General features: G+C 33.6%; 1 protein-coding gene across 1 annotated transcript; it reads left to right on the top strand.

Annotated features, from left to right (window-relative positions):
* The first annotated feature begins 26,956 nt into the window (after nucleotides 1-26,956).
* Nucleotides 26,957-61,098, top strand: LOC123657663 (cadherin-89D). Its single transcript, XM_045593184.1, has 21 exons — nucleotides 26,957-26,966; nucleotides 29,502-29,601; nucleotides 38,474-38,660; nucleotides 48,048-48,156; nucleotides 49,704-49,906; nucleotides 50,337-50,465; nucleotides 50,894-51,086; nucleotides 51,385-51,543; nucleotides 51,664-51,797; nucleotides 51,919-52,522; nucleotides 52,788-52,946; nucleotides 53,023-53,203; nucleotides 53,274-53,434; nucleotides 53,708-55,857; nucleotides 56,946-57,155; nucleotides 57,672-57,841; nucleotides 58,077-58,145; nucleotides 58,252-58,455; nucleotides 58,975-59,280; nucleotides 59,734-59,847; nucleotides 60,181-61,098. The coding sequence occupies exons 1-21, from the start codon at nucleotides 26,957-26,959 to the stop codon at nucleotides 60,677-60,679; spliced, it is 6,051 nt and encodes a 2,016-aa protein (XP_045449140.1). The 3' UTR covers nucleotides 60,680-61,098.
* Nucleotides 61,099-72,089: the final 10,991 nt, after the last annotated feature.

The following is a 72,089-nucleotide window of genomic DNA, read 5'->3' as shown; positions in this document are numbered from 1 at the left end:
GGATGAGATAGAATACCTTACACAGTATTTCATATTCTCGCTGAAAAAATTTCTCGTAAGCAACTTTTCAGAAGTTTCACTTCTGCTGTGTGTAAATGGCACAAACATACTTTTTTAATAAAAAAAAACGTCGTTAAATCTCTCGTCAGCTTCTATTCAGAAGTTCCACTTCTGCTGTGTTTAAATGGCACAAACACACTTTTTTTTTTAATTAAAAAAACGTCACGTTTTTGTTGATTGTTTTTGATTTCAATTAATTTTATTTTAAATATAAGTATAATACACATTTTTATAATAATCTTAACAAGTCAATAGAATATTTTATAAACTTATTTATATATGTATTACGATAAAAACAATATTTATTGTTGAATACATTGTTAAGTTACATCATTGTACATGCTAAGTCTTACAATGTCTGTATATTTTATTTAATTTTTATGACATAAGTTATAATACCATATCTTACTAACGGCTTACGTACCTGTTACGGTACAGTTATTCATACTATTGATATCATAAATAACACTTAACAGCTAGCTATCTTTTTTATACAACTAGGTCGGCAAACAAGCGTACGGCTCACCTGATGGTAAGCGACTACCGTAGCCCTTAGCCACCCAGGAGCTCTGGTCACCTTAATCACACAGGAACACAACACTGCTTGAAAGCAGTATTATTTAGCTGTGATCTTCTGAATGTTCGAGGTACTTCTCCTGTCGGGCTGCTCCAGATTTTGAGAATGATATTTTCTGCCGTGCACTACCTCAGTTATCTTTATGTTACGCTTCAGCCTGTAATATCCCTCTTTCCCCATGTAGGAGAAGGATCAGAGCTAAATTCACCACGCTGCTCCAGTGCGAGTTGGCAGATATATTCCCTACTATGAGTAACGATCGCTATCAGGTGTATATGATAACAACCGGGACCGACGGCTTAACGTGCTCTCCGAGGCACGGCGGGGAGACCCACAAGGACTGCACAAACGTCCAGACCACAGCAAACACCTGCATGGCTAATACAAATGTTTGTCATGTGTGGGGATCGAACCCGCAACCGCCAGCGCAACAGGTACAATCCATGGCTGTGACCGTTGCGCCAACGCGGCGTCATTATCTTTCATCAGTCAGTCAGTTATCTTTATGTTACTATATGATGAAAATAAATAAAATCTTTCCTTGTTACAGATAACATCGCAGAAAATGAAGATATCCCGATGGAATGTAATAGTTACGTGTTTTGTATGATAATGTTAGTGGCTCGCGCGTTGATGTCTAACGTACTGTGACGATGTGCGCTCGAGTTTTACTGTTTATCGCGTTGGTGGAGGCTGCGACATGTGAGTACTACGTGTTATAATATTACGAGTGATTTATAATGACCATACACGTGTTTTGGGGTTTAAATTTAATTATAGAAGTAGATTAATCCGATATGAGTTTTTAAAGTTTTACGGTCGCTATGAACGCTTGATTCTACGAGACTCATGGTTATGATATTCGCATGTTCAATAAAATCTCACAAATGATTTTGAAATTTTCTGAGAATAAATTAAAAATTTGTATTAAAAAGTAAATAATAGCTAAGCTTATCATTCGTAGCAGGATTTCATGTATTTCATGCAAGATATTACCAATTTTGTATTAAAATTAAAACACTATATAACTTTACATAAAGTAACTGCGGAGTTTCTTAGTGATTCTTCTCTGAAGAATCTACATTCCGAACCGGTGGTAGTTTACTTTGAAAAATAATTTAAATTTTAAATTTATAAAATGAAAGTGCTTTTGAAGTCTATTTGAAACAGACTATTATTGACTTCGATTTTGATTTTGACCTTATGAAGGTTGTAACACGATTTTCATCATCTGAAAGTATATATGTGTATAGTCTTACTTGATAATGAAACAAATAAAATATTCTCTTCCATAATAGGATGGCATACCAAATAATAAATTAACACGTGTTGCAAAATACTATGCAAAATTCGACGCTGTTTGGAGTGTAAATTATTAACAAGAATATGTTAAACTGACCTCATGGGAACTTTTTATCGATTTTGCTAATAAATATGACCTGTAGTAGTAGTTAATAGATAGCAACAACTTTATGCGCGAATGAAATTTTATTTAAAAGACTGAACACAATTCAACTGATAACTTAACTGAGGTACAGCAGAAAATTTCCTACTCAAAATATGGAGCAGCCCGACTAGGGTAGTACCTCGACCTCACAGAAGACCACGGCTAAATGATGCTGCTTTGAAGCAGTGTTGTGCTCCTGTTGGTGGGCAAGGTGACCAGAGCTCCTGGAGGAATTGGGGATAGGGTCGGTAACGTAACGCACTTGAGATGATTCTGGTCCTATAGTGTCTATAATCATCAGGTAAGCCATACGCTTGTAATAAAAAACCACCCTGACCTGTCAGTTGCTACCGACTTGCTCGAGTCTTATAAATAGCTAATTACGCTCAGAGGTTAAAAGATTAACTTTCCAACTTTCTCCGGCGGAACTTATTTGTGGAAAAATGAACGATTCGTCGCGAGATCGCCGCTTTGTCTGTTGATAAGGCTTACGAAGATTATGACTGTGATATAATTACACGCATGTTATAATGTTATCTTTCATTATTTGAAATAGATCTTTAATTTTTCAAATAAAACAATGTCGTATTCAAACAGTGCTTATTCAAAATGTCCGTCGAAACAGTTAATAGTATAAAAATATACATTGTCTAATTTTTATTTACAATAGTTTATTAAACATTATACATATTTACAATTCACAACTTAAGAACTAAATATTTACAGATAGTTTTGGTATAAATCATGTCCGCGTGGAATTGTGTCAAGAATGTTGGTAGCATTTCCCCGTTAAATCGCTATGCCGATTTTCTGGGCAAAAAATGCACTTATGCTTATTATTTCACTTAAAAATTGTTTAACACTGCTAATCTAAGATCCAAGTGTGTCGACTACAAACGGCACAAACATGTAATTTGGAATTAGTGACGAATATTTGTACCGTTTAGTCGTTTCAGCTTTTTCCGCTGCGTCTAAATGTAAATCTATTACCTGTTTAAGTTTATTTACCTTTTTAAGCTTTTTTAACCGACTTCAAAAAAGGAGCAGGTTACTCAATTCGGCCGTATATATATTATGTGTGTTCTGTGATTTTGATAATTCTTTTTTTATTCGAAAGGAAATATCCCAGGTGTGGTACCATGATAAGGAAACCAGGATCTGATGAAGAAATTTCAGAGATATCGAATGGAACCCTCGAAAATCGCAGTGACGACTAGTGCGTTTGTTAATTTTTTCGTCTACTTACGTTATATTACTTGTCTATGTAATTGAAGTCGGTTTTTTTTCGTTTGGAAGCAAACACAATTATAATTATTTTTCTATATGTTTAAAAAGGTATTTCTTTGACAGTTCAAAAACAAAGTGGAAAGAACGAGTGCAAAACACGCAGCTTTCTTAATTCTTCATTAAACTTTAAAATACAACAAATAAACGAATCAAGGTCGATCGAATTTTATTGGTCTTAAGCAGCATGAGAATTTAGGAACGGAGAAGACAAGCACAACACAAACATTAACATCTAACAACAAACATCTATGTGTCCATCACAAGCATTTGCAAATCAAACAAACCGTACCAACTAAAGCTAGTCACTTCAAACACCTAACAATAAAAAACAAAGTCCCATCCAAGTTCAGGGGACAACATCGAAACTCCCGACAATCTCACAAGTCATCTAGCGACACAGATCAACGAGATGTAGAGCGTTGAGATCAAATCGTAATGTCAGAGACGTGCCGCGTACGTTGCAAGTAAAGTGGGTTAATTTGACTTTATATATAACGTGTTCTCAGAAATATTATATCAACTCAATTATCCAACGGTGCACTCGCATTTTGTCCAAAATAACGCTGCTCTATTTTTTAAATTTTTTTATGAACTCGAGGCTGAGGAGATGCTTCAAAACAGTCTTATAGAAGCTCTAAGTTATCTGAATGATGATGGTCTCAAGTGGTAGTCAGGTTAGGAAACATAGAGTTTCCTAGGCGTTTCTATTAAAAATCTTGTAAATATTTTTCATTATTTGTCTTGATTTTATTATACAGTAGCGATATTCAGTAGTAGCATTATGTACCTACCATCCTTTCATAAGTGTCTGTCTGTACTTTTAATAAAATTGTAACAGATTCAATATTTAAGATATAAATAAATAAATAAATAAATAAATAAAATAATAAAATAAACGCTTCATACTCAACGGCCCCCAATAGGTTTATTTCCTATGTCTGGGGTCCGGAACCCACAATATATAAGCACAAACGCCCAGATCACGACATACATCTATATGACCAATACAAATGTCTGGTTTCATTTTGAGTTCCTACTATCAGCTAGACATGGGGGATTTTTATCTCGAATTTTAACACAATACAGTAAGTATTATTAGTAACATACAAATAAGTGGTGAAGTCGCAAATAATGAAATGATAAAATAATTTTTAACAAAAAAAAAAAACCGACTTCAAAAAGGAAACTAAAAAGTGAAAACTAAATTTACTTAGTACAAAGTAATTCGTATTTTGATTTAGTTAATCAGAAATTATTAAATAAATATTTTATAATTTTGAAGTCGGTGCCACGTAAAACAATAACTACTCTAGTATCTACTCGTAAGTTGTATTCAGTTTTCTTTCATAATTTTTTTCATTGACTATTAGGTTGAATACTTTTATTATTTTGTTATTGTTTTGACATATCTAATAATATTTTTTGTATTTGTTTGTTGTGTGTGTGTTGTTTGTATTTGTTATTGTAGCCAGGTTGTTGTAGTATTTACTTGGCACCAACTTCAAAATCATAAAATATTTATTTAATAATTTCTGATTAACTAAATCAAAATACGAATTACTTTGTACTAAGTAAATTTAGTTTTCACTTTTTAGTTTCCTTTTTGAAGTCGGTTTTTTTTTTTTGTTAAAAATTATTTTATTTTACAATTTTTAGTGATGGGTAGACCTAACAAGGATGCTTTTTCTCTTATGTCGGGGGTTCGGAAACATACACAATACACAAGCACAAACACCCAGATCATGACAAACATCTATATGGCCAATACAAATGTCTGTCGTGCGCGGAGATTGAACCCCCTAACGCCAGGGCAACATCCAGTACTGTGACCGCTGCGCTAACGCGTCGACATACTATGAGTAAAGTTCGCTATTAGGTGTACGTAACCGGGACTGACAGCCTAGCGTGTTCTCCGAGGCTAGGTTGGGAGAACCACAAGGATTAACAACTAGACCGAAAATAAATATTTGTATAAACATAAATATCCACTCCGAGTGGGAATAGAACCCGCGACCGTCGGTGTTTAGGCGCCGCCGATACGGCACATGCACCATTATATCAAAGCGATTGTCAAACAGCAAAAGGTAACTGCTGTAAATTGTTGAGAAATTCCCTTGAGTGTTTATGGGCTCCATCATCAAACCTGGTCCTGCGACACAGATGATAACACAGCAGGTAATTGCTATAAATCGTTGAAAAGTTCCCTCGACTATCTTTCGTCTCCATCATCAGACTTTTATGGCACTTGTAACTCATATAGGTGCAAAGTTCTCATCAATAGAAACGAATTAAGTTCAAACAGCAGGTAATTGCTATAAGTCGTTGAAGAGTACCCTCGACTATCTTTCGTCTCCATCATCAGACTGAAATGGCACTTATAACTCATATATATGCAAAGTTCTGATCAATAGAAACGAATTAAGTTCAAACAGCAGGTAATTGCTATAAATCGTTAAAGAGTTCCCTCGACTAACTTTTGTCTCCATCATCAGACTGTAATGGCACTTATAACACATACAGGTGCAAAGTTTTCATCAATAGAAACGAATTAAGTTCAAAAAGCAGGTAATTGCTATAAATTGTTGAAGAGTTCCCTCGACTATCTTTCTTCTCCATCATCAGATCGACTCCAGACCTTTATTAAATAGTAGTGCTTTATAGTACTTAATGAAAACATGATTAAATTTACTAGTCACCCTTACGATTTTTGAAAGTTCCCCTCGATTTCTCTGGGATCCCATCATCAGATCTTGGTTTCCTTATCATGGTACCAAACTATGAATATCTCCTTTCCAACAAAAAAAGAATTATTAAAATCGGTTCATAAACGAAGAAGTTATCTCCGAACATACATAAAAAAAAAAAAAAATATATATATACGGTTGAATTGAGTAACCTCCTCCTTTTTTTGAAGTCGGTTAAAAAACTGTAACTTACTCTATCAAATCTAATTATAATTCATAACAACCTTTAATTGGTGTAAAAACGAAATAAATTAATATAATTATACAAGTAAATGAAAGTCGTTGATATTATATAATCTCAACAAAAAGTATGTAGGAACGTATCAAAGAGTGAAATTGGTGAAAATGTTAAAAGGCAATAAAATTTCAAATCAATTTTTATACGAAAGCTCTCTCGCGGTCGAGGTCATTTGCGTTTCATATCAAAGAAACTTCGAAAAGGCTTTCGTTTTGATATCAATTATCGCATAAAACACTAGATTTTAAATGTTCATAAGTGTTAAAATACACCCATCTATTTTTATGATTATAATTTATCAAAATAATGACATACTATAAATCATTTGGATGATTGGCGCCGTTTTTATGAAATTTTCTTTATGTTGTTAAATTCATTGATTCTGTTTTCTTTAGTATTCAATGACACTTCTCTGAGGTAAAAGTGGTACAAATTATTAAGACTAGATAGCTCATGCAATTTCACGTACTTCTATGTCACGTTTCTTCCATGATATGAAGATAGATAACCTCAAGGTGATGTAGTATAGTCTATTATCTTTATTGGTAAATAGACCTCCTAAATATTGCACCAATTAGAATTCTTAATATGTAGGTAATGTTCTTTGAAAAATCACGGTATAACTTCTCGCAGAAAATGGATACAAATGTCAATGTAAGCTTACCTTTAAGATTTAGTAGTTCATCTTATTACCGATTCTTATTAATTAATTTATCAAGATCGATTTGACAAATGATAGTTATCTTAAAAAATTAAATAAGTAGTTGTTTTGTTAAAAAATATACAGTTAAATTATGTATATCTATAAATATATACATATAATATTATCTGCTAAATAAATTTAGCAGCTAAGTTCAATTCAACAAAACTAGTCACCTAAGTTTCATTGCAATCCATAATGTTAATCTGAAACTCAAACTTCAAGCGGAGTCACGTCTCACAGCTAGTTAAAGAACGTAATAATGACCTCCATTTAATTTCCCATTCCATAAAACAAATCCATAGCTCCCACGGATTTCTAAGCCGAAGTAGTTAGTCGGAAGGTTAACAAATTTTTTATTTGCTTTTCACTTACGCAATTTCGTCCCTATCTCATTTGTTATAAAGTCTATGTAATCTGCATTTATTTATTTGTATTCCCATATTATGATTTAAACTTTAACTAGTTGTGATAAAGCTTGAATTTGTTTGTACGCGATTTGAACTTGGTCGTGGGATCCGCCTCATTTCGCGCGAATACTTAGACGTAATTTTCTCATATTCACTTGATATGATTATTTTCTTCTTGATATGTTTTGTATTGCTGGAAGTGTGTCCGGGAAATAAACTGTGTAATTGTATTTACTTTGTCATATATTTCTAATGCGATAAACACATAATTGCTATCTATGTGTGTCGTTTGCACCTTCTCTGATTCTTATTGTTGCTTTCTTCTTAACACAATGTTTGAATGTCTGTGTGTGTGTGGGTACTTTTGTCTAATTTTGGGTTTGATTGTGCTGTGTGAATTTTTTTAAATAATGTTACATCTTTAAGTTATATTGCGTGCAAGAAATATAGTTGAAATCACAATTCAAATTATTTTTCTGACTTTCATTGTTTTAGATAACTCTAAGGAAAATATTGGTCAAATTTTTAAAAAAATTCTATGTAGGGTAAGAAAATAAAATAATAAAGGATGGAATATTGTGTTCTATTCCGGAAATACACAAAGCACATAAGCACAAACACCCAGACCATGACAAACATATATGGCTAATACAAACGTTTACAACGCGGAAATGTAACTTACAGAATGTGTGATATATTCCCGTGAGTGTGATTGTAATATTTTTCCATGCAATACTTAAAAAAAAGAACCAGTACATTAAATGAATAATGTTTAAAAAAGCACAAGGTCTACCAGATGTTATCTAATTTCCACTTATGAACATCCGTTATATCTGAGAAGCCAAAGATGTGTGGTCGAGTTTAAAAGGAATTGTTGAACATACTGGATATAAAAGGAACAAAAGAGGTGGTAGGGAGATGAAAAGAGGGAAAAAATTGAATATCCGGCTCTATTGAATTCTAGCGCAGTATGTTTTTAAATGCGTCCTGCCTGTTTTGATATACGGTGCCAAGACGTTGACACTTATGAAGGGACTAGTCCACAATCTTAAATTCGCTAAACGTGCAATAGAACGAGCTATGCCTGCCTCTTTTAAAGGTAGGATTAGAAATGACTGAGACTATCTGCAAGAAAATGAAAGTAACCGACATAGCCCATAGAATTTAGAAGTTGAAGTGACATTGGGCTGGTCACCTGTGTCGTAGGACCGATGGCCACTGTAGCAGACAGGTTCTGGAGTGGAGAATGCATGTTGGCAAACGCAGTGAAGGACGTCCTCCGGCTCGCTGGATCGAAGGTATACGTAAGATTTCCGGTGGAGGCTGGATCCGGTGTCTGATGCGAACTTGAGGTGGCCTATGTCCAGCAGTGGACTGCAATAGGCCGAACTGACTGACTGTCTGACTAATTGTTTTTAAATTAATACAAATTTTGTAAATATAAAAGATTTAAACGAATTAGACATTAAAATAAAGAATAACGTTTATAAAATATAATAACCTATAAAAAAGGAATTTTCACAACAAACAAACTTTTCAGCTTTGTATTGTATTAGTATAACCATACAAGACATCCAGATGCCAGTGGCATCGATGTCTTGTATGGTTTTTTAATTATTTAATTTCTTGATGCAACTAGCTAGTAAGCTAGTTGCACCAAGAAATTAACTAACTAAACAAAGAAACAGAAAAAAATAAGCAGGCAGAAATATTCAATCTACCAATTCACGACAAACTAGTCACATTTCATACTCCCGCACGCTTACAGTATCTGTAGCAAGAAATGATTTATCTCCTTGCTATATGTATACGAGATTTCGATACTAGTACTTTAATCATTTAAATTGACAATTTCCTGTGCAATTTATATTTTAATCACTTAATAAGATATTTTCTCGTGTAAGTTAGTAAAACGTATATCTACACTAATATTAAAAAGAGGTAAAGTTTCTAACTTTGTTTGTATGTAGGGGGTAATCTGTGGCAATATTGATCCGATCACGGAAATTCTTTCTCTAACAGAAAGCTACACTATTCAGGAGTGACATAGGCTATATTTTATTGTGATTGAACAAAAAATTCAGTGAAAATCTTATATATAAAATTCTCATGCCACAATATTAGTAAAATACTTCCCCGAAACGGCAAAATATTTATGAAATTTTGTGCGCATATCGGGTTGGTCTGAGAATCGTTCAACATCTATTTTTCATACAGCTAAGTTATAAAGAGGTAGGGGGGGGGGATTAAGGGGGATAATAACATATATGGCAAAACAACGTTTACGGGATCAGCTAGTACATCCTAAATAGATTTCACAGAAAGTTAATATCAATGACTTATATAGAAAATTACTTGCTTTCAAGACTATCAAAATAGTACTAATTATTGCGTCAATATTAATGTAGAATGGAATGGAGACGACCGAGATTGATCGGTGTGGTCGAGATTGCAACGTTAATAGAATTTTGGTGACCGCAAAAATAGATAGTATTTTATGATCAATCTTTAATCCACTAATATAAAAATGTACTAGTGCTGTGTAAATTATAATGATGTACGTAATTTTGAATTTTATAGGTGCATTAAGATGATTCACGTTTTCTTTTATTTATATTTTGCATTAATTGGTGTTTTCTTATCTTCAAAAGTATATATTTTTTCTCTATAACAATGATATTGTATCTTAATCCCGTTTTATATTATAAGTTGTAAATAAAAATTATATGTATTTCACTGTATTGTAACAAACTCTAAGCTACCTAAAGCTGGACCAAGCCTATTCTTCTGTGTTGGTTTTGCTGGTTTTATCACAAAACAATATGACAGTATTTTCTGAGGTATGTTATAACAACTTACCTGAAGATAAACGTCGATAAATATCAAAGCAAGATTACCCTGTCAATGGTTTGCTATTACTTAAGATGATAATCTTAGTAGTTCCAACACTAAACGTACAACACAGTAACGGTACTAAATCAGTTTTATAAGAAAAAATAACAGCTATTAAATAAGGAAAGAGGTGTGTTCCCATAGCATAATGGTGGTCTCTCTCCTCATTTGAGACATGCGACCATACATCAATATCTGTGGTAATACCATACCGTACAATTACGTGTCAGTTACGCACTTTCTGCAATCATGGCGAAAATAACACACATTCAAACTATATTTCTAATAAGCGGTTTATTTCTGATGGAAAATTTCCGCGAATTCCGTACAAGAAGTTTTTTTGTTAATATTTAAGTAACAGTACTGGGGATATATTGCCCAAAATCTGGAATAGCGCTGTCGAAGTAAATAAAGTTCCAGAAGATTACAGCGAATTATTACTGCTCTCGCTTAGTGTTCAGCTTCTGTGGTGAGTAACGTAGCTAAAAGTTCTAGGAAATGTTGAGTTTATGGTAGACATTATACTTGCAATGGTCTTGGTGTTGCAGCACCTGGTGGATTGTAATCTCGTTTAGCATTGTAGAGGACGAAATCAAAAAAGAATGGATCGAATATGTCAGACAGTCAGTATGTCAGATATTGTTGATGATAAGATTTTCTATTTACCATTTATGGGTAAATTTTTCAATAGTTAAACTGAATATGAATGAATTTAGTCAATACAATTTTATCTACATATATCTGGCAACCAATGCAAGACGTGTCGAGATGTTAATGCAGTTATCAAGAAACAAACTATTATTTATTTTTTACCTTCTTGCGTAAATGCAGTCAAACACTTTTACATAGTAAAAGAGGTTCTGCGTCGAATGAATAAAAAGATGGAAATAATGAGGACTGTGAAGGAAAGGAAGCTGTAGTATGTTGTCACATAATGAGAAGACGCAGATATCGGATTCTCCAGCTTGTGATTCGAGAAAAAATTGAGGGAAAACGCTGACCTGGCAGAAGGAAAATATCCTGGCTGAAGAACCTCCGTGAATGGTTTAAGCTAAGTATTCGCTTTCTCTTCCGTGCTGCAGGTTCGAAGATTAAGATAGCCACGATGGTCGCCAATCTTCGTAGAGAAGAGGCGCCGTGAGAAGAAGAAGACACAGTAAAAAAAGGAAAAAAATCAGCAGTACAAAAATAAAATTAAATAAAAAGTAGTTACACTGACAACATGCAAAGACAGTCTTATTGCTTTACGCAATCTCTTCCAGACAACCTTAGATAAAAGGAGATTATTAGTAACAATTGCTGCTAGTTGTCAGATATTTACTCACAAATTGTTAGCGTAAACCATACGACGATTGACGTTGTGTGGGAGCTTTGAGGAAAGAAATAGCCTTCTATAAAGGCTATTTCATGGCACCTTCAGAATATCAACTATAATAATAAGTCTCGTTCCCATTGTCACAGATGTAAGTGACAAACCGATTCGATTTAAAAATACCAAGTAGTCATTATAATCTAGTGCCAATAAGTATTTTTTTGGGTTCTGCTCTGAAGAACTAACGCTATACTATGCGAGGCGATGCGATACGTTGCGATATTTCTCGTGACGAGAATTAATGCAATAACTAGAACAATTTATAGGTAAATAGTAATAATTCACATTTCATGAAGCACGCCTATCGCCTCACTGTCACACTTATCAAAGTTGCATGTTTGCAATTACACATACACATACGCACACATTTACAGTCAAGTATCAAGATTTGTTGAACGATCTACATTTTTTATTGTTGCGGTAATTTAGGATTATTATACTTGAACTACAGTGTCTTCTATTTAGACATTTCACTTTTTTATAGTTGAAAAGGTTGCGTGATTTCCATAGTACACTATAATAAATTAAATTATAGTTTTTACATGTTTACATAATTATAAAGAATACTTTCAAAAGATAATGCTGTGTGCATAAATAGGCATATTATCTTTCACTCTTTCACTTGTAGCTGATAAGTCTTAAATAATTATCTGACTTATATTTTAATCTAACAGATAAAAGTTTCGGTTATGTTTTTTTACAGATTTATCGAAATTGCAATTTGTTAGTGAAGCTATTCCTAATTACGTGTTTTGCAATCGTTATGAGTTGTCCTTTTCATCCCACGGGCAAAGGTAGAAGAGGAAAAGAGAGGAAGCTATAGGAAGTATATGCGAAAAAGAAAACACAGAAACTATGCGTTGTAGCGCCTACAAAATTTCTACCATAAATCACTGCATTATCTCTATCCAATAGTATTTCTTATGTAATACATAATCATTTTAAAGACGGTAGGATAATGTTCCCGTGGGCTTGCATCGCGTGGCGGTCGTTGAACTTAGCAAAAACGAGTAAAATCGCAGGCGCGAGCTTGTGAGAACATTGTCTGATCGGATACGTTGTTCCGCATTCTTAAACGATTGTTACTCGCTCGCTAGTTGTATTGTGTCGTAAACTTGAGTGCTAACTGTTAGAGATATGAAAAAATATGCTTGTCAAGACGATTGACGCCTTGAACCGTTAGATTAGAATTTTTATTATGGTCTGTTTTGATATATTGAAGTAATTCTTGACTATACTTTTTTCCTCGTCAACAGTCTTCAGCCTGAAATATCTCACTGGTGGGTATAGGCCTCTTTCCCCATGTAGGAGAAAGATCAAAGGTTAATCCACCACGCTGATCCAATGCGAGTCGGTGGATACATTCCCTACCATGAGTAACGATTGCTATCAGGTGTACATGATAACAACCGGGATCAACAGCTTCACGTGTTCTCCGAGGCACGGCGATCTACTAGGACTATAGACGCACTCAGACCACGGTAAACATATGTATGGCCAATACAAATGTTTGTCATGTGCGGGGATCGAACCCGCAACCGAATCGAAAGCCGATGTTTATCATGTGGTCACATTTAAATTTCATCGAGATCTAAATACAACCTATGGAGTAATCTTTGATAATGCGTATTTACTTGACTATTTTTTCGTCTACCTACGTTGTATTACTTGTCGATATAATTGAAGTCGGTTTTTCTTCGTTTGCCTGCAAACACAATTATTATTATACATACAGATATTCAAATATTCCCTTTAGGTCTGGGTATTCGTCTTTATGAGTTTCTCCGCCGTGCTTCGACTTCAGATACCTGGTAGAGACCATACTCATAGTAGGCAATATATCCGCCAACTCGCAGTAGAGCAGCGTGCTTGATTAAGCTGTGACTTCAACGTGTAGAAAGAGGCCTATTCCCAGCAGTGGGGTGCTACAGACTAAATCAATCAAAAAATATAAATATAATGCAGTAAAGAAATTAAAAAAAAAGTCTAAAAAGTCTAATATTTAAGAAATATCTTCATGGTAATAGATTTTAACTCAAAAAAAAACCTCTATAGAGATATAAGTGTACTGAAATAATTGCACAATATCTGTTACTATTCTGACGGACTGCCGGAAATAAGTACATTAAGAATCACAGAACAAAAGCATTTTTGTGAATGTAATTAGAATTATTGCACAACTTGATGTATATCCACTCACTATCTTTAATCTAAGCGCTTTGTTAATTTTTTTTTGGAGTTCCATATTTATAATTTGTAGCATTTTCGTAATGTATCGCTGTCTGTGTGTATCGTAATATATCACAGGAATGGTTTTAGATATTAGAAACTATAACAAAGTTTTTGTTTTTGAAGTTATATGTCTTTTGGGGCGTTAGAGAAAAATTATGAGAGTAAATGTTTACGATGCGCGCGCACACCGTCACGAAAAAACCGACGCCCTGAAGTTAGCTAGCCAACGAAGAAGTTAGCAACGTGAAGTTATCTAGCCGATGAAATGTAACTTCTTACGTGCGTACATACACACTTTTTTTTAATACTTCATCATTTCAGCCTATTGCAGTCCACTGCTGGACATAGGCTTCCACAAATTTGCGCCAAAAATGCGTGAACTCATGTGTGTTGCCCATAGTCACCACGCTGGGCAGGCGGGTTGGTGACCGCAGGGCTGGCTTTGTCGCACCTAAGACGCTGCTGCCCGTCTTCGGCCTGTGTATTTCAAAGCCAGCGGTGAGATGGTTATTCCGCCATCGGTCGGCTTTATAAGTTCCAAGGTGGTAGTGGAACCTTGTTATCCCTTAGTCGCCTCTTACGACACCCACGGGAAGAGAAGGGGTGGATATATTCTTTGGTGCCGTAGCCACACAGCACTTTTTTAATACTTACTTAAAATGAATTTTGTCCTTAATGGAACTAAGATTTATCTTTGCCAAAGTTTTTCTTTGGTAGAGTTTATACCGTTTATTTTCTTTACTGTTCTGTTAGATTTTATGTAATTGTATAATTTGAAGTGATTATCAAGAGGAAATTAATAGATAAAGCGTATTATTTGGTGTAGGATACATAGTTGATAAAGATGTGTGGATTTAGTGACGCTGTATTTTATGCAAAATGTTACTAATTTTGTTTTGGTTTGTTTTGTTTTAACTGCGGAGTTTCTTCTCGATTCTCCTCTGCATAATCTACTTAAATGGTCAGCGATAACTTCACTTTTAAAATTTTAATTTGTAAAATGACGATTCGAACGTTATTTTCGACTTTTGTCTTTTTTGATTTCGATTGTTCTACTCTCAAGAAGAAGAAGGTAGTTAAGAAGGTGATTATAAATTTGACTGGTTTAAAAAAAATATCTTTGTGCTTATGAGGAGCTCCTCAATTTGACTGAACGTTTTTTATGTATGTTACCTCAGAACTTTTTACTGGGTGAATCGATTTTGATGATTCTTTTTTTAATCCAAAGGTGGTGTTTGTCAAGTGGCCTCATTTAAATTGAATCGTATGTCGTGAGATAATTTGTTTGACTATTTTTTCATCTACCTACAAGTATTACTTGTCGATGTAATTGAAGTCAGTTTTTTATTGTTAACAAGCAAACACAATTATTTTTAATAAATTTTGATTTATATTAAAAAATATTTATAGTATATGATTTTTTATCTTTTTTTTTAGAATAAAAAAATATCCATTGACGCGGAACCCGTTAGAACAAATCAGCACACACTTAAATTTATTTTTTGTTGTTCGAGTCGATTTCACCCGAATAGACCACACGTTCTGACGGATAAATTGTCGTAATGCCTATTACACGTCGGTCACGAAGATCTAAGTAGCTTTTATTACTAATAAAGAAAATCATAACTTTTTATTAACCAATTTGAACAATTATTTTTTTAATTCGCATTTTATGTTAATTTAACGAACTTAATGATATTTTAAACGGTAAAATAATATTTATTCATGTATAAAATTAATATATAATAATTGATTTGACCTTCTCGATATTTTTTAAAACAAAATTTTACCAAAGTTAGTAATATTAACGGTAATATCTTTTAATAATTGCAAAATCAAAAACTTTTAACTTGCACAAGATACGCTAGAAGACAATTGTCTCAATACAAATGCAATTATTGCATTTGTAAATGCGATCTTATCGTTTCAAGATCGCTTGCAAACAAACTTTGGGACAGGATGTTAAGAAAGAATGAAAAGGAAATGAGTTGTACTGACGGTAATAAACACGTATATGGATTACTAGCTTCGCCATGCGGTTTTACCCGCGTAATTTTCGATCTCTTGGGAATGTCAGGATCAAAGTAGCCTACGTGTTATTCTAGATCTCCAGCTATCTACAAGTTTCATCAAAATCGGTATAGTAGTTTTTGCGTGAAAGAGTAACAAACATTCATACATCCATACATACATAAAGCCACGTAAACGTTCCCATTTATAATATAAGTAGGATATGATACCCTGTAAGCCTTACACGGCTGAGATAAGTCCTGCTATCGTAATCAAATATATTTTAAATCTTAGTTCAGAATTCTACTAAAATACCCATGTCTTAGATCCTGATATCTGAACGTCAGCAAGACTGATAATATTATTCCTTGACGCCAGGAATATTATAGAATGAAACAATGTTAACCCTTGGAAATTTAACGATTCTCCCCGAATTTCAAACTGCGATCATCTACTGTTTTTACGTCTACTATTAAGTTGGCTCTCGATAATACGCCTGTTCTATTTTAGACATAGAAAAAGACCACAAAAGCTCATAATAATCAATATAACATGAATTAAATATATCAAAGTTTAGGAGTTTTTTTGCTTGAAAGCGCTAATTTTTTTTATACACCTAGCGTACGGATCACTTGGTGATAAGCTATTACTGTATCTTAGAGTTCCAACCCCCCCCCCCCCCCTCTGGAGCTCTGGTCACCTTACTCACCAAGGAAAACAATACTTGAAACTACAGCTTGAAAGCAGTATTAATTTGCTGTGCTGCTCTAGATTTTGAACAGGTAGTATTTCCTGGAGTGCCTTCCAGTTAAAGAGCAATCAAAAAGAAAAACTCGTACGATCTGTCAGTAAAAAGAGGCTTTATATGTGTAAGTGGCAGCGGAATTAGAGTAGAAATTAAAAATATACCTATTACGCTAAACAATGCAGAATAATGACGAGATGTGTGTACGGCAATGACCTTTCAAAGTTATACGCCTTGATTAGAAAGTTAAGCAATGAAACCCTAAACAGTATTCCAGGGTGATGGAGTCACAGTAAAAAAACTAGTTTCAACCGACCGTTATGGACACGAATGCCTACAAACTCATCGAACAAGTTCAACAACTTTCGTTTTTACATAAACTTAATAAGATTTACTTACTATGTAATAATTGTAATCGGTTACATAAAGATATGAATATTTAACGCACATGTGGAATTACTTATAATATAACTAATTATAATAATCGTAATGTAAAGATAACCTTATTATTTTTAAGTGATAATTTTTATTTTGTTATTTAATGATGTTTAATTTATTTTAAATTTAGAAGCGTAATAATAATATTAAAAACATTTTTTAAATTCCGCTGAACCTAATTTAGAGCAAAGAATTTTAGTTAAATATTAGAATATAGTTAGTCGTTATTTGGTATGTAAATGTCTTGTTTATTATTAATGTACTACATCTAACTTATCTTCTTAAATAATATCAAAATTAAATAATGAACAAAATTTATATTTTAAACCTTTCAAAAATATCTCAAATTCTCAACAGACAAATTTAATCAATATTTTGTAACGTTTATTTTAGTTCATTTTCAATATATTATATTTAATATTTCATACATTGTAATGTCTGAACATTTAATTAAGGAGCAGTAAAATTATACATTCAGTATAATTATACACGCAGTAATATTATACGAAACCGGTAAGTAAATATCATCTGGAGGTTCGAACGAGATGTGATCTCGACCTTACTTAACTCGCTTCGTTTCGTTCCGTTGCCCACGAGTTCACTTTCCACCGCGCTTTTCTACTTTCATACCATAAAGGTCTAACAATTTTAATAGAAAATAGTTTAAGGTAACCAAATTGTGAGGTTAGAAATAATCTAGGTATATTTTCCGATTATGTTGAAGCCGGCCACAGAAAGAAATATCTTGATCAATTCAAAATTTGGAAACGCGTTGGTCGGCAACGCGCTTGCAATGTTCCTGGTTCAGGCGTCAGGCTACGGTATTCGCTTATTATAAGGCGGGCTGCATGCTTGTTTTCCACCTTTATTATTAACTAGGGAATAAGTTTATACGCTTGTTTGTGGTAACATCCAATGACCTTCTTAATTCATGTACTTGATAAAACTTGTGTAATACAGAATGTGTATTAGTTGCTGATAAAGATTTTATTCAAGTCGCCTTACCACGCCTGTCGTGTGTGTGTACTTGGATTAATGGGTTCCAACGTGTGTACTTGTAATTAATTTGTTAGCTATCACCTTGGTAATGATGAGATTACCGTCGCAGTAATGACACAAGGAAGTACAGTCAATAAATAATATTGTATTTACTCGCAAACGAAAAAAAAAACCGAGTTCAATTACATCGACCCGTTTCAGACTTCAAAAAACGAGGTGTTCAAATTCGAGTGCATTTTTATGTGTGTTTCTCATACATTTTTCACTGAGTGGACAGATTTCGGTAATTCTTTTCCTTTTTTTTTTTGAAAACCTTGGTGCTTGTTTTGTAATCCTATTTTAATTTAATGAAGAGCTGATAAGCATATTTTGAGTTATTTCTATTAAAGCGTCACATTCTTGACATTTTTTTCGTCTACGTTCACTACGATGTAATTGAAATCAGTTTTTTTTTTATATTTGCGAGCAAACACAATTATATTTCAAAAATAACTCTCCTGAAGCTCGCGCACATGTTTTATACATATACTAGCTGCGCCCACGACTTCGTCTGCGTTGAATTTAACAAAAAAAGTTATTTTGCAGTTCGCAGAGTTACAAAATAAATAAATTTCTAAAAGTAGCCTAAGTTACTCCTTATTATATCAGCTTTCTGCCAGAGAACGTCTCCTGAAAATTGGTCCAGCCATTTCAGAGATTAGCCGAAACAAAGAGACTGACAGACAGACAGACAGACAAATATTGAAAAAAATGTTATTTTAGTATAAGTACCATATATGTTATCCATGTGCATTTAGTAAAAAGCGGTTATTTTAATATTACAAACAGACACTCCAATTTTATTTATTTGTGTAGATTATACGCATAATGAAAGGGACGATTATCGCGAATATAAACACAGCCCCAGCGAGTCAGAGCGTACAATTATTTACATAATCTTTTAATTTTAATTAGATAAATTGTATTTAAATCATTTTAAAATTTTAAGTTCTCACTTTCTCCAATCCCCAGCTTCCTGATCTGTCTTATATCGCTAATTACTTCCTTGAATGTGAAGTTCTTATATTTTCACTTAACTGTAGCTAGTTCAGTAATATGGTAATCTCGAAACGGGTTCCTCTGAGAACTGAGGAAAGTAATGATTATGTAAATACTTGACGGTTGCTTGATAGAAAATGTTTGTTAATATTTAACTTGGTTATATTGTAGATAGCGTATTGTATTTTTGTCTAAGTTGTTCTGTTTTAATGTTGTTGTAATTCGTACGATTTTATTTTTGTGCTACCCACACATTAGGAAATTCTAAACACCGCGCTTAGACCGAATATAAAATCATCATATCAAAAATTTCGATCTAACGGCTACATCGTTCCATAGCTTAATTGGCTAAAGCACTGACACGGTCAGTCAGAGATGCAGTTTCGATCCCCGCTGGAACGTTCGATTTTTGATATGATATTCAAAAATTGTACAGTTAAGTTTGTTAAATATTTTTTGTATAGATTTTTTGATATAACTAGGTCGGCAAACCAGCGTATGGCTCACCTGATGGTAAGCGATTACCGTAGCTTATAGATGCCTGCAACGCCAGAAACAGTGCAAGTGTGTTGCTGGCTCTACTTTCAATCAAGGAACTCTAGTTTACTTACCACAGGATCCCAATATAGCTTGAAAGTGGCATTATTTTCCAATTCCATTCGTAATCTTCTTTAATAAACATCGCATATCAAGCACTTTACTACTTTATAAACGATTTCCTTAAAATAATAAGTGCAAGAAAGAAAGGAAATAATGTATAACACTATACATAATATAATTGTGTTTGCTGGCAAACGAAAAAAAACCCGTCTTCAATTACATCGACAAGTAATACAACAAAAGTAGACGAAAAAAATATAGTCAATAAATACGCATTATCAAAGATTACTCCAAAAGTTGTAATCAGATCCCGATAAAATTTAAATGTGACCACATGATAAACATCGGCTTTCGATTAAATCAAAAATCATCAAAATCGGTACACCTAGTATATATATATATTAGAGATGCCACGAATATTCGGCAATTATTCGGTATTCGGCTATTCGGCCTCTTTTTCTCGCTATTCGGTATTCGGCCGAATATGGTTAACCATTTCGCCGAATACCGAATAGCAATTTTTTTATTACTTACTAACTGTTTTTCCGCGACATCGCGTAAATTATAGCACATGTCCTTTTTAAGGCTCTAGGGTATCTGTGTACCAAATTTCATTTAAATCGGTTCAGCAGTTTGGGCGTGAAATCATGATAAAAAGATTTACTTCCTTATTTAAGATAAAATACAGTAAGGATTACCAAATAAATTATGAAAAAACTCAAAATATTACTCACAAAGATATTTATTTAACCAAAAAAGAACTAACAAATTAATATTTAAAATCTACCAGTGGTAAGAAACAAACACAACAAACTGCCAGTTTATTGTCGTCACTATAAATTTTATAATAGTTCCAAATAGGCGATTTCTTATTAAATTGATTCATTTTGCTTTTTTCGAACAAACGATGATATTTCTTATGGTAATCAATCACGTTAAATGTTATATTTTAGTATACAGTACGTACGATGCACTAACGATCAACAAATAAAGCAGGTTGTGACACGACCGTGACCTAATCACAATCACAAATGAAAATATGAAACAAAACCGCCCACGCCTACCAAACGTATTAGGTACTTCAGCGATGCAAGTTTAAACTCGTACAGTGACGAGTTGTGTCTTGTCGTCCGCGAAAAGTACTAAGTGTGGCCGAATATTCGGTTGCCGAATGTTCGGCGCTTCGGCCAAGAGCCTCGCCGAACATTCGGTATTCGGTATTCGGCAAAATTACTATTCGTGGCATCTCTAATATATATATATATATATATATATACGATCGAATTTCATAACCTCCTCTTTTTTTCAACTCTGTTAAAAATAAAAATAACATGCGAATTCAAATCACTTATTTTTTTTTTCGGTTGGTAAATTACAAGCACACTTATAGGTATGCCCTTCATTGTCAGAACCGTTAGAACTTGATGCTTTTGTAAAGCTGATTTTTCACACGTAGTGACGCGATACTATACGATAAGGTTAGCTATGTTTATGAGAATATTGACTTAATTTTTCATATATTTTAATACTTATAAATTTAATTTAAAAATAGTGTTGCATGTAATGGGTACATTGTTTATTTTTTCAATTTTTTTTTTATGAATTTGACTTCGAAATGTATTTGAAAAATCTGCTAGAATCTACACACTAAAAAGAGACAAGGCTTCAGACCGTCTTTATTACTTATAGAATATTTCGTTACAGCGATTGAGATAAAACGTTTGACAACAAAAGATGATTAACAACGACGAAACATAAGAGTTTTTGACACCAATTTGGCTTTGTACCAATATTATGGTGGCTTATAGGCTTAGATAGAGACATTCAACTAAAGTAAGATAGCGCAGGAAATATCTTGCTCAAATCTGAAGCAACTGGATTAAGGAATCACCTCAACCTTCACATCACAGCTAAATAACACTGATTACAAGCGGTGTTGTGTTTCTGTTGAGAATAAGGTGACCAGAGTCTTAAAGATTAGTAGGTTCGGCAACTGCGACGCGATGCTTCTGGTGCTGTGGGCGTGCTTTACGCTTGTTCGCCGACAATGTTTAAAAAAAAGTTAGTTATTTTAAGCTATAAAGAAGGTCGAATCATAAAACCTAAATATGAAACCAGAACAGCAATATATAAAAAAGAAGTTATCTTAAATTTAACTAACGCTTAAAATTTTTGTGATATTAAATCGAGCGAATTTCGCAATGATTTTATAAAAAAGCGATAAACCTTAAAAAAAAACGTATTTAGTAAAGCCTATTCTTGCTATATAAAAAAATTAAACATCTATTATATTACTCATCTTCTTGGATGTAATTGTGCTTATTTATAGTATAGCATAGCGCTTATAACGCGTCGGTCAGCGAATGATGAATCTAAGTAGCAGTTAGAAATATTATAGTATTTGACACAGCAGCGGGTTTTTGAAGTTGTTAAGGTTATGCCGTGAATTGTTGGTTATCGGCGTTGAAATTATAACGCTTCGAACGAAGGCCACGGGCGGTATCGGAAAATAGGGACTTTTTATTGGAATTACTAGTCTCGTAACAATGGAATTTTCTAGGAAGAATTTTGTAGAATACAATATACTATATTCACTGAAAACATTACACGATAAAACCGTCAAGTGAATACGCGTTGTCATTAATTAATTACTCACGGTTGAGCTTGTAATATCCCACTGCTGGGCATAGGCCTCTTTCCCCATGTAGGAGAAGGATCAGAGCTTAATCCACCACGCTGCTCCAATGCGGGTTGGCGGATATATTCCTTACCATGACTAACGTTCGCTATCAGGTGTACATGATAACAACCGGGACCGACGGCTTACCGTGCTTTCCGAGGCACGGTGGTGAGACCCACAAGGACTGCACAAACACTCAGGCCACGGCATACATCTGCACGGCCAACACAAATGTTTGTCATGTGCGGGGATCGAACCTGCAACTACCAGCGCAACCGTTGAAATAATTTTTACTGAAAAAATAGTAATCAGATCTCAATCAAATCTAAATAAGACCAAGTGACAAGCGCACCTTTTGATTAAAAAAAATCATCGAAATTGTTAGTCCAACCAGTCAAAAGTTCTGAGGATTACCTCTTTACATAAAAAAGATACAATCGAATTGAAAACCTCCATTTTTTTTAAACACTCGTTTGTACAAACATTTCAAAAATATTTTCTTTAAACTATAACAAAAGTGTTAGCCAGTGCTTAAGGTCTGAACCTTCCGGCAAGTGCGAGATGACAGGCTTCACAAGACAGATTACGGGGTTACATTTTATTGAGCATTTCATCTAGAAAGCAGACAAGTTAGTTTTCTTTACCTAGAATGTATGCAATCTCATTAAATTACACCTTGAACTAAGAATTATACTGTTTTTCTTCTCACGGCTTCAAATCTTATCTCCTCGTCTTATTTTCTCGTAAAAATTGTATAAAATACAGTAATAAAGCAATGAATTACCCCTCACAATTAACATCACTATACAAGTCATAGTAATTATACGACAGTGAAATCGAAACGCTATAAGCGCGACTAAATACTACGTTAGTCAGGTAACAAAGGTACAAAACAAAACAAAGGTAAGGTAAGAAAGAATAAAACAAGAAAACGTCTAGAAAATCTAGAAAAAAAACCCTCGATTGAACAACGAAATGCGATAATAAAACAATCAACGACAAGGCAGTGTCTAAGTAATCTCCAAATCACTACCTCAAGATCTGAGCCTATAATAAAAAACGTAATAATTTCATTCATTCATTATTTATCATTGAATCAGAATCACCATTAGCGATAACCAAAAGCTTGTGTTTTAGACACATTAATTTATGGGAAAAGATACATTCCAATTGAAAGATTGGGAATCTTCATTATATAACAACCTTCCTCATTGTTTTTAAGATCAGATAATGAGTATTGTTTGAGGATGTTAGCGTGAAGGTCAATACGGTATCTCTAAATATCTTGCTGACACGTCAGTATTATAATGGCTAAAGATGACGTTATCCTGTAAAAGGGCAGTTAATACTGTAACTTTCGTACTGTGTGGCTACGGTACTAAAGAATATAGCCACCCCCTCTTTTCCCGTGGGTGTCGTAAGACAGGTGAGTAAGGGATAACACAGTTCCGCTACTACCTTGGAACTTAAAAAGGCGACCGATGGCGGGATAACCGTCCAACTGCTGGCTTTGAAATACACAGGCCGAAGACGGGTAGCAGCGTCTTCGGTGCGACAAAGCCAGCCCTGCGGTCACCAACCCGCCTGCCCAGCGTGGTGATTATGGGCAAAACACATGAGCTCGCGTTATTTTTGGCGTAAACTTGTGGAGGCCTATGTCCAGCAGTGGTAATGATGAATACTGTAACTTTACTGAGCTGTAATATCGTTTTCTATATACCGTTAGAGTGGGTATAGAAGATCCAATTGATTACAATAGTTTATGGATAGCACACGGCTCTTGAAACGCTAGGAGTAATGCAAGCGCGTTGCCGATCCTGTGTGAACTGTCTATTGCCAGAAGCTCCGGCTAGCACAGGAAGACCACACTATTTGAGAGCGCTCTTCTTTGATTTTGTATCCTTCTGTAATATTGAGGCTATTCCACAATCAGGCTGCTCTATATCTTGTTTAAATTGTTTATGAGCGTTGGTTTTAGCTGCTGAAAGGTAAACAAAATATACCTCCAATGCCTGAAATTGTATGCATTGTCATCAGTTCAGTGAACTTAATATTATTTTCGAGTCAATGTCTTCTGAATAATTAATGGTCAAACATGTAACATTTGAATTTTGAAGTCAAGTTGGTATAATTTTTACCATAACGGTGTTTGTGATAACAACCGGAACGGGCGATGTATCATTGATGTGTGCACATATGGAGTTTTTTAGCCCAATTCTGTATTAGGAAGGGTCATGCACGAGTTTGGTATAAGTACTTTTTTTTACCTTTTAGACGACTTACTTCATATTTTACCCATTTTAGTGGTATCTTTATTTGGAGAAAAAATAAAATTTATATTCTAAAATATTTAACTGTCGAAATATTAAATAATCGTATAAAATATAAAAACAATAATAATAAATAAATTTATTAAAGAAAAAACATGCTACATCAAGTTAAAATTATACAAAAAAAAAAAACACATAGTACATAATTTATAACAGGACAAAGTGAACGCAAACGAAAAACAAATAAAAAGAGATACAACATAAACTTATTGATTAAAAGTATTCAACTAATACATAATTTATACATGTTCGCAGCATGCCTCACAAAAAGGTGCGACCTCAGTTTAAGTTAAGACCATTAGTCCTAACACTGGTTTTCAGGACCAACATAGGTTTGTTGGTCATTTCAAATATCTAATAATCAATTCTAAAAACACTAACGACATGAATGTATCATTTTTTTTTTCAAAAACGTGGCAGCAGGGTTATCGGAATTAGAGCAATATTTTTTTATGAAAGTGCGAATGGCTTACAGAAATTTATGTTGTCTTACAAATTACATATCTATTATAACGACATTGTACAAAAAACCAATTTATAACTATAAATGTTTAAACGCTACAAGTGCTACTACATTACCCAAGTGTTAATTCACTTGGTTACATCATTTTACCAGAAAACTAATGAAAAAATACCACCAGTATTCCAAGTAATACTAAAATTATTTTTCGTCATAAATCAGTGATCATCGGAGCCTAAATTTCCTTATTGGGTTTACAATTTTCAAATTACGAGCTGCCGTGACTAATGACTCTTGCAAGATTTTCTATGCTTCCCATAGATTCGTATTACTCAATACAGTATTCAAATGACTGCTTTTTGTCGTACCGATGTTGAGGGTAATCTGAAATTTTGCAATATTTCTTATATTTTGAAATTTTACTATTTGATTCTCACATGATCGGTGCGTTACAATAGAAATGACATCAAATATACAATTGAAGGCTTATATTGCGTGTTGGTAACACATAAACGAATACAATAAAAATAATATGTGCAGAAAGCTATTTATACGGATTGTTTTAGTTTCTGAAAGAAATCGTAAAAGTGAAACATTGAATAATAAATAATCGTTGTAATGTAATCGTATATGAAATAATAATATTTATTTGATACTTCTGAAGAATGGTCGGTAAAATTTTACGTTTCAAATAAATGCGATGTTAAGTATATTGACATCAACCATATAAGGATTCCAATGTGTTAGAATTTAAATTTGTAATTTTGACAATTATTAAAATATTGGATTTTGTATTGATATTCCTCTTTTCTTATTTTATTCGTTTAATACCGGAACAGTACAAAGATGTCGACATCAATGGTTAATATTCATTTACGATTAGTCAGTCGCCATCTTTGTTATCTGTTTTGCAGGGTAGTTACACAATAAATACTGTTATCATTCAAATTTATGCTTCTAATAATCTTATAAGATTGTAGTGTTTTTACTGTAATTATTATTTGTTGAAGTACTGGAAGAGTGAGAAAGATGGTGACTTCATCAGCCAAATAGTTAATACTAATTTTCTGATTGGTCAGTTGCTATTTTGTAATCTATTGGCAGGATTTTTATCCGATAAATATAATTATGTGTAAGTAGAGAGGTTTGTTTGATTATTGTGAGGCTAAGGTTGCTACTCGATAACTGAGTGTGATAAATTATTTAATGTGGTTAAAAGTGTGTATTGTGAATGAATACTATAACTATAGATTGAATACTTTAACTATAGATTTTGAGTGAAAAATGTTTCGTTGAGTGTTTTCAGTCATGTTCTACAAATGGTTGTTTCAATACTTTTTGGTAGAAAAGTGAAGGGAAAACTAGGATGGAAGGCCCTGGGAATACCCTCTGAGTATTCTTTGAAAAACGTTGAGTTGAATAACATCTTGTTACATCGGTGTTTTAGTTTTTTTAGGTGATTATTTTCTTATTTCTGATGATTCGCGACTTCTGTGGTAAAATTAGTATTCAGCAAACCCTTATCAAAAATAGAACATCTTGATCTAGAAGAAGAACATCTTGGCTAAAAAATCTACGCCAATAGTTTGGGAAAAGCACCCGTTCGTTATTCAGGGCTGCGTTATCAAGGATACAAGTTGCCAAAATGATCGCCGAACTTCGTGAGAAGATGGCACTTTAAGAAGAAGATATCAAAAATGGCTCAAGGCTCGTGCGCTGTCCGCTTTATTTCAGAATACTAAGTTTTGTCGTAGCTTTTCATACCCTCAACTGGATACAATTACTAAATGATTGAGTATTACTGTATAGCTATATATAATCTAAATATTAATACGCGAAGAAACAATTTTGTACCCCTTTTTCGAAAATTGCGCGGACGACGGAGGATGAAATTTCGCACACTTATAGTTTATATACAGAAGAAGTGCAGAATGATAATATTCTTTAAAAATTATGCATAAAAATATATTAAATAAATAAAAAAAATACACAAACACATGTATTTGTCACGTGCATATCTCTTTTGTTGATTGTCAAGTCTGTAGTTAAATTGAAAAATTAAAAGAAGGTTCTTTATTTTCATAATTTTTTGTTTTTTTTTTAATTTAAATTTTTAATTATGGGCGAATTTCGACCTCTGGGCGACCACTAGTTACATTAAATGATCCGTACGATGTCAAAATAGTTTAAAAAAATAGAAAACTAAAAATTTAATTTAACTTTCAATTTACCGAATCAAGTATTGAAAAAGTAACGAAAATAAGATAATAATAAAAACAACAAAGACAAGAGCAGAACGGTTAGATTTTACGGTGAATCTTCGAGTAATTTTTGCGGTAAAAAATTTCACGGTACATCAGCTTCATCAAATATTTGATTGAAAGTAAAAAGAACAGATCATTGGACCGTGACGCAACCGTAAATCACCAATGAGATGGCTATTATGCAACCGATTGTTATTTTTTTGTATTACTTACGTCCATTACGTTTTAGACTATATTTGGGTGTCTAAAATATTTTTGATAATTGATCACTTAGTATGAATTATGTAATCTACGCTTGAATGCACTTATAAATTAGAATATTTTTCGGTTCGTACATTTATACGATTAAATTTAATTTTAAAATTACATCCATCATCATCATCATCATTCCAGCCTATTGCAGTCCACTGCTGGACATAGGCCTCCACAAGTTCGCGCCAAAAATGAGCGAACTCATGTATTTTGCCCATAGTCACCACGCTGGGCAAGCGGGTTGGTGACCGCAAGGCTGGCTTTCTCGCACCGAAGACGCTGCTGCCCGTCTTCGGTCTGTCTGTTTGAAAGCCAGCAGTTGGATGGCTATCCCGCCATCGGTCGGCTTCCCAAGTTCCAAGGTGGTAGTGGAATCTTGTTATCCCTTAGTCGCCTCTTACGACACCCACGGGAAGAGAGGGGGTGGCTATATTCTTTGGCGCCGTAGCGTACATACTTTATAAAAAGTGATGGTTATTGATTTGAAATTTATTTTATTTATATTCATATGATTTTTTGTATTTTTGACCCTCAATATAGAATTTTTGCTATTTTGTAAGCCATTACAATATGTGCAGATGTGAATTAGAAATAATTATATTAAATACATAGGAAAAGATAAATCTTATATCTTATATAGACATGTCAGATTCATTTATCGATATGATACTGCGTACAGGATATACTGTAAGTTTTGTTACCCATTTATTGCTAGACTCATATCGACGCTGCTAATTATTGCTCACTTATCTCTGGGTCTCGGCGACCGCCCTCAGCGTTGACAAGGTTGAAACAGTGTCTGTATACTACGTTTCCTAAACACCTTTATTTTCGAGATAAGCTTTCTCAATCAAGACCAGGTTTCTCAACAATGCATGTTATCAATGAACGGTACTTTCAATTTGTTTCCCATGCATGAATTGTGGCAATATATCAAGCATGTTTTTACAGGGTCATATTGACAGTAACAAATAGAACACTTCTATTCAGAGAACTATTGTAATTGTATGATGTGACAAGAACTTTGTGTGGTTGTTGTTGCTAATTAGTTATATAGTTAAGATATTTGTATTATCCATACACACTATATTATGCTATTCTAATGTATGACCCATTTCTTAGATGGAGAAAGAGGCCTATGCTCAGTAGGGGGAATATTACAGGGCGAATCAATCCACCAAACAATCAATATATCATTTATCTATATCACTAGAAAAATAAGTTTTTTTTTTTTGTAAAAAGATTTTAATGTGACGTAGTGGTGTCATAATAATGCAACAACGCTTTAATCTATACAAATAAATAAAATTGGAGTGTCTGTTTGTAATATTAAAATAACCGCTTTTTACTTAATGCATATTAATGTGTACACGGTAAATATACCAAAAAAAAATTGTTATATTTTTTTTCTGTTTGTTCCAACTAATCACTGAAATAGCTGAACCGATTTTGATGGAACAATCACTGACAGATAGATGATGTAATAAAGAATAACTTAGGCTACTTTTATTTTAAATTTTTTCAATTTCAACAATCTCATTTATAACAGTATGGAAATTTATTTTTAAAAGTACAAACTTAAAAATACTCTTAAGCTACCTTAGTCTTGTGCGTGCTATAGATTGAAGTTGATTTATTTCAAAATGATAAAGCCTATAAATAAACTAGAATGCTCATTAAAAAGGCTATTCTCACTCGGATAATAAAGTAACTATTCTGTTAACAGGCTGCAACTTCTACCCGGCTGGCGAGTACCTCAAGTTCGTGAGGATACCGGAGAACCTCAGCGTTGGAGAAGAAGTCTTACAAGTTGAAGTCCATCCCAGGTAAGTTATCTAGCTATGTCATCGATTTATAATTGTATACTTTGTTGTATAAAATAATTTGTTAACTACTCATCCGATTAGTCTTAATCAATTCATGTGTGGCTATGGCATTAAGAATATAGCCACCCCATCTTATCCCGTGAGTGTCGTAAGAGGCGACTAAGGGATAACACAGTTCCACTACCACCTTCCAACTTATAAAGCAGACTGATGGCGGGATAAGTAATGATGATGAAGTGATCATTTATCCAATTGTATTTTTGATACTTCTACGTAAACACCCTTTCCTTAGCTTCGAAAATCAAATAAGTTTGTTAAGAAAAATATATAGGGAACCATATATCCTCACATGTGATCCACTAATACATTTTAATGTTAGGCTACTTTCCGCCACAACAAGTAATTATCCCTTTTTTTAGAGGTTAAATAAAACAGGATTTACTCAAAATCAATATTATCTATTCTTAAAAAAAACGGGCTATTATAGATTTATAAGCTATGACTTTTACCCTACATAGTACATCGGGACTCCAGGTAGTAAACGAATTCATGATTCATGGCACTGCTAACTGACTTGGCCAGTCAGCATACATAACAAAACTTTCAATTTAAAAAAGACGGTACATACTTTCACACTTGTTTCATTTTCCTTTTTTTTTATATCACTAGTTCGGCAAACAAGCGTACGGCTCACCTGATGGTAAGCGATTATCGTAGCTTATAGACGCCTGCAATACCAGAAGCATCGCAAGCGCGTTGCCGACCCAATCCCCAATCTCGGTCACCTTACTCACCAACAGGAACACAATATTGCTTGAAAGCAGTATTATTTAGCTGTGATCTCCTAAAAGAAAAAACTTATATTATATTTAGTAACTTGGCATTGGTTTCTTTGCAATTCCTGAAGTACGTAATAAGACACTCGGTCAATCTGAGTGCATATTTCTAATAGCGTCGCACAATGACGTTGCAATTTCGTTAATATTAGTTGTGTGTTCGATTTTATCCTTTAAATCTTTTATTTGTTATACGTATATTTTTCGAAAAGCCGAGTCGCGTAAAACACCAACTGTGTGTGTGCAAATAATTGTTACCAGTCAGGGTTTCTGTTCTTGGGGGCTTTCACGCCGTGCCTCGGAGAGAATGTAAAGCTTATGGTTACAGTTGTTACCATAGACTAAGATTCGATATCTTATATCTTCTTCTTCTTCTTCTTCTTCAGAATCTTAATCTCTACCGAGATCGGCTCGGTCAACTTTCTTTATAAGGTTTTGATTTCACCTTACGAATCTAATTGGAAAATTAAGTTAAAACGTGCAACTTATGTAATATTGTAGTTCTCAGTTGTTTTAACTTATTAATTATGCGTCATCTGAATCGAAAGTTAAATATTTATAATCAAGCCGTAAAACAGTGATGAAAACTTTCAATTAAATGATTACTATTAATAACTATAAAGTTAACTTTCCACGCGTTAGTTACGATTATGTTCGTTTTTACACATTTTTATTGACATTTATTTAAGACTAGCTGACCCGGCGAACTTCGTATCGCCTAACACAAACTTTATCGTATGGTATTAAAGTTCAAATTGACTTTTAAGTATTATCACAAATCTTTTGTATGGGAGTATAGAAACGTGTTGTTTTTAGACTTTTTCAGGAAATTTAAATTTTTTTTTTTTAGAATTTTTCTCTCCGTAAGAACCATCCTCGTACTTCAAGGAATATTTTAAAAAAAGAATTAGCGAAATCGGTCCAACCGTTCTCGAGTTTTGCGCTTAGCAACACAATCAGCGACTCATTTTTATATTATAGATTTAGAGTTACACTTGGTAGTGGTTACGTTAATTTCATTCAATATATTTTAGTTATGTTGTCATTAAAGCTATCTGACATATGATGGTATCCAACAGACAAAAAAATGAGATATGTCTATCTTTTTCATCTTCGAATTTCAAATATTTTTTGGGGATATTTCTATTAATTTGTATCTGTAAATCTAACACTTATTATTTGTGGATTAAGGCTTAGGCTCCGATAGCCTGCAATTTACATACATATTATATAAAATTTATTAGCTATCGTTGAAACAGGCCCTTAATAAAACGAAACTGTTAGTAAAATATCTTAAATATGACTTAGCTTGATTGATTGTTTAATTAGTGTTATGAAAAAAAAATGTGTTTAAACATTTGTACTTCTGTACGCGCGTTAAAAGTTATACTTCATTGGCTAGCTACCTTCACGTAACTACTCGTATTTTTTAGCAAGCTAACTTCAGGGTGTCGGTTTTTTTCGTGACGGTGTGCGCGCGCATCGTAAAAATTTACTTCACATCATTTTTCCCTGACATGCCAAATGAAGTGTAACTTCAAAAATATAGTTGTCAAAATCATCATCACGTAAATCGTGTCATAAAATTTTTATGACTTACAATTAGAAAACCAATGTCTAGAGAGTTTTAAGACCTTAAACTTTTTTTTGCTCGAAGTCTGACAATGAGGCATTTTCAGTACTTTTAAACGTGCTACATTCATATTATGCTGTATAATTATGATATAACTTTAGTTTTAGAAACATAAAGATCTCAAGATCATCAACTACATTAACATAAATGCAGTTATACCGCGTATCTCAATCTCGTCAAAATAAAATTTCATGATATCCATATCTAGGATCAGATGACGTAACATAGACCATAGCCATGAGAATGAGGACACGATCCCTCTGTCACGAAGTTGGTTAATTTCGAGACTATTTGGAAACCCCTTTTGTGCATTATGGGAAAATAGTTTGTACGTTTATGCAAAAATATTCGCAGTAGTAAAATGTGTAACAATGAGTGTTGCCTGTTTTATAATAGAATTTAAAAGATAATTAGTTTTTTAATTTTTACTGTCTAACTTATGAAGAACATAAGCTAAGGAAGCGCTTTTTAATAGAATTATTTTAAGACACCTCTTGAGGGCAATGAATAATTGACTTCAATCATCATTTTTCACACTTTTAATGAATATAATGAAACAACTTTTTTGGATTTTATCGTGGTTTATTGCCGTAATAGTGTTTTAGATGCCTGACCTTTCGGGTACTTTCCAGCCAATTAAATTCATACATTATGTTATAAATCAATAATAAATTAATTTCAAATTCAAGGAAAAAAGTTTAATTTGTAACTGGCAAACAGTAAGAAGTGGGTGTCGTAAGAGGCGACTAAGGGATAACACAGTTCCGCTACCACCTTGGAACTTAAAAAGCCGACCGGTGGCGGGATAACCATCCAACTACTGTCTTTGAAATATACAGGCCGAAGACGAGCAACAGCGTCTTCGGTGCGACAAAGCCAGCCCTGCGGTCACCAACCCGCCTGCCCAGCGTGGTGACTATGGACAAAACATATGAGTTGACGTTATTTTTGGCGTAAATTTGTGGAGGCCTATGTCCAGCAGTGGACTGTATAGGCTGTAATGATGATGATGATGATGATGAAACAGTAAGAAAGAAAAAAACGAGTACGCTTTAGTCCACACGACTGAAATAAAACTTAAACGAAACGTAACTCTCCCTCATTTTATCTTTACCAACTTTTATCTACCGCTTAACTTACGTTCACTTCGCCCGATTACACTTTTCATAACGCTTTCGTCGCACATTCACCAGCTTACTCCCCAAGCCAAGCGGGAAAAGAAGTTTTACTACAATAATAATTTACACATTTTTATTCAATAAATTGTACGCGTGTGTCAAACAGGTTGCGTTCGATAAGGTTTCCCGATAGTGTCCACAGTTACGCGGGGCTTGTAACGAAACTCTCGCCTCCACGTTCTGTTTAGCGCGTTAATACACGTTACACGATTACTGGTATATGTCAACCACATGATTGATTGTCTGGTTATTGTTACGATTTTTAACCGACTTCAAAAAAAGGAAGAGGTTACTCAATTCGACCGTATATATATATATATATATATATATATATATATATATATATTATGTATGTTCGGGGATAACTCCGTCATTTATGAACTGATTTTGATAATTCTTTTTTTGTTGGAAAGGAGATATCCCTAGTTTGGTACCATGATAAGGAAACCAGGATCTGATGATGGGATCTCAGAGAAATCAAAGGAAACTCTCAAAAATCCGCGTAACTTTTTACTGGGTGTACCGATTTTAATGATTTTTAATTTAATCAAAAGCCGATGTTTATCATGTGGTCACATTTAAATTTCATCGAGATCTGATTACAACTTATGGAGTAATCTTTGATAATGCGTATTTACTTGACAATTTTTTCGTCTACCTACGTTGTATTACTTGTCTATATAATTGAAGTCGGTTTTTCTTCATTTGCCTGCAAACTTATTTTGTATGTTATTTTAGAATTTACGACTGGGTGGAACGATTTCGATAAATATTTTTTATCGAAAGGTGGTGCGTGTCATGTGGTCCCATTTAAATTTAATCGAGTTCTGACAAGTACTCTTTGAGTCATTTCTAATAATGCATTTTTGAGTAGGTACATAAAAGTGGCAGGTTAATACCTAAAATATTGTCGATGTTGCTTTGGAGGTACTGAAATGAAAATATCTAAACACTATAGCCCACGAATGGAATCCTGTATCCACATAGAAACATAACACACAAAACACCCGACTTAGCCACAAAATTATCTATAGATAAGAAAATGAATCAATAAAATGTTCAGAAATTATGAATAAATGAATAATGAGTAATCAAAGAGTTTGTAAGGGAACCGTCAGCGTCGGACCACGTCCTAGTTTTACTAGGCAATAGGACTGTTGATCTGTAGTTTGTAGGACAAATCGTCTGTGGTATTAATATAATTATAATGCACGTTTAACAAAAGAAATGGGTATTTTGAGTCCGTGGGTGTAAATTAAAAAAAAAAAAAAAAAAAAAAAAAAAAAAAAAACATACAAAAAAAACGAAAAAAAACACATAATTTTATTATATATTTTATATATATCGAGTCCGCTGTTTACCTAACAGCCAGTTTAACTTCTGCACCGACCTGTAGTTGAAAACGCAATGTCATAAACAAAAGTAACGCGTCCTAATTACTCTTTAACGTGCAATGAGCACGCGCGGTAACGTTTATTATCTAATTAGTGGATCGCAACTGACACCTCGTTGTGTTTTATATACTTAACAGATAATATAAAAACGGCACGAAGTTACAACGCCACAGGTAATAAAAAATATATATTACATGTAAACTAGTTGACTCGGCAAACGTTGTCTTGCCGCTAAAGGCTATTTAAAAATAAGGGTTGGTGGTAGTTTTTTCAACGCCAAATCATAATAAAATAAAAAATAAATAATTTATAAAATTAAAAAAAAATTAGGGGTGGACTACCCTTAGCAGGTATTTTATATTTCTTTTACTGTATACATACATAGCTTTTAAGAATCGTTTGCACAAATACTACTTAACTCTTACATAGTTTTAATTATGTATATGTTTCTATTGGTATATTGTTTTTATTTGTATGTTTGTATAAATATAGTGTGTATGTGTTTACATATGTGTTTATATGTTTATGTAGATATATACCGTTTAAATGTATTGTAATTAATTTAATTATGTGTAATAAACTTGCGTTGTTGATTGCGCACTACTACCGACATATTTTTCTTATACTACTTTTATTAAAGGTTGCCTGGAAGAGATCGCTTTAAGCGATAAGGCCGCCTTTGCATAAATTACTTTTTTTGTATCTAATCGTTCTAAAATGTATCTTCTTTTTTGTGTGTGCAATAAAGTTTAATAAATAAAAAATAAATAAATAGCTATTTAATCGGGTCAGTATTATCGGCTAAAATGTAGCAAATTATCAAAATTCACGAAAATGTTTTTTATCGCTTAGTTTCGTCAATCTACTTATAACTTACCAATTTGTATAGATTTTTGTAAACAACTATGTCGGAAAACAAACGTACGGCTACCCGGTTACCATAGCAACCGCCTTTTTTTGTTGACCCACAGAAAATCCCTAACGGATGCCTGATGCGGTATGTCTGATTCTCTGGGGTGTTCGTTTGCTCGCCTGGGGTGGGATCACAGGGACGCTAAGCACTTCCGCCATCCCGCCGGTGTTTCCCAATTAGGGTCCATCACCCAAAGCGACCTCCAAGACCATAGCAACCGCCTGCAATACTAGAAGCATCGTAAGCGCTTTGCCGACCTTACTACCCTCCCTAAGAGCTCTGGCCAACTAACTACAGGAACACAACACTGTTTAGCTGTGATCTTCTGTAAGGTTAAGGTACTTTCAAAATGAGGTTGCTCCAGATTTTGCCAGAATGTGCCAAACCTTCATTAAATATTTTTTATTGATTCACATAACTAGTGAGATCAAAGCTTCTCGTATTAAATACATGTTAGTGTCAAACATTAGTAACCTCAATAAAAATGAAATTTAATTTCCATAATATGTTTTACAGCTTCTGTAATTTACTCTGTAAGAGAAAATATTTCTGACCCGTCAGTCTGACATTTGTAAAGTGGTCGTGATACAATACCAACAAAAGATATTGTCCAATTTTCCTCTCACGGGTTTATTATAATGACACACTTGTTGCTCAACGCGGTGAGAGTAAGAGTGCGATAGTTATATTCGTGTGTTACATACTTAAGATTTAACACAAACGAGCGATTTTTAAAACGCTGAAAAAACGATGGGCTAATAAACGATGTAATTTGGTTTAAATTTTATATTACAAAAAAAAAAAATTGTGGCTCGCTTCAACAAAGTTAAAACTTATTAAATATTTGTTCTATATGTTGTATTGTTCATTATTTTATACACAAAAAAAATTGCAGATATAAAGAGCGGAGAAAAGAGATTATTTTCTCACCGGAGGTATCTGAACCGATTTTTTTGTAGAGACTTAGACATTTTTTTTATTAGTAATATTTTAATAGTATTAAGTATGTCATAAAACAGTCATTCAGTCAGTTTAGCCTATTGCAATCCACTGCTGGACATAGGCCTCGCCAAATTCGCGCCACACATTCCAGTTTTCCACAATTCTCATCCAGCCTACACCGGCAATTTTACGTAGATCGTCGGCCCAACGGACCGGAGGACGTCCTACACTGCGTTTGCCAAGACGCGGTCTCCACTCCAGGACCCGTCTGCTCCAACGGCCATCGGTCCTGCGACACACACGACCAGCCCACTGCCACTTCAACTTGCTAATTCTGTGGGCTATGTCGGTTACTTTGTCATGTCAAAAATAAAAAGTACAAAAAAACGCCACGTTTCAAACGCCCGTCTACAAAGCATAACTTTTAACATTTGACATGTTGTTACTAGAATATGACTCTGCATTAAAACCATTAGGTAATACGAATACAAGCATAAGAGCTCTTAAAAATGTCTTGAGCATCATATTACTTCTTAATTGACAAATTACGTAAGTTTAAGTATTCAAGCCCTTATTTGCAAAGATCTTAAATACATGGTTCCTGTCACTACATATTATAAAACAAAATCCTGCGGTGCGTCTGTCAAATATCCATAAACTCAAAAAATGGCTAGAGAGATTTTTAAACTAATATACGTTTCGATGGTTTTGGTGCAAAATTTTATTAAGGTTTTGGGTAAACTGCTTGAAATATGACGATAATTGTTAAAGAAGTCGAAGTAAATTAAATCGCTTGGGAATTTTCATCGAAAACGCTAACTAATAAATTTGCGATTTGAAAAGTGTAACAAATTATTGAAGGCTTGCTTACGATGCATATTCAAATTTATAAAGGAAAGTTCACGTACAATGTGGAAGGTACGGGATTAAAAAGTTATTTATCTACTTAAACACATTAATTATTAAGTACAATATATATCATTCACATTGAAATAATCCACTATCAAATTAAAATAAATATCCTTAACATTTAATACCAAATAAAATTACGCAGGCCCTCTGTTGATAAAACAATAATAACACCGAGAAGTACCCTTTGCTTTTACTAACTGTAAGATGAATGAATAACAGATTACCCGCCAAAAGCCGAAGCCAATCGCTAGTGTCGAATAAAATAAATAGATGGTGTTCGTGTCTGAAAATTGTATAATTGAATATTTAGTCTCAGCGCCATCTAGCAGCTTTTCTCGAAACTTAGTAGTCAAGTTTTAATTTACGTTAATACTTTTGACTGCCATAACGGAGAACGTTCTTGTAACTGTAGATGGCACTAGTTTTTAAAGCAATTTTTTTTAAGGTACAAGGCTTTATCTTTTTATTCAATTTTGTGTATAAAAATGTATATAATAATAGGTGTTATATGTATTGTCATTAGCAATATGGTTTTCATACGCACTTTACTATTGTCTATTTTTTTTTTCCTTTTTCATAGTTATTTTTAAAGTCCCGTATTCACTCAACTAATGGGGATATAGTTCTAGTTATTGAACTAGAATTGTAATGACACTTGTTATGAAATGAAATGACAATGTTGATTATAATAATCGCTGTCGAAACAATATCAAATGGTAAAAAGTGGTGGTTGAATATTTTTTTTCCATCGTAGTGCGTTATAATTTTATACATATTCTATTTTGGTAGGGCACAGTAGAACTAAGAAAGTACCGCAACCTACCAAATAATACCATTTTCAAGTCTTATTGTGTTCCTTTAGTGTGTAAGGTTATAGGTATTAAGTATAGCTCGTGAAGAAGATCGGAGATAGGGACGGCAACGCGCTTGTAATGCTCCCCCTGTTGCAGGTTTTCTCAGCCTAGGGTTACTACTTACCTGCTATGGATGGCCAACTTACCTCCCAAGTGGTAAAATAAAATGTGGATATCCCTTACTTAATACATTATTTCCATCAATTTCAGAAAGAACCTGGTCATCCAATCCGTCGACCGGGAGGATGACGCAAATCTCTTCACGTACAGAGACGTGAACCGAACCCACGTGTCAGTGGTTCTGGCACAGAGCGTCGATGATTTAGTGGACAACGATTCTCCGCAGAACGTCGTGAAGTTCAGGATGGGCTGTGACTTTGATACTGGAGATGATCTTGTAAGTAGTTTTATTAGCTGGCTTTATTTTATCGGGTTAGGTAAATGTTTAAGCTGTAAAAAATGCGTTCCATTACTACTAATGCTATGGTTTATTAGTAAAACATTAAAAACAATTATGGTGAGTAATTAAGTATCCCGTTTAACACATAAGTTTGTTTTTGATAACTTATTCAAATGCGTGTTATCTTTAACTAAGGAAATGTTATATATTTCACGCTTCTAATTATTCTCCATTAGGAGTTTCTGGGAAGTGATTTTGTTTTTTGAACCAATGAACAAGATAATAACATAATAAAAATTAGCTTCCAGATTCTTGCTAAACTTCTATTTGATAGAAAAAAATTAAGATTCTTCTTACATATTACATAATTTAATTTAATTCTGCCGTTATAAAAAAGATCGTAAAACATATGTCCCGATAAGAGGATACAAACATACAAAGCCTATGACAAAGCATAATATATACAAATAAATAAAATTGGAGTGATCTATATCTACAAAGAAATAAAGTTGGAGTGTCTGTTTCTAATATTACAATAACCGCTTTATACTAAATGCATATGGATGTTTACATGGTACATATAGCAAAATAACATTTTTTTACAATTTTTGTCTGTCTATCTGTTTGTTCCGGCTAATCTCTGAAACGGCAGAACCGATGTTGAGGGGACTTTCACTGACAGCAAGCTGATGTAATGAGGAGTAACTTTGGCTACTTTTATTTTAGTTTTTTGTATAACTGCAAACTGACTTACTTTACTTTTACTGAGGTAGGGATTACACAGCAGGAATTTCCTGCTAAAAATATGGAGCAACCCGACTCTGGTAGTACCTCGACCTTGCAGAAGATCACAGCAAAATAATACTGTTTTCAAGCAGTATTGTGTTCCTGTTGGTGAGTAAGGTGACCAGAGCTCCTGGGGGGATTGGGGATTGGGTCGACAACGCGCTTGCGATGCTTCTGGTGTTGCACACGTCTATAAGCTACGGTAATCGCTTACCATCAGGTGAGCCGTACGCTTGTTTGCCGACCTAGTGACATAAAAAAAAACAATAACGTTTTTGTTAAATTCCACGCGGACGAAGTCGCGGGCACAGCTAGTCAACTTAATAACCTTACCTTATAGACTTAAAACCAAATGAATTAGTTTCGTTAAGTTTTCCGTGTTTTCTAATTCATACACATTTCCATTGCGGAATAAATAATAAACTTTTATTTCCTGTCAGTAATAATACGAATTCTTTAAAAATCTGACACTTTTCCGCCTGTTCAGTCATCTGTGAATAAACTTTAAAAGGATATTTATCGGTTTCACATTTCCTGGTACTTCGAAGTAACAACAGTTTAAATGTCAAATATACAATACTAGCTGACTCGGCAAACGTTGTCTTGCCGCTAAACGCTATTTAAAAATAGGGGTTGGTGGTAGAAGGGTGAACATTTAGGGTTGTATGTATTTTTCAACGCCAAATCATAATAAAATAATAAATAAATCATTTATCTAAAAATTAAAAAAAAATATTTAGGGGTGGACTACCTTTAACATTTAGGGGGATGAAAAATACATGTTGTTCCATTCTCCGACCTACTCAATATGCACACAAAATTTCATGAGGTTCGGTCAAGTCGTTTCGGAGGAGTTTAACTACAAACACCGCGACACGAGAATTTTATATATTAGATTGTCTTTTATAGTACGACTTTCTGAACGTATGATGTCATTGAACTTTTTCAAAATAGTTTCAGTTATTAGTGTATATCTTTTATTTATGTAAGTTTTTGATTGGTCTATGTTTAAGATGGATGCATGATATTGTCTGTTGGGCTCTTTATAATATCCCACTGTTGGGAATAGGCTTCTTTCTCCGTATAGGAGAAGGATTAAGGATAACTGAGGTAGGGCACAGCAGGAATTTCCTGCTCAAAATATGGAGCAGTCCGACTGGGGAAGTACCTCGATCTTACAGAAGATCACAGCTAAATAATACTGTTTTCAAGCAGTATTGTGTTCCTGTTGGTGAGTAAGGTGACCAGAGCTCCTGGGGGGGATTGCCGACCTAGTGATATAAAAAAAAAACAAAGGATTGGAGCTTAATCTACCACGTTGCTTCACTAACGGGATGGCGGATATGTTCCCTACTATGAGTAACGATCGTTATCAGGTTTATGATGACAACCGGGTCCGGCTTAACGTGCTCTCCGAGACACGGTGGGGACCATAATGACATATATCCAAACCGGAAAGAAATATTTGTACAAATACAAATATCTATCCCGAGCGGGAACCAAACCCGCAAACCGTCATTATTATAGGCTACTCCAACCACTACACCAGGGCGGTTATTGGTTCCTACTAAGTTTCTACTATTGTAAAATTTAATTGGTTGAATTGATTGATTGTAGCCAATTAATGATGACCAATTTTATGTTCTAATTAATATTGAAAACCAGAATGTGGCATGTATGTATATAAACGTCGTCCATATTAGTTGACTAATTCTAGCGTGATCGGGTAAAGTTCGTCCAAAGCCTAGCTTTAAACATTTATAATCAAACAGAAATCAAATCGATTGCCGCATAAGACAAACATTTGTATTGGCCATACAGGTGTTTGCCGTGGTCTGGGTGTTTGTGTAGTCTTTGTGGGTCTCCCCACCGTGCCTCGGAGAGCACGTTAAGCCGTCGGTCCCGATAGTTATCATGTACACCTGATAGCCATCGTTACTCATAGTAGGGAATATATCCGCCAACCCGCATTGGAACAGCGTGGTGGATTAAGCTCTGATCCTTCTCCTACATGGGGAAAGAGGCCTATGCCCATTAGTGGGATATTACAGGCTAAGGCGAGAAATTAAAAAAAATCGTGTACGATGAGATCCCATTCTAAATATGCGAAATATCGTTAAATTAAATAAAAATTGTGAATAGCATACAGGAAACGAAAAATCTTTAAAAATATAACGAAACCAATAAGGTTTATGTTGCTTTTACAACTTGAGGCGTAAGATGTATAAAAACGCCTTTAAGATGAAGTTCAACGAACCTAAGGACGGGAACCCCGTGGATCATTTTCATGGATTTAAGTTTTCTAGATAAGTCTTGGTACGGTTGTTCTACTCATTATCTGTTGGCAGTGATAATAAAATAAGTGTCTGGTACAGCGCCCTCTACCTCTTCTAAACTCTATGTTTCTAGCATCTGTGCTCTAATTAAACGTATTTTTTAATAACCGGCATCAGTGTAACGGTACTGAGTGTATGATTGCAGAGTAATGATCACGACACAAAGTTGATGAGAAAATAATTGAAGTAAGACTTCTTTAAGCACGCTTGACTGACACGCGTGATGAGAGCGTTACGAAAAGTGTGACCAGGTAAGCCGAACGGACGTTGAGAGGGAGATAGAAGTTAGTGAAGAGAAGTGAGAGAGAGACAAAGAGAGAGAGTTACGTTTCGTTAGTTTTACTGTACTCGTGTGGTCTAAGGCACACTTTTTTTTTTAATTTATGATAAGAGAGATGGTGAGTAAATGATTAAAGTTAGAATAAATAAAGAAAATAAATGTAACGCTAACAGCTGATGCGTAGGTCCAACAGTTTTGCTGCAGGCGTGCTTCAGATACATATATGTATATACCAATTTATATTTAGTAAATGTTTGGCAGTATTAACTGAATTATGTTTAGCAATCACTACATAGTATAAAGTCGCTTTCTCTGTCCCTATGTATGATTAAATCTTTAAAACTACGCAACGGATTTTGATGCGATTTTTTTAATAGATAGATTGATTGAAGAGGAAAGTTTATATGTATAATACATGCATAATATAATAGAGGAACACTGATAGTTTTTGCAACCGAGCGAAGCCGGGGCGGATTGCTAGTATATTATATATTAAAACAGAGTTTAATTTTTTTTAAAGGCAGTAACTGCGGAGGTTTTTGTTGATTCTTCTCGTCGGAATATACATTCCGAATCGGTGATAACTTTACTTTTAACTATACTTAAAAATTTAATTGGTAAGATCATTATTAGAAGGTGCTTTTGAAGTCAATTCGAATAAAGTTTTTTTATCTAATTCTTATTTCTCATAACTCATCCAGTATGACTATCTCCGTAACCAGACTCACTCACCGTATGTTTACGTAAATACTCCACCTATTTGCATAATTGCTCTTAAAACAGCCGTTATGACTTAGGAAACAAAGTGTCGGAGTAATTAATTATATTATGATTGAGAGACAGCTTAGTTTCGCTATCTTTAAATAATTTTAATTTAGATTATGAGTTATAGAAAATCTCTGTAACGTTTAAGTTGTAATTAGTTTTGAAAGAAAACTTTCTTAATTAAATATGATAAGAGTAATTATGTTCATTAAATAGTTAAGAATGATTTTGAGGACTGTGTGGCTACGGCATTAAAGGATATAGCCAGCCCTGCGGTCACCAACCCGCCTGCCCAGCGTGGTGACTATGGGTAACACACATGAGTTCGCGCCATTTTTTGCGCGAACTCGTGGAGGTCTTGACTAATGACTAAATCTTTTTGTTGAATACTTTTGATATTAGATTTTGTTTTTTATATAACTAAGTCGGCAAACAAGTGTACGGCTCAGCTGATGGTAAGCGATTACCGTAGCTTACTGATGTCTGCAACACCAGAAGCATCTCTAGCGCGTTGCCGACCTTACCCCTAATTCCCCCCAGGAGCTCTGGTCACCTTACTCACCAACAGGAACACATCACTGCTTGAAAGCAGTATTATTTAGCTGTGATCTTCTGTAAGATCAAGTTACTACCCCAGTCGGGCTGCCAGATGTGCCCTACCTCAGTTAAAAATATAATCCTTCTAAGTCTACGATTGAAAAGTTTTTAAAGCATCAACAGCTTGATGATCTTTGATTTCAAAATCGATCTTAATTGTGAAATACCTATCTAGGTAGAAATATTTCGTTGTAAACTGTGCTAAGGCGTTTCATGCAAACTTAACTAAATTTATAATGATTGGCAGTTTCTAAAAATATTAACTATGGACTTTCTTGATGATTCTTCTCTGCGGAATCTTCATTCCGAATCGGTGGTAGCTTCAAATAAACACCAATAAATTCATTAGAATGATAAAAAAGTGTTTTTTGGGCCTAATTGAATTTAATAATATTTTGATTTTCATTCTAAAACAGATTGACAAAAAACGATGTCATAATTAAAAATTATATATGACAAAGTGGTTTTATAGTTTGTAATTTATTCTAACAACTTTATACTTACAAAGTTAAATTGAAATTTGATTCAGAGCGATGAGCGTAAAAGTGATTACCAACAAAGCTCGCCAATTTTCCTTACAATATGTAAACACGTAAATTTGAACTCTTAGCATGTAACATTGAAAACACAAATACAATCTCACTAAGTAAGATATAATGTTTTATATTTATTTTTGTCGTATTACTTTATATAAAGGAATAAGTATAATTTATTTGATTGGCTTAATGGAGAACATGTTTTGTTCTCATAATATTTGTAAAAATTGGCCAATATTTTTTTTTTGTTTTGTTTATAATAATAAAGCTACAGTACAGCACTTATTGGCCATATAGATATTTGTCGTGGTATTGGCCTTTGTGCTTGTGTATTGTGTGTTTCCGGATCCCCGACTCAGGAGAAAATCCTACAAGGGGCCGGTAATTGTGAAGCGATGTAGAATTTTTGAACATATTGGTTCAAATTATTGGTCGTATTGGGAAGTTATTGGTCGCATTATTTAGCACCATGTCGCATTTCTTGGCGTATCGAGTCGCAATTCGTTGTGAACACAAAGCTGTCTAAGCTATATAATTATATGAGTTGTCCTAGATTGTAACTTTAAATATTCGCCGAACTATCCAGTATGTCGCTTAGCTTGTCGTCATACATCTAGGGAATCCTGTAACACTTAATACATTAAATATTTAATTATTATTTAAGATAATAATAAATAATTATTAATTATAATATATTACAAATAGCCCACCTAAAGATGTCTCGTATTCTATTTATATATACAAAAATCCCACTAGTCTCATAAGTCTCGCTAAAACTCGAAATAGGCGGGGCTAATTTGGTTAATTTTGATCTTGAAATATTTGTGGAAGTTCAAGGAAAGCTTAAAAGGCGAGAAATATAAATAATAAGTAACGGAAAATACTAAAACAATAATTTAATTTTCGAATACAAAATGTTCCTAGCGGTGAAATGTGATGTCTTTTGTTAAAAAAAATTGTCACTTGGTTTTCAAATATAATAAATAAATATAGGTGCTTTCGGAAAGTGTTTTGTCCACATTTTTTACAACCAAGTTACAAAGTTCACCAGGTCATCTAGTCTATATAAATAAAAATGAATGTTGATAAGCGATAACTCGAAAACGGCTCGACCAATTTGGCTAATTTATTTTTTTGTATGTTCCTTAAGGCCCACGTAAGGCTTTAATACAAAAGAAATAAATTTTACTATTAACTTTTGACAGAACGCAGGGGCCGGGCAGCTAGTTATCTATAAATACTCAATTTTACTTAAGCAAATGTTGCAAGAAATATAAAGCGAGAGATGTGAGAAATGTCAAACAGCCTGTAGTTAATTTTTAACCGACTTCCAAAAAAAGGAGGAGGTTCTCAATTCGACTGTATTTTTTTTTAATGTATGTTACATCAGAACTTTTGACCGGGTAGACCGATTTCGACAAATCTTTTTTTAATCGAAAGGTGGTGTATGTCAATTGGTCCCATTTAAATTTATTTGAGATCTAACAACTACTTTTTGAGTTATATCTAATAATGCGTTTTTACTTGACGCTTTTTTCGCCGACCTACGTTGTTTTATACCGCATAACTTTCTACTGGTTATACCGATTTTGATAATTCTTTTTTTGTTAGAAAGGGATATCCCTAGTTTATTACCATGATAAGGAAACCAGGATCTGATGATGGGATCTTAGATAAATCGAGGAAAGCTCTCGAAAATCCGCAATAACTTTTTACTGGGTGTATCGATTTTGATAATTTTTTATTTAATCGAAAGCTGATGTTTATCATGTGGTCACATATAAATTTCATCGAGATCTGATAACTATTTTTTGAGTAATCTTTGATAACGCGTAGTTACTTGACTATTTTTTCGTCGATCTACGTTGTATTACTCGTCGATGTAATTGAAGTCGGTTTTTTTTTCGTTTGCGAGCAAACACAATTATACCAATTTTCTTCGTACTATTATCATTATGTCATCCTTTTCATATCATTCACACACTATATCAATTTAAAAAAAAACATAATTAGATATGAATGAAATTTTTCTTTTTACCCTTCTCTGTTAAAATAGAATGACCTACCTCCTAGACCTACCTCCCAGACCTAACTCGTAGCCAAGTTATACGTAAGCTATCTAGATAATTTTGTTCAATATTACAATGGACTGTGGTATCTAAAAAAACCGAAACCTAAATGTACTGAGACATTCCTGGGAACAGATGTATAGTATAATAAGCAAAGTAAAAACTTTATCCAAACACAAAGTGCTGATAAGACAGACATTATATCCGGTTGAAGGAACTCAACGAAAAATGTCTTGTTACCAAAAAAACGCAAGTGATAAATCACTGAGATATTTTTAGGTGGGACTGAGTTCTTTGGTCTTTGAATTTCGCATTGATTTAATGAACTAATGCTGAATTTGGAAATAATTTATGTCAGCTTTCTTACGTTGCTTTTTTATAAAAAGTGTACTTTAAAATAAATTTTATACATGATATATTATTGTTGATTGGAATAGGTTGTACTTATACACCTCTAATCTTAGAGGTTCCTCAAGACAGCTCTCCTCAGCTCCCTCAAGATTAAAGTTCGTATGTATAACTCTCAATTGAGTTGACCCCAACCTCAGTTTTTACGTTATTGATAAACCAAACAAAATCAAAGAACAGATATTGTAAACATATTTAAAAAAGGTAACGATTAAAATACTCGAGACTTTATTATAGCCTTCACCCACTTCAAGATAACTTCTCATAATTTCCTCCCGCTATCAAGTATTTCAATCTGATGCAAGAACTTCTGACCGCAAATTCATAACAATACTGCTGGCAATATAGGACAGTTAAGAGTTTTTCCGCTCGTTCAGCGAAGAAAAACTTCTTTAAGATATTTTAATATCGGCTATTTCCTCTTTTCAATTTTATTTCATCTGAATTCGAATTGTTTTTCGGATTTTTTACGCTTTAGTGAGTATTACTTTGTTATTATTTAAAACAATATTTTGTTTTTGGAATTCTTGTTTTTATTGATTCTTATCAATGCTTCGTTGTTAATTTGAGTTTTTTTTTTTACCTTTTTTATTAAGGTCGAGGTACTTTTTCACGGGCTGCTCCATATTTTTAGCAGGAACGTCCTCATATTCACCTCTATGAGACTCAAACATCTTTTATGGACACGACAAAGCCTTATTGAAAATTGTTTAATTTAAATCTGTCATAACTTAGCAATTTTCGAATATAAACTGTCCAATACATACCCATATATGAAATATTCAAACCCTCAAATCTAATTGAAATTAGACCATTAGAATCACCGTAGGGTATTCGCCCACGTCAACCACATTTTCTAGTCGAATATTCGACATTAATTGCTATTCAGGCTTCGTTGCTCATCTATTCCAAACACGAGTATTTATTACTCCATTATAGACATTTAAGCCTCACAACAGTTAGGTCTTCGCTAAACTTTAATTAATTACTGGAATTTTATTGTAATGATAACGATTGAAAACAATAGTATGTAATTTGTGTATCGTATTCTACTTTCATTTGTCAGTAGGTATGCAATAAAATATTTAAAAAAACGAGTGTGCTTTAGACCACACGACTGAAGTAAAACTTTCTATCTTCACTAACTTATATTTCACTTTTAACTTCCGTTCGCCTCGCATGATCACACTTTTCATAACGCTCTCGTCACGCATTCACCAGCTTACTACCCAAATCAAGCGTGTGTAAAGAAGTTTTACTTCAATCTTCTAATATATAAAATTCTCGTGTCATGGTGTTAAACATTGAACTCCTCCGAAACGGCTCGACCGATTTTAATAAAATTTTGTGGGCATATCGGGTAGGTCTGAGAATCGGCCAACATCTATTTTTCATACCCCTAAGTTATAAGGGGGAGGGGGGATTAAGCGGGTTAATAACATATATGGCAAAGAAACGTTTGCGGGGTCAGCTAGTAAGTAAATAAATAATTACGATTTCAAAAGATTATTGGAAATCAAGTTACAGTCTTTGAAATTAACATGTACAAACAGCTTCTTTATTTTGCGAAATAAAAAATAAATAAACGTATTAAATTTTTTTTTCAGATATCTGCATTTTTGTCAGTAACAGTTTACATAGAAGATATAAATGACAATGTACCTGTGTTCCTGGACACGCCGTACCGTATAACAGTGGACGAGCTCACACCTCCAGGTAAATTAAAATTAAACCTAAATTTAAGTTTTTACTATTGCTGGATATTGGCCTCTTTCTCCGTGTAGGAGTATGTGAATGAAGTAAGGTAGCAAAGGTAGAAGTTAAAGATATATTTTTGCACTCTTCCAACTTGATTGACGACATTAACCACGCGTAGCGCAGGCTGTTGTGCTGGCGGTTACGGGTTCGGTCTCTGCATATGGCATACATTTGTATTGATCATACAGATATTTGACGTTGCCTGGGCGTTTGTGTTTATGTGCATTGTGTGTGTTTCCGGCCCCCGACACAAGAGTAAATCCTAGCGTTGAGTGTGAGGCGTTTATAAAAAAAAAACTAGTTTCAAAAATCGACGAATCTTTGAGTATGCTTCTAGCGATAGACATATGACACAATTTGAACAATATCAAAATTCTTTCGGTAGAAAGCTGAGAAAGATATATTATTACGACTGTTTCTGTTATAAGAAGGAATTGTTCTAATCTAATGCTTATGCTTAATTTGTAAATTCAATACATATTATTATTTTATTTATTTAACTTTTTATTTTATTTAGACGTTTATACACAGAACATACATAGTATATAGAAAATAAATCAAAAATAAATTAAATTACATATTTAGTTCAATAAGCAGTTTTACCACTTTTCAGCAATCTCTTCCGGACTTCAGTAATAACATCACGTATGTTGTATGAGTTTTTGTGTAAAAGGAATGTAAATTAAAAAAAAGTAAAGTCCAGCATAATTATAATCATATTAATCATATTAATAATTAAATAAATAACTCGATTTAGAATCATTTGATAAATCAATACAAAATCACAACACTGCAATGATAAACAAATATGCTTTGAAACTTTATACGCAATCAAATTTGATATCTGTCACATTTTCTATATGTACCATAGTCTTGCTCTAAACATTGTTATTAAGAAAAAAAAATTTCAATATCACAAAATATTTTACAATGTATTGGCGCGAAATGAGAAATCACAATGAACAATCATATAAAAAAATACAGATTCCAAATTCAAATGTAATATTTTGTTTATTTTTAATTGTAACAGTATTTATGGCCATACTGTGTATATGGTGTCTTTAAATCCAATTTAGGGATAAAATATTTAGTAAAGTTTATTAAATAAAAAATAATATAACAGAAAATCTTTGATTAATTTTTTTTAATTTGCATTAGTTTGAGCGTTAACTGTGTCATATATTTCTGCCCATTTTAAGGCTATGTTTAAACTTTGTAAATATAGTTGTTTAAAATTTAAGAAGAAATAAGAATCAATTTCGAAACCTTATAGCACAGTTAATGTTGCATTCGAACGTTTACTTCAACGACCAGTCTAGTCAGAATTAACCAATGACACCAGTTGCTTATATCGGATTCAATTAACGTACTAAGACCTTCTTATTATTAGTATGAGGTTTTTAGAAGCCAATTTCGCTAATTTGTACATTACTATTTCACCAAGCATACTATAAGTACTTACTGCACTTTTTTAAAAATAATTCAACAATTAAATTGTTTTACAGGATTAACAATCTTCAAAGGTATACGAGCCTTTGACAGAGATAAGCCAAACACACCGAACTCTGATGTCCAATACAGTATCACATCAGGGGATGATAAGGGACGCTTCATCCTCGAAAGCTCCCACAAGCCATCACTCATATTGAACAAACCCTTGGACTTTGATAGCGGAGATAAGGAGTTTCGTCTTATTATTACTGCTTCTGTAAGTACTTATTTTTTCAAGCTATTTAGTTTATAGATTGATCTTAAATGTTATTCCTAGAATGTCAACCGATTTTAAAACCATTTGGAAAAAGGTTCTCTTAATTCCACAGTATTTTTATGTTTGTTATCTCATAACCTTTTAATGGGTGTATCAATTTTGATGATATTTTTTTAGCATTTCATGTGGTCCCGTTTAAATATGATCATGATCTAACGAGTGAATTTGAATTATCCGTAACATTGCGTATTTTTATTTTTTTAACCTACTTTGTGTTACTTTTCGATGTCAATTGAAGTCGTTTTTTTTATTATACTATCTCAAGTAAGAATTCTAAAGTCAATTGCTAACAAAAGTCCAAAAAATCTTACACGACATATCAAGAACTTATATTTTATATCTACCACAAAAATATATTAAATCTTTCCAGGACCGTGGATCACCGCCTCGCAGTTCCAACACCACCGTTCATGTCATTGTGCAAGATAATGATGATCTTCCTCCGAAGTTTACCTTTGATGTCTATAGGACTAGAATACCAGAATTTTATCCGATACTTGTAAGTAAATAAGTATAGTGAATATTACGAATCATTATTTTGCTAACCGGTCACCAACCCGCCTGCCTGCCCAGCGTGGTGACTATGGGCAACACACATGAGTTCACGCCATTTTTGGCGCAAACTTCTTGAGGCCCATGTTCAGCAGTGGACTGCGATAAGCTAAAGTGAAGTTTGTTAAAAATTTGCCCTGTCAATAGTCTAGTGTAACAGGAAAATATAATCTACAAGGAGCTTAAATACCGGACTAAACCTATAAAAAATTAAATTAATGGATACATTTGAAATCAAAAACCTTATGTACCTCAGTAAAATAATCCATAAGAAACTTTAAGTTCACCTCTCATGCTATTGGTAAAATATTGATTGTTGGATATAGAGATATATTGTACGTTAATAACGTATGAATAATTAATTTAATGTACCAGGGCAAGAGAATCCACAAGGAGTTATCCTTCGCTCAGCCGATCCGCGCGTTCGATCAGGACGCGGGTGTCGCGGCGCCAGTCCGCTACGAGCTGGTGGCGGGCAACGAACGGCGCTTGTTCATGCTCAGCGCGCTAAATGGGACACTATTCCTCGAAAGGGAAGTGGACCTGGACGCCGAGACCGCTCTGCCTGGTAACGTCACATTATAATGAATTCTCCATAATCTTCCTCAAAATCGGGTTTATTGCATTGTATCTAATATGAGTCACTTTGTTTAGTTTTTTACTTTTTTGCAGAGTAATAAATGTTCTTTTATACCAAAAGAGTTAATGTGCTGGCACGTTGAAATGATCTTGCAGGACAGTACCTAACAATAAATTATTGAAATATATCAAAAAATACTTTTTTCGTTTTAAAGGAATTGAACAGCTATTGCCGTAGCGTCATATATATCTCTAATATGCTAACAGAATTATTATTAATTTTATAGGTAACACCTTCGTTTTACAAATCCAAGCATCACAAGTGGATAATCCGTTGAAAGTGGCGCAAGCGCGAGTCGAAATTGAAATATTGGATTTAAATGACAATCTTCCAGATTTCGAAGTGGATTTCTACAATATTAGTATTGTAGAAAATTTGCCAAATGGTATATTCATGAAACATTATTATAGAAATTTATTATATGAACTGATTAAAATACTACACCAAATAAATAATTATTATTCGAACATATTTCATCTAATACTATATTTTTGTTTGTTTCTAGGCTTCAGCGTTTTACAAGTTATGGCAACTGATAAAGATCAAGGAGATAATGGTGAATTTACATATCAGTTAAATGATCCAAAGGGTGCCTTTTTAATTGATCCACGTACTGGTTGGCTTACTGTTAGAAACCAAGTTAGTAACACCGAATATTGTTACGAAATTATTTTAAATCATTGAAGACATTTTTTCTATCTTTCTAATTTCATCAAGTTTTTATATATTTGAATAATTTAATGTCTGTTATTGTTTACAGACTGTTTTGGATCGGGAACAACATTCCTCACTTCGTATGAAAGTTTACGCTCATGAAAAGAATCCTAGCGTAGTGGGAACATTTTTAGACAAACATAGATTCTCGAAACGCCGTCGATCCCCCTCTACTTTAAGAACACCATTAAAAGATAAAACCACATATGTTTTTCCAGATAGGATTGGCTCCAGTAGTGAAAATATTGAATATTTTGATGAATCCCACCAGCTAATGTCATTTGTAACTGTAGAAGTAACTTTACTGGATGCAAATGATAATAATCCAGTATTTATACCAAGTAATTTATATGAATTTACTGTTAAATATGACGCAGTAGTTGGTACTGAAATCGGTAAAGTTGAAGCTATTGATCCGGATTTAGGACGAAATGGAATGGTTCTATACGATTTACAAAGGACTAGTAATTTGACGGTTACGTCTCCTTTTCAAGTAGACGCTGAAAGTGGAGTTATAACTTTAGTCGAATCACCATTATTGGAAGGAAGACATGCTTTGTTCATAGAAGCGTCTGATCGTCCAGCGAATCCTAGTGAGAGAAGATACTCTTTGGCAGTAGTTACGGTTGATGTTGTCAGAAGTAGTAAAGGTATGGTACTATATTTTCAGACCTTCTATTGTATATATATTCATACTAAGCTATGATCGATGCAAACAATTTTAGCTGTTGTACATATTGCTAGCACGGTAGTGCATCATAAATTTTGTATTTCATTTTCCTATTCACTATAGCTAAACTGACTTATAGTAACAAAATTTAAAAAAATGAAGATTATAAAAATAGGTCTTCTGTTACATTTTACGTGACACGTCTATATAAAAAGTAATAGAAATGTAAATATGGTTTATTTAAGGTTCAAAAGCAGATAAACCAGACTTTATAGGATCTCCATATGAATTTTGGGTTGGAGCTAACGTTGGCATAGGGACTAGTGTTGGCCAAATCAAAGTGAACGATGCTATGAAAAAAAGCGATGTTACGTATGATTTGCTGCATGGATATGAAGAAGGAGGTTTGTTGTATACTTTTATTTTCCATAACAAAATATTTGAAGAGACAACCGATTAATACAAATATTATTTTTACAGTTCCCTTCGCAGTAGAAGAAAGATCAGGTGTAATAACTGTTATAGATGAGCTTTCAAAATTTGATAGACCATTGTTCGACTTTGAAGCCGTTGCAATGCAAGAAAAGCTGAACATTACGATATCAACGAATGCCACAGTTCATGTTGTTGATGTTAATGACGAGAGAGGTGTCTTTTTGAAGTAAATATTTAATGTTTTAGATGTCTAAGTAAACCCTTAGATTCTCAATAACAATGCTTTTCATTTTCAGAGGGACTCATTCACCGTTTGTGTTTCATGTCAAAGAAAATGTAGCGGGAGCTATAATTGGACACATTTTTCCAGTAAATTCAAGTTCTTTCTCAAACAATAGTGGAAACATTAAGTTCATTATTGCCAATCAGCAGGATGTCGCAGATGAAATTTCGATAGGTATAAGTTTTTGTTACATACAATTATATGACTATAAAAAATAATAAACTATAATATTATATATTTTTATATTATAATATAATATTATTGAAGAGCTTGAAGAACTCATGTTTTGTTACTTCAAGGTTAGATCAGGTGACGCCGGGCACAAAACAAATTAGAAGAACTTTTTGCAGCAAGTTACCCGGAAAATCCATAAATGCTAATCTTATTAAACAAATACATACATCATAATGTTCACTCGTTTAATTATCGTAATTATTTATATTTCAGGACCCGATGGAACTGTATATGCACAAAAGCCCTTGGATAGAGAAAAAAGAGACGTTTACAGAATGACGGTCATCGCGGAATTTAGTAAAGGCGTTATATCTGGTGCTGGATTGTATCAGATTATTATACACGTCGACGATGAAAATGATAATCCGCCTGTGTTTGATATGTCAGCTTATGAAGGTGTTATAACGGAAAATTCAAAACCTGGAACAGAAGTTAAAATGAGTAATAGAATACAAGCAAAGGATTCTGATATTGATCAAAATGCGATATTCATTTATACTTTATTTGGAGATGGACATGACTCGTTTAATGTAAATGAACAAACAGGAGTAGTAACTTACGTTGGAAGTAAATTGGATCGAGAAGAAAAAAGTGTATATTTATTAAAAATAGTTGCTAGAGATAAGGGTAGTCTAAAATCAGAAGCAAAGTTAACAATAACGATTTTGGATGAAAATGACAATGCACCTAAATATAATAAAATAATAATTCCATTGGGAGAACCAGTAGACTTACTAGAAGTCGATGAGTATACACCTGTAAAAATATACAAAGAAAAATTGGATAATAAAACGGGCGTCGTGTCTAAATTTGAAGCCAAACCTAAAAACAAATTTTCTGTAACAGAAAACTCACCATTATTCTTATTACCCGAAAACATTTCTGTCGGATCTACCATACTAAAATTAAATGCTATAGACATGGATAGTGGTGTTAACGGACAAATACGACATGAATTTGTTTCAGAAGTATTTTTACCTCCTTACGCAATGCCTGCAAATGCATTGCAAGTCAAAAGGTATTTTGTGATCAATGAAAGACACGGCCATATTGTAGTTGCAAGGGCTTTACCACCAGAATCAGAGTTCCGATTGAATATTTCAGCACTAGACGGGGGAGAATTAAGTGACTATTTAACTATCAGATTGTTTGTTAAAGATGTTAACGACCATTTTCCAATGTTTAAAAAATCATGGTATAACTTTAATGTTGAAGAGGCTCAATATAGTCGTAGGATTCTTGGAAAAGTTGATGCTACAGACGCTGATTTTGGCCAAAACGCCAATTTAACATATTTCCTTCAACCATCTAGTAAGGATATTCCATTTGAAATATCTTCATTAAACGGAGTGCTAAGCGTTAATGGTGTTCTTGATAGAGAAAAAGAAGATAAATATACTTTAACAGTTGTAGCACGTGATAATGGTCAAGATAAAAAGCTATCATCTTCAGTGAGTGTAGAAATTCAAGTACTAGATGTTAATGATAACGCTCCTAAGTTTTTCGCTTACGATGAGTTATTAGAGTGGAAACATCCAGAAGCGGATGAACTATCAAATCACAATTTTGAGTCAGTTATGATGATGCCAATTTATAAAGCGGCTGTGGAAGAAAATGCTCCTATCGGTACAGTGATAACAAGAGTTTATGCAAATGATTCAGACTTTGTTGGCAACGGAAACGGATTAATTCTTTACAGCCTACCACAACGGAAAAATCAAATTAATATGTTTACTATCGATTCAAAGGAAGGTATACTGACAACAACAGGAAGATTAGATTATGAGAGTCAAAAGGTACATAATGTAACAGTAGTCGCTTCGGATTTAGGATCACCAAGCTTGAGCTCTACTGCTATAGTTATGTTAACTGTGAAAGATATTCCGGACGAAATAGAAGTATCAGACAAACCTGTTTTCATTTCAAGATATTATGAATTAGAAATAGAAGAAAATGTACACACACCAGTGGAATTAGTTACTCTTAATTTGACTGAGCATTACGAAAACTTCAAAATGAAATATTTCATTTTAAATGAAAATGATACTGATGTCAAGAAAACTTTTGTTATTGATCCGCGAAATGGAACATTATATTTAATAAGAAGTCCAGATAGAGAAGCCAAAGATGTCTATGAGATAATTGTTCGGGCGGAGAGACAAAAAATCAGCAGAGAACTTCCGCATATGATTTATCCTGTCGCTGACGATGTTTTAGAAGGAATGTCAAAGTACGATGTTAAAGTCGTAGTCAGGATAAAGGATGTTAATGACAATGCACCTAAATTTTTAAACGGCGGTAGACCTATGGTAACGGCTATACCCACAACTGCTCCGTTTGGTTACGAAGTTCTACAGTTACAAGTAAGAATGACTATTTGAATTATATATTCTTTTTAACTGAATTCCAAAAAAGTAGGAGGCTCAAATCAATTGTATATTTCTTTCAATATATGTTACCTCAGATCTTTAGATTGGGTGGGCTGATTTTAATCATAATTGTGTTTGCAGGCAAACGAAGAAAAACCGACTTTAATTATATCGACAAGTAATACAACGTAGGTAGACAAAAAAATGTCAAGTAAATACGCATTATCAAAGATTACTCCAAAAATTGTAATCAGATCTCGATGAAATTTAAATGTGACCACATGATAAACATCGGATTTCGATTAAATTAAAAATCATAAAAATCGGTACACCCAGTAAAAAGTTATGCGGATTTTCGAGAGTTTCCCTCGATTTCTCTGGGATCCCATCATCCGATCTTAGTTTCCTTATCATGGTACCAAACTAGGGATAGCTCCTTTCCAACAAAAAAAGAATTATCGAAATCGGTCCGTAAACGACGGAGTTATACCCGAACATACAAAAAAAAACGGTCGAATTGAGTAACCTCCTCCTTTTTTTGAAGTCGGTTGAAAGGCGATGCATGTCATGTGGTCCTATTTATTAGTAATGCGTATTTTTTCGTCGATCTACGTTGTATTATACCGCATAACTTTTCACTGAGTGTACCGATTTAACAATTCTAGAAAGCCAATACTAGTTTTGTAGTCCCATTTAATTTGGTCAATATCTTATTTTTACTTTTTGAGTAATCTTTGATAACGGGAATTTACTTGACTATTTTTTCGTCTACTTGCGCTCTATTACTTGTCAATTTAATTTAAATCGGTATATTACAAATATTGTATTAACTATTTTTAATAACTTTATTTCTGCTGTTCAAACATATCAGTAACTAGTATTTTTAAAACTACTGCTATCAAAATATATCTTATTTTATACCTATAATTGATATTTGTTAAATAGGTTTCCATTAATGGTTATTTCTACCATTCGTAACCAATTATCATTTGATTAAAGGTGTCCTAACAACATTCCTAATAATATTAAAGTTAAATAGCTAGAATGAAATACAAATATTCAAAAGTGATTCCAATTCACAGGCAACAGATGCAGATATTGGCATCAACGCAGATATTCGCTACCAAGTAATTAATTCAGAAGGAGCAAGGTTTAGTGTAGATCCGGTGACCGGACGAGTGAAAGTAGCGGGCAGTTTCTTGAGAGACGCCGGACGAGTCATAGGCTTTGATGTTAAAGCAACTGACCGTCGTGGTGCTGATGACGGTCGATCTGCTATTGTCAATGTATTTGTAAGTTGATTGCAATCAAACATCAACTATTTTAATTGATACGTGGGCATTAAACAAGTAGAAAGTAATATAGAAATACTAGCTCACCGCGCAAACGTTGTTTTGCCATGTTATTAACCCTTTTAATCCCCCCTCTTTGTTACCCGATATGTGTACACCAAATGTCATAAAAATTGATCCAGCCGTTTTAAAGGAGTATTTTAACTAACACTGTGATATGAGAATTTTATATATAAGATTGAAAAAAAATTGAGACTCAAGAGCTTCATATTGATTCCTTCACTTCCATTTATAAATCTTGCCTTCTTCCGTAAAAGTATCAAGATGTGCTAATAAATAAATAAATATAAATAAATAAATAAATAAATAAACAAATAAATAAATAAAAACATGCACAGTGAAAAATAGAATAATCAATTCAGATTTGGGTGTAATCCTAAATCTTTACTTTCATGAATAATATTACTTGAATGAATGAATTAAATCTAGCGAAACAAAATTTTGATCACGCCGTAGGTGTACGTGTTAAATGAGAACAAACAACTGGTGATGGTACTCGGCGGTAAACCAGTTGAAGTTGAAAAAGCAGTGGACAATATTACCAGACTTCTCTCGAACATGACTGGTTTTGATATTCGTGTAAGAAGACTTGAAACTAGCTCTAAGGGAGCGATGGATGGCTACGCGTAAGTTAGCCCTTTAGGAACTCAATTTTTATCATAAAGCTTATTTTGTATTTTCGTACGGTATAAAATGAAAAACATACCAAAAAAAAAAATTTATTACAAATGTTGATTATCTGAAATTGTCTTTTGGGCTCCTTAACTCGACTAAGTTATTATAAGTATAAAAAATAGGCGCCGGAAACTAATCCTCAACGCTTAAGTTTTTTCGTTACTACGGTTATGTTTTCTTTTTCAGAACTAATATGTACATTTATGCTGTCGATCCAATGTCGAATTCCATTGTTGACATGGAAGTACTTCAAAAGTAAGTTCTAATACCTATTCGTATTTGTTTATTTTCAAAAGCTTCCAAAAATTCTCTACCAAATTAAATATAAAATCAAATAAATATTTATGATTTAATTTCACAGATCATTAACGAAAAGAGAATCATTTCTACGACATAATTTAGCTGGTTTTAAAGTATTGGAAGTAGGGGATACAAGTATGGTTCAAGCGAGAAGCGGTCAGATGTTGAGCACTATGGAAATAAGTGTGGTAGCTTTGGGGTGCCTTGTCTTTATAGGAGCTTGTACGACGGCCATATGCATATTGTGTGTCAGAAAGACAAGAAGGTAAATAATAATTATCTCATTTTAATTAGTTCTGCTTTTGAAAACTTGAAAATTATTCATAAAAGATCTAGTTGCAATAACAATTAAATTAATTCTATATAAAAAATTAAGTAAGCATCTATAGGTTTAGTTTAATTTTAAATTTGTTTTTCCTTTTGCTACTTTATTTTATTCTTGAGATTCTTTATAGAGATCTCCAAAAGGTAAGCGATTTTATTTCTTACACATTTCAGACATCATCACCATCACAAAAGAAAGCATGCACATCATTATTTCAACTAAATCGTAGAAATTTTCGCAATAAATTATTACTAATTTTAAGACTGTCTATTTATATAAATAAAAGTTTTGGAAAAAAATTGATAAATTATTTTATTACTGAGCACAAACAAAAGTTCCCTCTATCTTCTATTTCTGCTTATCTTTCGTCATTTTCATATTACTTCAGATCACTCATAAAATAATTGTCAACCTTTAGCTTCTATTGACGGATTTCTTTTTCTATCTTTGCCCTAACAGAAACCGCAAACCATTTTCCCAACAACGTCTTAACGCTTTCTCAACTGAGCACCTAACTAAATATGGAGGCCTATTTCCATCTGGAGGTAATCAATGTCAAGAATTAAATCAATCATACTCTGAAGCTGATTCTTACATTGACGTTATCAACCAAAGTACGTTGAAGAAATCTTGTCCTCACAACGCTGTGGAAGAATTTGGAAAAGCCCACCAGAAATGTACAAAGGGACAGTTCGCTGATGTCAATGGCAAAGAGAAACACGAGAGGATGTGCATTAAATTCAACCAACGATCGATGCAGAAGAGGTAAGATGTAAAACAGATTCTAAAAGTCATTAAAAGAAATGACAATAATAATTTGTTAACTTCAATTTTACTTTAACATCTACTGACTGTACAGTTAGTACAACATCACTGTACCTATCACAAGAATCATTTGTCAATATTTACTTTAAACGCATGGCTGAAACAAAATCTACAGTTACAACTTATCCAACCCCGTCAAAGCTTTAAAATATTTTTAAAATGGTAATTACAATTAACAACTAATTAAACCTGTTATTGAAATAATTCAAAAATCCTTTACATTGCTAATATGGGGTAGATTTAATAAGTGGTCTTCATTTAAGAGTTGCGACTTTTAAAAAATAAACATTTATTAAGATACTACCTCAGTTTCATTCAATTATCATATTACATCCCAAATACAATGTCACAAGAGTCACCATCTAACACACATAAAATCTACATCAAACATAGGAAAGGTCACACATCGATAACGTCAGTGAATTCCAGTGGCCAGGACTCCGGCATCGCCGACGCGCGCTGTCCCTGCGGGCAGTCCACTACGCATACTTCTGAGGAGAGCAGCGGGTATGGCCATAATCTTAGTGTTACACTAAATAAAGCAAAATTTAATACCTAACATATGATTCATAATACTATTATTAATAATTGGCTATATCATATTCACGAAAATTGAAAAATGGCTACAGCAATAGCTATAAGAATGTTGCGTAAAAGTATAATTTTCAGTTAAATAGAATAGAAAAAAAATCTTTGAAATATTCTTAGTAGTAAAAATAAATTTTTGAAGCAAATTAAAATAAAAATTTATAAAAAACATAAAAAAAGTATAGACAAACTAAAATTTTCAATTATATGTGCTATTTCGTAGTATTTCTTTAATAATATGTAAAATTACAGGTGTAGCTACGAAGATTCCTTAAAATCCAACAATAATCAAGAAAGAAAATCATTCCGCATGAACCAAGATAACAGATTTATCAGACGCGCTTCGTTCAATCATCAACCCATGGACACTAGACGTTACAACCCAAGGCGACAGTCGTTCTCAGAAAATTTACAAAGACATTTCCCATCTTTCGAAAGAATCGGATCAGGAAACAGAATATCCAGACAGGTGTCCACACCGAATGTGAACACACAGCCTTCATATTTCTTAAATAATAAAAAGAATTACAGAAAGAACGAGGTCATTAATGAACCAATGATTGACTACGATCACAGCGAAGTAGACGATGTTTTTGATACGAGACTAGATAGACGATTGAGTAGTAAAAATAATAGAAAAAAAAGTTTCATGGATATGGGTCAACCGACCGTATTTGTAGCGACTCCAGCCACAGCTGAAATGATAAGGAGACAAGGCAGCGAGAGGATTATGTTCGCAAGACCTTTATAGCAGCAAGAATAACGAAAAATCTTGCAATAACGGTCTTTAATTCATGAAGTATTAGGATTGGATTTGAAAAATAATACGTACCTACCGATGTAAATACATGTTTAGGATATGACGTCGTTAAAGTTGTAAATATTTTGTGATATATTTTAGTAATAGTTACTGTATTTATGTAAATATATAATTTAGGTAGACGTGTACCACGTGATAGGAATTGATGTAACAATGGAAGTATCCTCGTGTACTTATCTATATTTTCGTAATATCAAAACCGATGATATTGTTTGCGGTTGTGCCATTCGGAAGCGCTTTTTATCATCGAAACATTACCACCTTTCTAGTTTGTATTATTTCATTTTACCCTCATTCTAAACTGTAAATTAACTTAATTATTAAGTGTAAAAATAAACACAATTGTAACATCTAAATGTCGTATATTTTATATCCTATGTCATGTATACCACTCAGTTAAATATTATATAATTAGATGTAATAGATTAATATACAGTACCTCGGTGATCGAGCTTAGCTCGGTATTTTTAGTAAAACGTGTTTTTTGGAAATCATATTTAAATACGACAATGATAAAAAAATATAAACAAATATAGAAAATCAAAAATAAAAAATAATTAAAAAATAATAAAGATAAAATATGAATAATATTTTTCGATTTTACCGACATAATAATAAAAAATAATAACTGTCTTCTTAAATAAAAAATGACGAGTGCAATTTGAAAAAGAAGGAAAAAATATTTGATCCCCAGGGACATGGGGATTTGAACCATGATCTTCTCAGTTGATCCTGACCGGCCTATTCCCCACCGAGCTATTACAACTTTATTGACAGTTGCGAAATTTACCTTCGTATTCTAACGATATTTTTTCACTCCCTAAAAACAGGGATAAAACGAGATTTTCTAAAAATGAATCCTAGCTAGATGGATTTATCTCCTCCGAAACCTCCTATATACTAAATTTTATGAAAATCGTTGGAGCCGTTTCCGAAATTCAGATTTTATATATATATATAAAAGAATTGCTCGTTTAATAGTAGTAGATTAGATTACATAGTAGTTCACACCCTTCTCCTACATAGGGTAAGAAGCCTATGCCTAGCAGTAGGATGTTACAGGCTGAATCGATCGATAGTAGTTACGTCGATAGTTATTAAGAAAATATGTCAAGATCTTTTTTTTTCAAATATCTACACAATACACACACGGTCGTCTATTCCTAAAGTAAGTAACTTAAAGCTTGTGTTATAGGTAACAATCGACTGGTATAGCTACATTTTTTTTCGATAAACTTATAAATAATACATATATAATAAATACACAAACAAGTATTTATATTACACCCAGACTCGGTGTGGGAATCGAACCCACAACCCTCGGAGCAGAAAGCAGGGTCACTACAAACAGCGCCAACGGGCTAGTCTGATCTAATTTTTTCATGCAACATACGCAAAAAAAAACATGAGTCACTCGGTATCATCAAAATGTTTCAACTAATCAAAAAGAACAAAGGCCTTTCCGAATAATAACCTTATAGTATGAAGGTCTTACACAATAACACAAAAACCGTTACGGAAGAAAGTATAAGCCAGACATCCGTCGTCAAAGCCGTGAACACCAAAAGTACGTCTAGATCGCAATAAACATCTTCCAGTCGATATATCCGTAGCCGATAACCATATACAAACGAAGGCAAACATTTGCGGGTAAATAGAACAATTGGGGAGATGTGACTGAGTTATTGTGTAACATAAATAACAGTTATAGGACACTGTTCCATGTGTTTGTCCCTTACTAACAATATGAGCCGCGTAGTGAAGCGGTGACCATAATGTTATTGTTTTTTTTTTTTTTAATTACTTAAAAGTATAATTAAATTTTCCTATAAGCTCGTTCTGTTACAACTACATTTACATTATAAGTGTGTATACATTTGGTTGGGTGTGTCCAAGAATAGACAACGACGGTTATATTTTTAACCGACTTCCGAAAAAGGAGGAGGTTCTCAATTCGATTGTTTTTTTTTTATGTATGTTACTTCGACCAAACTGGCGCGGGACAGAGCTTACTGGAGTGGTTTGGAGGAGGCTTTTACCGCCATCGGCGACCCTTACGACTAATCTTACACTAATATAGGAATTAAAATATTATACTAATTGTACTAATAAATATAATTATTTTAACTAATTATTATGTAGGTATAAATATGTAAAACGTAAGGGATAATAAAGCTTTATTATTATTATTACTTCGAGCAAAAAAAATCTGATCATCATGTCGAGAACTTGTCATCATCATGATGATGATAACTCAAGCTTAGGATGGAAATCACACCGAAAACTCTAAAGTAATAATCAGAGTCACAGCCAGCTGCGCCAATAAACGCTAAGCATAAATAAATACTAAAATGGTGACTATGGGTAACACACATGAGTTCACACCATTTTTGGCGTGAACTTGTGGAGGCCTGTGTCCAGCAGTGGACTGTGTAGGCTGAAATGATGATGATGATAAATAAACGCTTCACACACAACGGCCCCCAGTCGGATTTTCTCTTGTGTCAGGGGTCGGGACGCACAACACACAAGCACAAACGACTAGACCATGACAAACATCTATATGGCCAAAACACCAGCGACCGCCAGCGCAACAACCAGTGCTGTGACCGCTGCATCAAGACGGTTCAGCAATGGTTCAGTCAAGTTTGTTTTTTCAATTATAAAATAATAACAAATCGTCCCTGCGGTCACCAACCCGCCTGCCTAGCGTGGTGACTATTAGTGTTGCCCAAATGCAAGAACAAGACGAGACTTAGCCAGTCTTGGTCTTGGTCTTGCGCCAATACACCTAGTCTTGGTCTTGGTCTTGCGCTCCCAGTCTTGGTCTTGGTCTTGGTCTTGCAGCAAGAGTCTTGCAAGTCTTGCAATTACCTATTAGTCTATTACTATTTATTAAAGTTTACTTTAAATCTTAGAAAAACGTATTAGAATTGGAACATTGTGAGCTTGAATTAACATAGCCATAGTAAAGATCAAGCAGATTAATAAATAACTGAAGATTTGATAAGAAATTCGAAAAATCAACTGACCTATATGTCGTTTTCCATGGAAGTAACTGTTTCTTAATAAACATTTATGATTTATAAGCTTACATTTGCTAAAACATGTAAAAAAACAAATTAATTACAATAGCTTGACTGTATTTTAAAGAACAATACTTATCTGTCTAGAAAGAGATTGAACCCTCAACTTATAAGAAATTTAATAAAAGAGTTTTACGATTTATCATTTATTTGAATAAAAAATAAAATACAACACAAATCAACAGCTTTATCATTAGGTTATGATACTTTATATCAATTTTTTTGACCAAGAATTAATACAAAGTAACCATCTGGCTGACTCATCACTTAACCTATTTCTATGTTTTCTAATTACTAATGATGCTTTAGAAAATAACCTCTCAGCAGGTACTGAAGTTGCAGGTATTGAGAGAAAATCACGGGCCATTTTCGATAAAATCGGATACTCTGTCTCATGCGTCCTCCACCAATCTAAAATGTCTTCCGAGCTGGCAGTTCTTGGTTTTCTCAGGTACTCCTCCAACTCGTCTATCACTAAGCCTTGAAGACAAGATCCAGATGACGTCGAGGGACATTCATAGAGTTTATCAAAGTCTATTACGTCTTCATCTTCATCACATACTTTATTTTCTTTTTCTGGTAATTCCAGAGATTTGTTCAGTGAGTGTAGACTTTTATATTCTTCATAAAGTTCATTGAACTTGCGCAGACTTTCTGTTTTAAGTTGCTTCCCCCACATTGTCAGGTCAAAAGTCTGAGCCTTATGCCTTGGGTCTAAAATTAAAGAAGTACAATAAATCCAGTTGCTCTTCTTGTAATGTTTAAGGATTTTGTCTCGAGCTGCTCAACGTCACTATACCTCCAAAGTTACTATTCCTCGTGGACGAAGTCGCGGGCACAGCTAGTAAATACTTACTCTCATCATCTCTCTCAGAGATATTCGGGCTGGTAAGTAATACAAAACTCTTATCGCAGGCTTTTTATTTTATAAGTAGGTAAGTACCTACGCTTTTTATATTATTTTATTAGTTTTGTAGAATTTTTTTACACGTTTCAAGTATATTTAAAAGTGGCTACAATATTTATTAAACGGGTGATATTTGAACACTTTTTGCTATTTTTTCTTGTAAAAACTTAAGAAATATAATGACTAAATGTACAATAATAGTACCTAAGTAATTAGTTTAAAACCATATAAGTAATCAATATTATAATATATACTTACTAGAATGAATTAATATGACATCTACTACCTATCCTTACCATTTTATCCTAATCATAATACTACTTGCGTGATCAGTATAATGTATTCATTTTCATTCTAAGCACTCTGAAACTTATTTATTCTTTGGAACACCTGTAGGTACTCTTAAAATTCGAAATTATTTTGCATGAGTATACCTACGCCCTATGGCGGCAATCAAATAGTGTCAAATGTTATGATTTCGGCGTGGCGGCAACGATTGTTTTAGATTTCAAAAGAAGCCGCCGGCGCGTGTATCATAACCATGTACTTCCGAAAAGCGGCAAATTTCTTTGAGAAGTAAGTACAAAACCTTTGATGCCGCATTATCAAAGTGCCGATGGTTAAAACATAACTATGCATGCACTCAGTTTGATTTTAATAGATATTTTTTTATTCGCTATGTTTATGGTATTAGTCGTAATGCGCATAGGTCCAGTTTTTCATATTCTTTGATACAGTTTTTTGCGTCTCATAGAATTCCTAAGCGTACCTACCTATACACCGAACTGTTACACCTAACTACTCAGTGAAATAGCGCTAAGTCCTAGCTGCAAGACGCAAGAGTCTTGCAGGCTATGTCTTGTTCTTGCTCAAGTCTTGCACGGTCAGTCTTGGTCTTGGTCTTGCTAAAAATACGCGGTCTTGTTCTTGGTCTTGGTCTTGCAAAAACGCAAGAACAAGACCAAGACTGCAAGACCAAGACTGAATTTGGGCAACACTAGTGACTATGGGCAAAACACATGAGTTCAGGCCAATTTCGGCTCGAACTTGTGGAGGTCTATGTCCAGTAGTGGACTGCGATAGGCTGATGTGATGATGATGATGTGATGAACAAATCTTCGCATCAATGTCAAATTTTATGTTTAGCTGTGCTCGCGTCTTCGCCCGCGTGGAATAGTAACTTTTCATGTTCATCGTGATTCTTTAAATTGGCATAACTTTTTTATTTATTAACCGATTGACATGAAAAAACACTAAATGTTAAACTAAGCTTCTCACAATATACTATAAAAAACCGCATCTAAATCGAATAAGTTGTTTCTGAGATTAGCGTGCAGCAACGCACAGACAAGCAGACGAAAATTCTAACAATTATTGTTTTGGGTTCTATTTGCACCAAATTTGCCTGTTTGCAATAAAAGTCCTAATAATATTTTTTCTCATATATTTTAAATGTACAGACAGTGACCCGTTACATTTTTTATATGTATTGATAAAGCTTGACTAGTAACTAAGAATACAAATTAGTGAGCGGAATTTCACGTTTTATGACATAAAATCAGTTAGTCATATTGAGATATACACCTACAAATACAGCCACGCTCAGGTGATCTTAACCACTGACATTATGACAAAGTTATAAATAATTTATAAATCATATGTAAGAGGTCCCAATTACATAATTTACATATAATTTTGCTTGCCCAAATTTAAGGTAATATAATAACAAAGTAACAAATTAAAATATATCATAAATTACAGTTTATAAATAATCACAGCTCAATTAAATGTACAGGAACGTACGTAACGTCCAGGACATTCACTGTTGAATTTCGATTTAGAATAATTTTAAATATATTAGCCTCATTGACATTAGCATATTGTGGAATATTGTGTACTCCGTAATGGCATACATATTAAATAGTAATTTAATATTATGATTCGATATAATGAGTTACATGTAAAAAAATAATAAATAATAATATTCCAACATTTTATTCCGCTAAGAATAATGAGACAGATAAAATACATTACTAACTACATACTATTTAGTTCATCCCCTGACCAAATAATTTAATTGTGCTGCACTCAATACAGCGATTTTATTTAAATGTTAATATTACAACAAAAAACGAGTGTGCTTTAGACCAGACGACTGAAGTTAACGTCTTTAGCTCTATCTAACTCACATCTCCCTCTCAATTTCCGTTCGCCTCGCCAGATCACACTCTTCGTAACGTTCTGGTTGCTCATTTACCAGCTTACTCACCAAGTCAAGCGCACGTAAAAAGATTTAGTTTAAAAATAAGTACATTTTTTTAATTTAAAGTTCCATAACCTAACATTTCCGTAACTATTTAATAAGTACCTATAATGTACGAGTATAGGTATATCATTTTACGTGTCACACTTGATAATCATAAAAAATCCATCCGGTCATCTAAACCATGCGCTTTTATTCTGAAAATATCCTTAAAAATAAAATCAAATATCTGGCCCTCCTACTCCATTGATGCGGGCTCCGCGTAGACGAGTCAACGAACCTTTCAGCTTCGAGTACGTCACTATTGAAATTACAACGTTTCTGGATTACGCGTATTCTTAAATTTATTTGACACCATGTTTATCCTCTTATCGAATTTAAACTTAAGTGTTTTTTTAAATTGACGTATTTTTTGTAATTCAGACTTACTTTATTTTGGTGTACTCCTCTCGTGATCATGGTTGTTGTAATTATCCGAAACGCCGGGCATCTAAAAAACTTAATAAGCCGCGATAAAATCCGATAAGGTTGCTTAATTATAATGATTATAATAGCGTAAACAACACTCGAAAACTTCTTGATCAACGCGGCTACTTTTTTATGAGTTTGTAGAAAATTCTTAAAACTAATTAAGAAAATTGATCAAAAAAATAGAAAATTCGAACGTCGTAACGGTCGTTCTTAACGGTTATTTAAAATGTCTGTAGGGTCAGATAGTTATTGTTACTTCTATTCTAATATAATTTACAATGAATGATAAACCGATGAAAGCTAAAGTGGCCTCATACACATTAAGACGAGTATGATCGTAAACAGCTGGTTTAGAGTCGGTAAAAATTAATGGACGGTAATGCGCCCGCCCTCCGTTGATTTATGACAAGTTTTTTAGGTTTACGTCGTTTTTATGATGCTTAGGGAACGACATTTTAATTCTGTGTTCTTATTAATATTGTAAATATTTAAGAAACTTTCTGGATCTCATCACTTCATTAATTTACCCTATGCAGTCCACTGCTCGACGTAGGTCTCCACAAGCTCACACCAAAAATGGTGTGAACTCATGAGTGTTGCCCATAATCACCACGCTGGGCAGACGGGTTGGTGACCGCAGGGCTGGCTTCGTCGCACTTAAGACGCTGCTGCCCGTCTTCGCGTCTATAGGCTACGGTAATCGCTTACCATCAGGTGAGCCGTACGCTTGTTTCCCGACCTAGTTAGAAAAAAAGGTCATTAGTGAGAACAATTTAGTCACAATATCGTATTACCACATGTATTTAGAGCTCCATAAGTTAGCTTTATACAAGAGAAAGTAATTCTTACATAATGGCAATAGTGCGGCAGTTCCAAAAACTCATACAGACGTCACCTGATTCTCGGCTGGAGCAGTCATTACATTGGTATAATTGGTACAGTCTAGGATTTTTTTTAATATCACTAGGTCGGCAAACAAGCGTACGGCTCACCTGATGGTAAAAGATTACCGTAGCCTATAGACGCCTGCAACACCAGAAGCAACACAAGCGCGTTGCCGACCTAATCCCCAATCTCCCCAGAAGAAGCTCTGGTCACCTTACTCACCAACAGAAACACAATACTGCTTGAAAGCAGTATTATTTTGCTGTGATCTTCTGTAAGGTCGAGGTACTACCCAAGTCGGGCTGCTCCATATTTTGAGCAGAAAATTCCTGCTGTGCCCTACCTCAGTTAGAATTTGTCCTTGTGATTCTATCTACCGTCCCCCACTGAACATGTAAAGCTATCGGTCCCAGCTGCCGTTATAAACATTTGAGAGTTCTTGTTTTTCATATGAAAATTATTTTCTGACTAACCAATTAACCTTCAATTTTTATTTTGTACAAGATATATGTGACCCAATCGGTTGTTTCTATTCATTATATTATTTTTAACTGACTTCAAAAAAGGAGGAGGTTATTGCATTCGACTGTAATATATATATTTTTCATATATGTTCGGGGATAACTTCGTCGTTTATGAACCGATTTTGATAATTCTTTTTTTTTTTTGTTGGAAAGGAGATATCTCATGGGTGATACCATGGTAAGGAAACCAGGACCTGATGATGGAATCCCAGAGATATCGAGGGAAACTCTCGAGAATCGTAGTGACGACTAGTGCGTTTATTACTTTTTTCGTCTACTTACGTTGTATTACTTTGCGATATAATTGAAGTCGTTTTTTTTCGCTTGCGAGAAAACACAATTATAAAAGAAGTGTTTATTTAATGTGTACTTTAAAAGTATCAGCATTTTAGCGGCAATAGGTAATATAGAAATAATAATTGTGTTTGCTGGCAAACGAATACAACGTAGGTAGACGAAAAATTAGTCAAGTAAATACGCATTATCAAAGATTGCTCCAAAAGTTCTGATCACATCTCGATGAAATTTAAATGTGACCACATGATAAACATCAGCTTTCGATTAAATTAAAAATCATCGAAATCGGTATTCCCAGTAAAAAGTTATGCGGGTTTTCGAGGGTGTTCCTCGATTTCTCTGGATCCCATCATCAGATCCTGGTTATCTTATCATGGTACCACACTTAATATGTCTCCTTTCCAACAAAAACGTATTACCAAAATGAAGTTATCGCCGATCATACATAAAAAATATATATATATATATATATATACGGTCGAACTAAGTAACCTCCTCCTATTTTGAAGTTGGTTAAAAAAAGGAGGCGGACAAATGGGTCCAGTCTTTTACAATGCAAAATAAAAAAATAGCCTAAGTTACTCCTTATTACATCAGTTATCTGCCGGTGAAGGTGCCATCAAAATCAGTCCAGACAAAATTTTAAAAAAATATTATTTATGTACCGTGTATACAGCTATATGCATTTAGTAAAAATTGGTAATTTTAATATCACAAACAGACACTCTAATTTTATTTATTTATATAGATATTGCGACTACTACGGATTTTCGTGCCGTTTTTTTTTCTGCAAAATCTACATTTGGAATCCGAATAGATTTAATTAATTAAAACAAATATCTTTAGTTTGTAAAAGTGACGATTAAAAAGTGCTTTTGATTAAAAATTCTAGGTTTGTATATTGATTTTTTGAATAGTTTAGTATCATTTGTCCAGCACTGAATCAGCTAGCTGACAGCCGGAGGCCATTTTCCTTATGGGTTCAGATACCAAAAATATGGCATTTCCTTTCAAAGGATATACTTCACGCATACTTACCTAACATTAATATTCCTTTTGTGTAAACAAGAATACATCTCCGTGATAACGAAATGTCCACGTTTTCAATTTGAAGTCATGTTTATTCGAAAGTTCAATGAACCGGGTATCGGCGTGGTTTGCGAAATTGTGGTTGAATCATCGAATTTGAATTTTAGGTTCGAAAGGTTTATATATTCAAAAAATACACAATTAAATAATGATTTTCGACGTTATTTGGTTGATAGATGGCTTTACAGCTATATTTTTATAATTATTAATAAACAAAGTTTTCTTTAAACATAATAATGTTATTCATTTCTTGCTTTAGAAAATAATAAATTTAGATAAAACAGCTGCATTGGGGCAGCGTGGTAGATTAAGCTCTGATACTTCTCCTACATGGGGAAAGAAGCCTATGCCCAGCAGTGGGATATTACAGGCTGAAGCGAATCGTCACACTGAACCAACACTACTGGATTCTGTTCAAACGAAAAGACACTAAATCTTAAATATATAGCAACAACAACAACAAAGCAAACTCAACAGCTACTGTTAGAAGATTTATATTTAAAATTTGTACATACGTGAAAAATTGTGTCGTGATTTAGAGTTTCCCGCAGCTGCCAACTTTGAACTGGGAATGAAAATGAAAGGGATTTTAAATTAGTACTACTTTGGACATTATTCGCACACACTGTAATGGTACTCATAAACGCTCATATAAATTCAACCGTTATGACAAACACAAACGTATGTGCGTCAAATGAAACGAATGTCAATAATTACTAAAGGAGTAGACAAATCATCTGATATTTAATTATCACGGCTAACCAAGCTCCCACTTTTCATAGAAATCGAATAGAGTGGAAGGGGACATGAATGAGAAACAGAGAGCACTAAAAAGGCCTAAAGTCTTTCAGGTTCTTTCATTCAATTCAATTAATTATATATCTAGCTATACATACATATGTGGACACAATTAGACCAGTGGAAATTCGAAAAATAACGTCACAAAAAATTACATTTTTTTTTAATAAATAAATTTTGTTAGAAAACAAATCAGTTTCTAAGCCTAAAGACTTTTATTTTTAACGTTATTAAAAAACCTTACCATAAATTAACCCAAAATCAGTGAATGGTACACACAGGATGTTCCGATTTATGACTTCTGTTTGTGACGAGGATCGAACATTGACCCTAAGACTAGGGAATTTAATTTCTTTTATTTTTTCAAATTTTTTTCAATATTATACATATTTACATTTCACAACTTAAGAACTTGATATTTACAAATAATTGTAAAATAAATCATGTCCGCGTCGAATAAAAAATTTTTGGATATACTTCAAGTTTGATTATGTATTGTATATTATTTAAAGGTTTAAAAATAATAATTGAAAGGTTTAATTTTAAAGTGATATAAGTAAAAATAATAAAGTCAACCAGAGTCTATTATTATAGTGGGGTTTCTCACGCATGCAAGGATATTGAGTCAATTGTGATAAAATTGAATATTGAAATACTGAGAAACATGAAAAGAAAATATGTGGAAATGTAAAATTACTAACAGTTCACGTCGCGGGAGAAAAGATGTATAATTAAAACGGTTATTTTTTGTAGCCCTGTATAACAGATTTTCATATATGAGATGTAAATCATCTGAATAAATACTCCGTTTTCACATCAAACAAAATTTCCCTTTTTTCGTATTTTTTTACCATAGAGGAGCGAGCGAAAAAGGGTAATCAATTTGTAGGTCGTTAACACCGGAATCTGAGAGGTGACAGTGATAACGGCCATTGTTGATATTATAACTTTTACTATTTATATAAACCCATCAATCAATCAACTTATATTATAATGGAACTCTACTTTTACTTCTCTTATT

Source organism: Melitaea cinxia, chromosome 11 (assembly GCF_905220565.1).
Source record: "Melitaea cinxia chromosome 11, ilMelCinx1.1, whole genome shotgun sequence".
Classification (NCBI taxonomy): domain Eukaryota; kingdom Metazoa; phylum Arthropoda; class Insecta; order Lepidoptera; family Nymphalidae; genus Melitaea; species Melitaea cinxia.
Note: the sequence above shows the minus strand (reverse complement) of the source record. Positions and strands in the feature narration are given on the sequence as shown.

What these genes read in the sequence shown, in the direction of transcription:
- LOC123657663 (XM_045593184.1), top strand. An exon ending in ACGAAGTTCTACAGTTACAA is followed by an intron (nt 55,858 to 56,945) that starts GTAAGAATGACT and finishes TCCAATTCACAG; the next exon opens with GCAACAGATGCAGATATTGG. An exon ending in TGTGTCAGAAAGACAAGAAG is followed by an intron (nt 58,456 to 58,974) that starts GTAAATAATAAT and finishes TTGCCCTAACAG; the next exon opens with AAACCGCAAACCATTTTCCC.